This window comes from Papio anubis, chromosome 8, assembly GCF_008728515.1.
Source record: "Papio anubis isolate 15944 chromosome 8, Panubis1.0, whole genome shotgun sequence".
Lineage (NCBI taxonomy): Eukaryota > Metazoa > Chordata > Mammalia > Primates > Cercopithecidae > Papio > Papio anubis.
The window spans coordinates 131,825,623-131,897,711 of NC_044983.1; positions in this window are offsets into that span (position 1 = coordinate 131,825,623).

A 72,089-nucleotide genomic window follows, 5' to 3' on the forward strand; every position below is an offset into this window, starting at 1 on the left:
ATTAATTTTTCCCAAATAAAACCATAATTTAAAAAATTTATCAACAAATTTCAACAGATTTTTGTTGTTTAGAAATTGTCAAGGTGGCTACAAAATACTCATAGAAATAAAATGGATCAAGAACAATAAATAACATTTTTTTGTAGCAATTAAAGAATATGAGAGATTTTCCTTTTCCAATAATAAATATGATTGTGAACCTAGCTGAGTCACAACACTAAGTTTTTGACATAAAATGAAGAATAAGATTCATAGAACAAAATAAATGAAGAGGTCAAATTTCCTAATTGTTTGCAAAGCCCACTTATAAAATCCCTGACATTTCCAGCCTAGTGGGAGAAAGAACATTTATATGAACGGTTCTGGGTAAGATGGTATTCCATATTAAAATCTAATGAAATCAGAGCCCTACTTCACATGGTGCAAAATGATTTGTTTCAGACTTAATGGCCTGAAAGTGAAGGGCAAAATTATCTAATTTGTAAAAAGTAATATGGAAACTATTTTTTACTTTAAAAATTGTTTTGATCTCATTCTAGGAAGAAACTTTTTGGTTTTTTTGACAGAGTGTTGCTCTGTCGCCCAGGCTGGAGTACAGTAACAAGATCTGGGCTCACTGCAAACTCTGCATCCCAGGTTCAAGTGATTCTCCCCACTCAGCCTCCTGAGTATCTGGGATTACAGGCACTCGCCAATGCATCCGGCTAATTTTTGTATTTTTAGTAGAGACAGCGTTTCGCCATGTTTGTCAGGCTGGTCTCAAACTCCTGACCTCAAGTAATCCGCCCACCTCGGCCTCCCAGAGTGTTGGAATTACAGGAGTGAGCCAGTGTGCCTAGTCGGGAGAAACTTTTTAAATCAAGATCCAAGATACTCCAAAAGCAAAGGAGCATATTAATAATTTTCATGGCAATAAATGTGATACACTAGCTCATCGAAATATAGAAAGAGGGAGAAAACATAAGTACACACGTTGAGAGGATAGTGTTTCAACTGTCACACAAAAAATGTCTATACTAAAATGCATAAATAATGGCTTCAGTTCCACAAAATGTCAACCACACAGACAAATGTTCTAAATGGCTACCAAAATGTGTGAAAAGGGGGCCTCCTTAGTTGTGCTGAGGGAAATGATTAATAAAAATCACGTTGAAACTGTCAGATTGGTAAAACTAGAAAGCACAGCACCTGACAGTATTACATTTTGACTGAGATGCAATATCCTAAGCACTGCTGATTAGAGTGTAAATTGGTTCAATAACATCTGAAAACAGCATGCCTTAATGTGGTAACATCAGAGTTATACATACCAGGTGAGTGCTAAGACAGAGGCATACATACAGGGAAGTACAGTGAGTGCTGAGCAGGCTCCTGCTGGTGTCTCCTGCTGATTCTTCAGAAAATTCCAGAAGCAAGAAATGAGAGATATCTGATGCCTCTTTAAGGTGACATGTTGTCAATACAAAGCAAATTAACTTGTGGGCCATTTCTTTTTTTTTCTTTTTTTTTTTTTTTTTTTTGAGATGGAGTCTTGCTCTGTTGCCCAGGCTGGAGTGCAGTGGCATGATCTAGGCTCACTGCAACCTCTGCCTCTCGGCTTCCAGAGAGTCTCCTGCCTTAGCCTCCCAAGTAGTTGGGACTACAGGCACCAGCCACAACTCCCAGCTATTTTTTTTTTTTTTTTTGTATTTTTAGTAGAGACGGGGTTTCACTGTGTTATCCAGGATAGTCTTGATCTCCTGACCTCGTGATCCACCCACCTCGGCCTCCCAAAGTGATGGGATTACAGGCGTGAGCCACCACACCTGACCCTGTGGGCCATTTCTACAGCCAGCAGTGACACCAAGAGTTTGTGCAGCATTGAACAAGGTTTCCAATACACTTGTCACTCCACACTTCCTCTTCTATGGCTACGACTCTAGAGAAACTCTTGCACAAATACACCACGAGCCTTGCACTTTTGAGTACAGCTAAAAGCAGTGTACTTCTCAGTAGTATATGCAAATGAAAATCATGGATAGATATCGGGATCATAAGGTCAAACAAAGAAAAAGAAGAATGTTGTAAAATAACAGATAGAATATTCTACCATTTATGGAGATTTTAAAAACATTAGTTATTTATGAATACAAAGCAAGAGAATCATAAATGCAAATAACAAGACAGTGCTTATTTTTGAGAGAGGCAATTAGTAATTTAATTTCAAAAAGGCATAAATAGAACTTTAAAGTCAACGGTTATATTTTTTAACTGGATGGTTTGTTTTATAATGATTTTTATAACTTTAATGCATTTTATATATTTACCATGGCATCTCCTTCTTATTTATAAATATATGATTAAAAGCAAAAGAACGAGAAAGAGGCAGTAAGAAAAAAATCAAGTATCAATAAGTTGCCCTTATACTTGTTATATTGCCATATTTATCTATTTTTCTTTGTTGACCATCTGCGAGTCTTAATTCATTTATTTCTCTAAACTATCTTTAATTTATTTTTATCGCTTTATACCATTACAATATAGTACCTTTTATTTCTGATTTTAGAGATTACAGAAGAATTTAGGTAGATTAGCTAGTACTTGGTTGCAAAATAATGATCTAGGAGATCAATCTGACCATGAATACACTTTGTTTAAAATGAAATGGGGTGTGGTCAGAATAAACATATATCCTTTAGTTAGCTGTGAGCCCACACTCACCCTATTGTCTTGTGCCAGTCAGCTTCGCTCATTTACTTTTCTCTGATAATGGTTGGTTATGTACATTTGCGTATACACATTGTCACCCTACTTTATACAAACATGAAGGTTAGGAGGCAGTAGTTCAGTACCATGAAAAGAGAAGGTTCCTCACCTCAAAGTAGAATGAGAGGCTTCAGTTAAGTTGGCTATATCCTTCTCCCCCACATGATTCTGGCTCATAGTGTGCATAGTCTTTAATAGGTACTACTTCTTACTACATCTTCTAAGAAGAGGATTCTAAGAGTTAAGTGTGCTTTGTAACTCTTAAGGCCAGTGACATTGTGCATGGGTGTTCGAAGGGAAGAGGTAAACAGAGCAAGCAAAGGCAGCAGGAATGTGCAGCAGAAATTACAGATTCAGAGAATGTGAATAAGGGGATTGAGCTGCCACTTTGGAATTAGTAATGAAGCATGAGTTGATGTAGTTTATGTGCATTCACATCTTTTAGAGTTGGCAGGACCACCTGCAATTACATCACAGAATTCATAATGGAAGTCAGGGCAAGGCTTGCTTGTGAACAATTTGTTGAATATTAGTCACATTTGGACAATATCCTCTGAGGAAATCACACATTGGCCTGATACTTGTCATTGAAGAGGGGAACTGACAGCTCCTTCTAACTTCACATTATGACAGCTCAAATGGTTTTATTAAAGACACAGAAGAAGAAATACAGTATCAGTATTCAGTTCATGTTAGATAATCATGACCTGGAAACCTACCATCTATCAACTTGCACTAGAACTTCTATTAGGTATAAGCAAGGTTCAGTTCTTGTCTTCAAAGAGCACACAATGAAATGAGCCTGAAAAATGCTTGCTCACAGTCGTACTTATGTGAGAAGAGTACTAATAGAGATCGATAAAATATCGCATCAAGATTCCAGAGAATTCAACCATTTTAGTCTGGAAGCTGATTTAAGTTAATTGTGCTGTCGGTGTAGAAAGAGAAAAGAAATAAGTAAGGAGAGGAGAGGAAAGGAGAGAAAGGAGATGGGAGGAGAAGAGAGGAAGACTCTTGGTAGCAAAATAAATAAAAGGTGCAGATATAGAAAAATAAATACAGGTTGTCAGGTTTGGGAACCAAAAGAATGTAAGCATATTTGAGTGTGTGCGTGAGTGATGTGAAAGAAAGGAGGGGAATCTTCCATGTTTAAAAAGCATGGAGGGGGAAACACTGGGACATGATATAGGTGAAATTTTCCTTTGTGAATATTTAACATTAGTTTACCACCTTTAAATATTGTGTTTAATCTAAATTTGGCTGGGAATGACAAGAATTTTTAAAGCTTTAATTTAAAAATTAAAAAAATTTCAGCTTGCAAGGTACAAAGGCTGCAAGTTTAAAACATTTCAACTTTGGAAATATTTTGATCAGATTCTAATGAATGGATTGTAGCACTACGCCTGTTGGTAGACTACATGAACTACAGACTGTGCAATTTTATAAAGAACCAGATAAATAGTCCAAAAGTTCTGTGATTTATCTGCATAGTGTTTTGTAATCATCTCTAAAGGCCTATCAACACATTTCTTTCTACTGAAGCAGTGAGATCAAACTATAGAAAACTTTACAATATTTCCATTGTTCCCCATTCCCTGATGCACTGTATCTTTCATTGGTGTTTTTTATCCTACAATGAACAAAAAGCCAAATTTCAAAGCTAAATTTAAATTATGGATCCCTTCCATAGCAACTGTGTAGCCAAGATAAATCACTTAACTTTATTGAGACTCAGTTTTCATATCTGTAACATGAGAATGATGATGATAACTGCCTCATATAATTTCTGAGGTATACAAGGATTAAAATGAGGTCAACATTAGAGAAGAGTGCCTTTAATAACCATAAAAGTAAATAAGAGTGTAGGTTACAGTTATCATTAATGTTGTCATTTTCACACTCCCTCTTACTTGGCTTTTTTTTTTTTTTTTTTTTTTTTTTTTGATGCCTGGTAAACAAATCATGCTGTAGAGTTAATAAATATTTATGCCTCACAGAATACCCTTCCCTTATGTGTGCATTATTACATGTGTATCTTGAGTGCTGATATGGTTTGGCTCTGTGTCTCCACTGAAATCTTATCTTGAATTGTAGTAATCCCCACATGTCAAGGGTGGGACCAGGCGGAGATAACTGAATCATGGGGGTAGTTTCTCCCATGCAGTTCTCATGATAGTGAATGAGATCTCACGAGATCTGATGGTTTTATAAGGTACTTCTCCCTTTGCTCGGCATTCATTCTCTCTCCTGCCACCCTGTGAAGAGGTGCCTTCCGTTATGATTATAAGTTTGCTGTGGCCTTCCAGCCAGGTAGAACTGAGTCAATAAAACCTTTTCTTTTAAAATAAATTACCCAGTCACAGGTATTTCTTCATAGCAGCATGAGAGCAGATAAATACAAGTGACCTCACAACTACCCTGATACATAAACAAATTACGCATTGTGATAAATAATTTTAAGGGAGAAACAATGTAGTGTTTTGGTTTACAGCATGGATTATGGAATCTAGCATCTTGTATTCAAATCCTAGCTTTTTCACTACTAATTATGTAACCTTGAAAATGTTATTTAACCTCTCTTTGCATCGAGTACATCACTGTCAAAATGTGGTTAATGCTATGATTAACAATTCTATTTATTTTATTGGGATTTTATGGATTTAAAGATAATTAGTACATGCAAAGTGGTTAGAACAGTGCCTGGCAAACAATAAATATTCAGTAAATATTAGCTATTAATTTGCTGTGATGATTATTTTGTCAAGGTCACTGCTGAGAAAGTCAGATTCAGTAATTCTAGGTGAGGTTTAATAATCTGCATTACAAACAAGTTTCTCTGCTGATCCTGGGGCAGGTGCCACAGGGCTTGCATTTTGGAAATTAGAATTAGCTAGCATAGCTTAATGGGCGGACTCTTTCCTGATTTAACATGAACTTCATTCATATAGTTGCATGCCAGCTATATGCCATATACCATGCCCAAATCTGGGATATGTCTGCTACTACTTTTTCATTTGTGTCCATGTGTGCTTCCTCCTAGATGCAACCCAGTAGCTTATCTTAAGCTTTTCTGTGCTTAAGATTTTTTTTCCCCCTTCTTTTTAAGAATCCTTACTCTCAATGTTAACTGAAGAACGTGTAAAATGAACACCCTTTATCACTTAACTTTTATTGATGTTTCATTTTCCTCTAATTTGTTCTGCAAAGTGCTAGCTACCTGCTTTCCCTGTTAAGGCTAGAAATTCCTTTGGCTTGACCCTACAGTTGTCTCTCTAAACTGAGTGCGTATTCTATCCTCTCTCCATTTTCCTGGATCACTGGATTCTTTCCTGAATGACATTCTGCACATTATGGCAACAAGAGAGGCATTTTAAAATCCTTTGGATTGGAAGACTCACTTTCTGCTTGAAGTTTAAACTCATAACAGATTCCCCATTGCATGACGTCATGGTACCCTCCTACCCAACACTGTAGGAAATATCCTGGAATGTCAGATCAGTGTAATTGATTGAAGATGAGGGTCTTGTGGGTTCAGAATGATTATTTTATTTTATTTTTTTTTTTGAAGATGAGAAGTTGTTAACTTTATTTTTTATTTTTTTATTTTTTTTTAATTTATTTATTATTATTATATTTTAAGTTGTAGGGTACATGTGCATAATGTGCAGGTTTGTTACATATATATACTTGTGCCATGTTGGTCTGCTGCACCCATCAACTCGTCATTTACATCAGGTATAACTCCCAATGCAATCCTTCCCCCCTCCCCCCTCCCCATGATAGGCCCCGGTGTGTGATGTTCCCCTTCCTGAGTCCAAGTGATCTCATTGTTCAGTTCCCACCTATGAGTGAGAACATGCGGTGTTTGGTTTTCTGTTCTTGTGATAGTTTGCTAAGAATGATGGTTTCCAGCTGCATCCATGTCCCTACAAAGGACACAAACTCATCCTTTTTTATGGCTGCATAGTATTCCATGGTGTATATGTGCCACGTTTTCTTAATCCAATCTGTCACTGATGGACATTTGGGCTGATTCCAAGTCTTTGCTATTGTGAATAGTGCTGCAATAAACATACGTGTGCATGTGTCTTTATAGCAGCATAATTTATAATCCTTTGGGTATATCCCCAGTAATGGGATGGCTGGGTCATATGGTACATCTAGTTCTAGATCCTTGAGGAATCGCCATACTGTTTTCCATAATGGTTGAACTAGTTTACAATCCCACCAACAAATAAGTGCTGAGACAAGGGTTTCAGTGAAAGAGAACTTAGAAATTTCTGGTAGAAAAGTGAAGAGTAAGACAGGGAGATGATAGCAGTCAATACACTGTATTTAGCAGGTTACTGCTTTAGAAAACACAGTCTCAATCGCTCTGAAAACCTCTGGGAGAGAGCATAAAATTTTCTTAGTATTGTTTCCACTGAAGGAAAAGGAGGCTGGAGTATTTACACGGCAAATCCCAATTCTTGATGGCTTAAAGCTATTTCTTCAGGAGTCGTCTCCTTGCCATTCCACTTTAAACACTAACTATGTTGTTATGACCCCCCCAAAAAATATGCAGGGCTTGCCATAGGAATCCATTGGTGTGTATGGGAACACTGTATTGAAATATGAATGGATAAGTATGGTAGCAGTTGTACACATACATAGCAATGGGTTGGATACTTCTCAAAATAAATAGTTGTTTAAAGATATTTATTAATTACATTTATAAATGTTTATGTGCAGCTATATACTGATTCCAGCTTCTTCTGCTCTAGGTATTGACATCTGTACAGGGGATCTGAAGGTGAGTGAGATGCAATATTTCCATAAAAACATTAAAGTTTAATAGGGAAGATCATAAGGCAAATCTATATATAATAGCAAAATTTCAGTGGGTGGAAAGAAACAGACACACGCACACCAGCAAGCAAGTCTTCTGCACTAACAAGGTGATCTTTGAACAGGGGTATTAAGTCTGAATAGCAGTTTTCCAAGTTAGACACAGAAAGGTGGAAAAGAACATAGCAGGCTGAGGATAGGATGCTCACAGGAGACAATGGGGGAAATATTCTGTTGCGTGTTTGAAGGAGAAGGAACGGTTTAATTTGGTAGAAATATATAAAGCATGATTTGAAGTGGGGGTAGGGATCATGGATGGAAGAAACTTCAATCAATGTGGACAAAATGTATGTGGAGGCCACTTTAGTTAGAGTGGTTCTGTCCCAAGCAAAAGTCTTTGTTGTTCTGTGGCTCTATAAAGAGGTCAAGAAATAATTTTAAGTAGAAAAGAGCCATGTTTAGAAAAATCCCTTTGTCTATAGGTGTATATTGGATGGGTAAAGGAGAGATTTGGGGGTGGGTCTCTGAGGCTATTGTAACAATCCAAAGGAAAGATTCTGGTGGTAGCTCATTGATAATAGAGAGGAAAGAAAGTGTTTCCAAGACAGAGCGTAAGTAGAGTAGACACGTTTTGCTTGAATATTGGATATTAGGAGTTACATTCATTATGAAAAGATTTCCTTACTACTAATCTACTCCCTGTCTTCTGATGAACCATATTGCTGTCTGCTTATAAAACTTGTCTCTTTTCTCTCTCTCTCCTCATATTCCTTTTTCTATTATTTCACAGAAAACTTTGGCATGCACAGAAACTGAGCCCTTAAATATAAAGCTTCTTAAATAACACCTCCATTCATAATCTTTTCATTCTAGGCAGAGCAAGTTCTAATTGCAGAAGAGCAGAATGGAAAATTGGGGTGTTCAGTGGGTTTGTATATATATATGTATATTTATAATATATAATATATATTATATATTTATTATATCATATATCATATATTTATTATATAATATATACCAAATATTAAATATAACTAATTTATTATATATAATATATTATATATAATAAATATATAATTATATATATAAAATAATATACATATTTAGCTTTTCTCTTTCCCTGTTTGTGTTTCTGCCTTTCCAGCTCTAAGTAAATTCTAGCTGCCTCAAAGGGGTGTTGAAATAATATCTGCAATTTCTTGAGGATGGCTTTGAATTCCCAGATGAAAGGTGCTACATCACTGAAAATTATAATTCAAATCAAAGCACTCAACCTTTCATCCCCATGTGTCTTTGAGGTTTAGAGCCCTTATATGGATTCCAAATAAAATAAGAAAACATCTCTAAAATACCAACAAAGTTTCAAAAAGCAAAACATGGGGAGGAGATTTTCATCCTTGCCTTAAACACAAAGTTTAAATAATAGCACTTTCTATTAATAAAATATCTATGTATTTAACTCTTAGATCTTTAATTTCCTAAAAGAGAACAAATATGAATAGAAATGCCTTCTTTCTACCATACTTCACTTGAAATGATGGATTTGTTTAAACTACATATTCCTACATATCAAACAATAAAGTATGATAAAGTCATAGTTATATTAAAATTCATAATTTTATTAAGATCTCCACTTTGTGAAAGGGAACACACTTATGGAACTTCATTTGGATGTGGAGAAGAATTAGAGAATCTCAAGGCATCAATTAAATTATGGGTGGCAATATTTAAAATTTGAAAGTTCACAGTTGTTATAGACAGAGATAGCTACCTTTGAATCCTGATGTAACCACTTCATAACTGTGGGAAAAGGTGGAGTTGACTTTCTTTCCCATATTCAGGTTTCTAATTTCTAAAGTGGGAGAAATAACATTAATACCTAGTGATGATCAGTTTCTGATCCTGATGCACTCCTGTGCAAGTGCTTTGGAGAGTTTATGCAGAAAAGAAAGAAAGAAAGAAAGAAAGAAAGAAAGAAAGAAAGAAAGAAAGAAAGAGAAAGAGAAAGAAAGAGAAAGAAAGAGAAAGAAAAGAAAGAAAAGAAAGGAAGAGAAAAACCCTGGGGAAAAAATTGTATTTTTCATTAGAGTTCATCCTCATAAGTCCATATGGGACTCTAGTTGAAAGTGCTAACATTTTTGTAAACAAATGACAAAATACAGTAATTCTTATCCAAATCAATCCTGTGAAGAGAAGAGATAGATAAGTAAAACAGGACACTTCATTAATAGACATTATGTGTAAGTCTGTGACCCCAGACTCCTTTAAGGGCTCCAGTGATTGAAGCTCACTCTTTCATCCTGATCGAGATGAGCATGAGAGGCCTGGAACAGAGACCGGTGGAAGTTTCGCTCTGCAGGTTTCTCAGAGTCCTGTTCAAACTGTGTGAACTTTTCCCTCCAATAGCAGGAGACACAGGCATAGACTTCAAGCATCAGAGGAACTACAGGAAGAAAGATGCTCACTTTCTAAGATCTTAGCAGGCCAGGAGAGCTGCCCTATGGCCCAGGAGCTGTCCCAGAAGGTTTCAAATGAGAAGGTCTGGCCTCTTCTGGTATAGACTCATTCACTGACCGTTGTGACTCTGACCACCACAAAGAAGAGAGAGAAGCAGCACCTTGGATGTGTGTTGTGTTCCGGTATATATTCCCTCTAAATATTTAATTTCTTAGAGAAATGTCCCAATATGTGTTTTTAAACTTGGGGCAGAGGTTTGACATTTTTGACCACTCCCTTGTACAATATAAAATAATGGGTAAAATCCAAGCATTACTAATTCAATGTATTTCCTCTGTCAAGTGGAGGCCAACAGCCATGAGCAGACTAGACAAAAATTAATTAGTCCAAAACTGGGAATTCTTCCAAGTTTAAAACCTAATCTTTTCCCTAGAGTTCCTGTCATTCATATGATTAAAGAAAAAAGAGGAAAAATATAACAAATCCAATATAAGATGTGTAACAAGGTAAAGAAGACATTTGTTTTCATCTAAATCTTAAGGCTTATACTTAATCTAACTAAGTGTTCTGTTGGAAAATTTTCCCTTTTTATCTTCTTCCACCCAGAACCCTCACAAGCCCATTTTATGATAACAGATACATAGATACTAACTACTACAAACATATGACTAGATGATATGGAAAATAAAAATCAAATAGGCTATTCACCATAAAGTGACAATCACATTCTGTGTTATTATTATATTAGTCTTGAGTCATAACAATGATCCTCCTTCTTCTCTAAGGTAAGTGGATAGTAAGATTATAAGCATAGCGGGAAAGCTTTACCATTCAGGATAAACTAAGTCAAATGCTCAATGTTTACCAAGGAAACCTTAGGCTAATTATTTGATTCATAGGCTCAAATGTTTGATGTCAACTTGTCTAAAACCAGGAACTGTTTCTTAGATTTCTGATTTCCCTCATCTGTAGCAGGAGTAGGAATCTAGTTCAGAATTGGCCAAAACAGGGATGTGATAGTGTTTTAGAAAGATGAAACAAAACAGTTATCATTAAGTTTAGAGGACGTAAGATTTAGACGTAGCCACAAAAAGATACAGAAATACCCTCTGGCTCCCAACTGATGATTGCTTTCCTCTACTCCATGTCCAGCTCATCTTCCAACAGCTGCACCAACCGAAACTAACATTCCCAGGGCAACAAGCAGGCATTTAGATGCAGACTCACAGAAAAGGCAAGTTCTCTTCCTGTATTACCAATCAGAGGGTTTAGAGAGGTTGTATGCCATTTATATAACTTTTGTGGTCAGCTAGCTCAGATAATCATTTTCCTAGTATTGGAAGTAAAAAATAATTTGGAAAAGGTAACTGTCCTTAAGAACTTAGCTGCTTTAGAAAGATGCAATCATATAATCAAGTAGTGATGTTTGAGCTGAGTCTTGGAAGATAAACATGTACTTGCCTATCTGAGAGAAAAGAAACATAGTCCTCAAAGAAAAAGCAACAGAGGCAAAGGCATTGTGAAAGAAAACATCTGTCACTCATTTTGCATCCCTAAAATCATGCACAATGCCCCAAATGCAGAATACATACAATATTGAAAGTAATCAAAGTTTTAATAAATAAATGAAGTCAAAAATGATTGCTATAAAAACACCTGTCAGAATGCCAAAATTTTAAGACCTCAATACTCAATACACTAAATAACTTCTACATATTGATTTGAACTAAACTAAGAATTAAGCAACGTGGTAATTTGTAATGTGAGTATTAAAATTATCAGCTGGTAAGTTTTTAAAGATGATTCTAGACACTGTTGTAAAGATTGGTGACTCCTTTTCATTTATTTTAATCTCTCAGGAGACATTCATTCTTATTTTTCTCCTGATGCCACATTGTAATGAAGTTTCTACAAATGAATTAACAGAAGAGTTAAAGAAATGCTAATACGAAATTAGAGGGAACTTTAGCTCCTAAGATCACCTGCTCTTAGCAGTTGCCTTCCTTAGGAAATATTTTTTTGTTTTTCTCAGGTCTATGTGTTGTCTTTAAAGTATTACTCAGATTGATGTCTTGTGATCTCATCCTTTGCTACCTGCCAAACACAACCTTCCCCAAACTCCTCTCATATCCTTGATTCCAATGTTCACTTTATATTTCCTATTCTCCAAATTTGCATGTGACTTTTCTAACTACAACTACTCAGCTATATTGTAACTATATACAACTTTATTTACTACATACCATTATATATATATACACACACACATAAACACATACATATATATACGTGTGTGTGTGTGTGTATGTAATACAGATGGAGTCCTTGTACATTTAGATTCCTGGAAGTAGTGTCTTTACAGTTCAGTCCTAGGCAGTCTCAGCCCTACTGGTTGGGGTCCAAATCTGCCTCTCCTTCTCTCATTCTATTTGTTTATCTTAAAACCCTTGCCACCCCATTTACTTGCATAACACATCTTATTTATACGAATAAATATTCTTGGTTATAGAACAGATGATTACTGAAATAGTGGCTAGGTATGTGAGCTCTTGCATTTGAATCCTGATTCCTTCACTTACTGAGTGACCAGGGCTAAGCTTTCTTATGTATAGAAAAGTAGAGTAGAACCTACTTTATTGGATTCTTAGTAGGACTACATGCAATAGTACATGGAGCACCAGTCCAGGTGACCTTGCTCACTGCCTCATTATCACCCAAAGCCCCTCTAACACCTGGCATACAATTAATGCCTTTCTTCCCTTCTTTGGAAGAAAATAAAGACAAATATCACTATTTGTGACTTTAAACTGTTGTTCTTAAGTTATAACATGATTTTTGTATTTTTTTCTGCTCAGAAAAATACCATTCCACAAATTGTAACCTAATTGTCCTAAGAGTTGTTTTGAAAAGGAGGGGGTTTTTGCTGTTGTTTGACTTGCTTGTCTGTTTTATTTTGTTTTAACTATAGGAGAAAAAAGGTAGGAGCACGGGAGACAGTTAAACTGGAATGGCTCGAATCTTATATTAATCTTTTTGGTACTATTATGCTTAGAGTGTGGTTTGATATTTTGAATTCCCTACACCTATGATTCCAACAGGAGCTAGGGGAACAGAAAGGTTCTCCAAAACCTGTTAGGCAGGCTTGTCATGCTTTTATGATTTTTATCAAGAAAAAAGGCCCGAAGCTACTAATTGGAAGTACATTCTGGCCTCTGTAACAGAAACATGCTTTAGGTAAGATCTTAGTGGTGATGAGGAGGAGAAGGAGAAGGATACACGTAGCTTGTACCTCTAATGTCTTAAGAAAATGAATACTGTGAAGTAAGTAAAAACAAGTACCTCAATCTTTCTGTACTTAGGGCTATTATCCTCTTATTGGTACAGCAACACGTACCACTGTTACCTGTTACACTAGGCCCCTGAAACTACATTTGTGGGTTGGGGTTCCCAAGAAAATACCAATTTACAACAAAATTTTCTTTCTCTGGCTACTAGACATCTCACTAGTTTAGTTGCAGCATGAGTACCTTAACTATAAGTCCAGCTGACAAATGTGACCATAACCACACAGGTAGAATTTATGTTTAAAATATATGTATATGATTTATTGAGGACCTTGTAAGCTATTAGAAAAATACTGCAACCCTTCTCTACTATCAGCTGCACTACACACACCTGAATTGGAAAATGCTGTAGAATTTAATTCTTCTTTAGCCAGATATTCTCTTCTTTTCACCCACCCCACTTTTATTTATTCATTTTTTAATTTGAACCAGGGAAAGTAGGAAGTAGTATCAAACCTTGCCAGAAATTTATCCACTCAAGTAGAGCCAGGGCTGTGTTCTATACAAAAGCTCTGAGTATGATTCCTTCATTCCAGTGGCCACCATTTACATAGATTGTGTGTGCCATTAAATTGCACGTGGAACTGTGTCAAGAGCTCCCTCCTCTCTTTATTTATTTATTTTTAAGAGAGTATCTACTTTGAGTTCTATTCCTGGGAACAGAAATAAATTTCATTATTAGACTATCCTGCAAACTCTTAGATTTACCAGATTGGACTGGATCTAACAGATGTCCAATAAAAATCCATTCTTTCCATTTATTTTATCATTCATATAATTACCCAAATATTTACTGAAATTTACTGTGCTAGATTTATAAACCAATAAGGAAACAAAATATACTTATGTCTTGTTTCATGAAACCTACAGTTTTAGTCTAATATTAATCAGGTTTACTAAACTTTATAACAGCAAATGATATACTACAACTGAAATAAAATGACAGAGCTAACGGTGTAGATTAAGAACTGAATCTTGTCTGCAGGTATAAGAGCCACGTCTCCTATAAAATATTTTCCATGCTCACACTGATTCCCTTTCTCTACAAGGTCCACTCACCTACTGCTCACACAGCATTAGCTATGCTTAAAATATAATCTTGCTAGTCACAGTTACAGGATCAGAGGTGGACACTTCTTGCAAGTTGAACCTGAAAGATTATCTTTCTAGAATTTTTGTACTTCTGATTCACAAGCATGAAGTGTGAGAGTTTGAACAAAGCTAAAATCTTTTGGACTTTTTAGCCAAAGGCTATGTTTTCATGATATTCTGAATTTCTTTTTCAAAAGAAGCTGTTGAAAATGTATACATATAAATAAATTTTGTATTTTTGAAATATTGAAAATGGCATTTTTTTCTCATGGATGTAGATACCTAGTACTCTAGTTGTCACACTGAAGATTACCTGTTGTTTCTGTTTTGTGGGAAAACAGAAATTGCTCATGTGGGCATCTGGCTGGGTTCAAATGTGTTTAACATCATCTTTAGTCACTGACATTCACCCGTCCTTCTAAGTTTTGTGGGTTTTAAAGTTCATTTTGGCTGATTTTATTTTAAATTTTAGTATTAAAATATCCATCAATAAATAAAACTTTTTATTCAGTGGCATATAAAATTAAACCTCTGAAAGTGCTTTATATTTATAAAATGAAAATCAAGTTTACTGGAAATAAAATTGGAGATGTATTTTGAGTCACACAATAAAATTTTAAGTCATAATTATTATTCTTCATAAAATAGCTGATGTTCAGGTATCCTGCAAATCTTTTGTGTGTAGAATTATCTTTGTAATCTTAGCCTTAAATACGTCTCCCAAAACTAAAATATTTAAAGCATTTTATAATTTAGTTCAATATTCATATCTTCAAGTTTCTTGGAATTTAAAAACTACTCACATTTTCTCAAAATATATTTATACCCACAAACATTGTTGTAAATTAATTTTTTATGAGTCTTTACATTGTAATTTCCAAAAACATACGCTACAATCATCTCAGTAAAATTAACAATGATAAAATTAGCTGAAGGGCAGATAAAGGTGTTGGGAAATACTATTTTTGATCTAAAATTCTAAGTGTCCTAATTTGCACAATGGAGATGTGTGTGTGTGTGTGTAATAGGCAGGACAAATTATTCTCAATTTTCACCTCTCTGCTGAGTTCAGTGGATTATATGGGATAATAGGCCAGTAATGTCCAGCTTTCTTTTTGCAGCAGTAGCATCTTTATTGAAAAAAAATATATTAAGATATAGTGTCAAAATGCTTAAGGGTGTCTTTGCTTTGACTTGGTGGGGTTAGTGTCTGTAAGCCTTATTCTCTTGACTCTTACTTCACTGAACCTTTGTGTGACAACTAATTGTCTGTAGAGCCATTTTAGTAAAACCATTACTGGGAATATAATATTCTTGGGAGCTTGGCTGTCTGATAATTAGGGTCTAGTGCTTGTCTTCAGCTTTCTCTAAATTTCTAATGGCAAAGAGAAGAGTATACTTGTATGCTATAAATGAGACTCTATGGCTTTTACACACAGCTCTCAGCCTCTCCTTATTTATTTATTTTTTCCTAGAGTATGCATCACATCCCTCAACAGCCATCCAATTCTACTTCCCTGGCTGCTATTTCCCTCATATTTCCCACGTGGCTAAAATACTGCATCAGGTAGTACATTTGCTTCCACAGATATTATGTCCTATTTCACTACAAGTGAAAATTCGAGCAATTGGACCACCGCCTAAGGCAGCGACCCACTGTGCTCTGGCAACCACACTGATGGAGTTCTCATTGCTGGCCAGGTGATGAGTGATCCATTTACAACACACCTTTTTCTTGCCTGCTTGTGGATTCCAGCACTAACTTTCCCCGGCTTTGCTCTTTCGAGGGCAGAGTTAATTTTGTAGTATATTTACTAGGTAGCATCCTCGGAATCAACACCAGCAAAAGGAAAAAGAAGAAATTGGGTTTGGGCAGAGGGAGACGTTGAGCTTTTAGTCCAACAACAGCCTCAGCCAAATCCACAGGCAGCTCTGGAGAAAAGCTCACTCTTCACTGTTGTTTAGAATTGGTTTGAAATATGCAAGTCTTTAAACTTCCTCACAATTAGCCATTCGTTCTGTGAGTTGTTCACAAAAAGCGGAGAGCATGTGTGCAGTCGTTATCTGTAGCTGAAGCCATCTTTTAAAGTAGCTGGTACATGTAGTCTGTTGGTATAACTAATTCTTTCTTGAAGGGGGATCAACGGGGAAACATAACTATGCTGATCACTTCATGGTTGACCCATAACTATGCCCACTCGTGAACAATATATAGACCCAAATTCTAAAATACTTTATGGGATTATGTCAGGCAGGCAAGGCTATACCATAGTGACAGCCACTCCCAGATTCAGAGCATTCGAGCAGAAATATTTTACTTTCCACTAATGGAATTTCTTCATCATGAGTCACCCAACGTTTTTACTTACTATATTTTCTCGGGAAATTTGGTTAACAAATTTAGCTAAGCCACCGTCTTTTTGTTTTTGTTTTTTGAGTTGGAGTCTCGCTCTGTTGCCCAGGCTGGAGTGCAGTGGCATGATATCGGCTCACTGCAAGCTCTGCTTCCTGGATTCGTGCCATTCTCCTGCCTCAGCCTCCTGAGTAGCTGGGACTACAGGCACCCACCACCATGCCTGGCTAATTTTTTGTATTTTTTAGCAGAGATGAGGTTTCACCGTGTTAGCCAAGATGGCCTCGATTTCATGATCCGCCTACCTCGGCCTCCCAAAGTGCTGGGATTACAGGCATGAGCCATAAGCCACTGTCTTGAATGTCACAAATTTTGAATTTTGAATGGGTGAAAAGGATTACATTTTCATCAACTATAGTTTTTGTTTTGTTTTTTCCTCCATTAGTAATGTCATTTTAAATCTAAGGTGAATAGTCATATGCCAAAATATGATCTCAGTCGAGCAAGAATATATACCTTCCTCATTCCTAAAACTCAGTTTCTTTTTCCTAGAATATGCACATCCCGTATGGCCTCTGTCCAACTTGCCTTTCCTTTTTTTTTCCTGCAGAGTACCCTTTAATAGTGCCACCTTTCAACTCAAAGCAATTATTTTGTGGACCACTCATTAGGGAATTATTAAATACTAAGCAAATAGGAGAAGTTCTAGAATGTTTTCATGTATTTCAATTTGCACATATTTCATTGAGGTTTTACAGGTGTGAATTATTTTATAATTACCTCTTCTGTTAATTCAGAGAGAAATAGAGAAGATGAACTTGTTATATGGGAGAAACAATATTAGAAGAAGCCAAGAGTTTTGAAGTTCTTGTCCAAGCTCAATCTTAATTAGTCTTCCTTGATAATATCATCTAGCTTCAATTTCCTCATCTTCTTTCTGCATAACATAGGTTTCGCTAGAAAATCTCTAAGGAATTGTCCACAATTAAAATGAAATCATTCAGAAACTAGATTAGCCATTCTCTGAGATCAAAATTTTTGAATAGAAAAAAAATTCACTTGTTAAATATTATCATTGCTTAGCTTTCAATTCACTAAAGTCTTTGAAAAAGCACCACTCTGTTTTCTGATGTGAAAGAGTTGTGGGAACTGGGGAAGATATAATGTTGAATTTACAAATTGGGGAAAAGTAAACCTGTGTTTCAAAACTTGGAAATAATCTTTTTAATTACCAAGGGACGATGGCCATCAGGGAAAATCCAGATACTGAAATTAGACCCTCTACTAGGATAAGGAGAAGGGGAAACTTTGAGTCTCACAGTTATAGCCACTAGGAATCTGGAGTGGCTATTACTATGGTATAGCCTTGCTAGGACTACAGGCAAATGCCAAATGCCACCACTCCTGACTAATGATATTTTATACTTTTTTGCTGTTGTTGTTGTTGTAGAGACATGGTCCTTCTATGTTGCCTGAGCTGGTCTCAAAATCCTGGCCTTAAGTAATCCTCATGCTTCAGACTCTCAAATTGTTAAGATTACAGGCTTAAACCAACATGCCGGGCAACTCTTCTAATATTCATTTGGTATCTTCATTAATTGATAAGAAAATTATAGAAGAAATGATTAAATAAAAAATATGGGAGTTCATCTAGTTATTTTTTGTTACTTATTTCCAGTTTAAATATACTACATGCAGAGAGTATGTCCTAATTCTTTGTCGCTTAAATGTATTGATATTTGCTTTATGACCCAGTATTTGCCCAATATGGGAAAGTATTATATTCATTTCACTTTAAAATAAAATGTGCTCTTTTTGCTTGTGTGTATAATGACATGTTATTTTCTTTTAATGAAATAAGTTTAGAATTCTTATTCATCATCTGAAGAAAGCAAAATGACTTATTTATGTTTGGCAATCTGTCTTTCTTTTCCCTTTAACCTTCTTTTTACCAGTATTTCTCTTTTAGCTTTTCTTAGCAAACATCTCAACATTTTCTTTTTACAGATGGGAAACACAGAGATAATGAAGTAAAGTGACTTTCCAATGATGTGGAGCTGGTGGAAACAAGATCTGCTCCTATCTAGCCTACTGTTTAACCCACAACCCAATTTGTCCCTGTCCTTTTTTCTACTACCATATTTTCTTATCTGCTTAGTCCGTCCAGTTGATAACTAAAGCGAAGTCTTTCTTTCCCCAGATTTCTATGAATGTATTTTTACTTTTTCTTACTCCACCTTTTCTCCATCCTTACACAAGTATCTTCTATTTTCTGCTCCTTCTGGTTTCATGCGCTGTTCCATTTCACTTCCTTTAACTTGCTTTTATTTCTAGCGCCCTTCATTTTCTCTCTCTTGTCTTTCCTCTCTCCCAACTTACTGCCTTTCTGATGGCAGTAACACACTGCATTTATACACAGAGCCATTTCTTTGATGTGCTCAGAGCACTGTATGTGTGTTACCTTATTAATCCCCCTATCATTTCTGCAAGGCCCATTCATTACCGCTTGTTGACAAATGGGAACGAGAGACCCAGGAAGATTAATTGAGCTACTCAAGGATAAACAGTGAATCAGTGCCAGAACCATAAACAAAACCTAGTTTCACTGACTTCCCTCATATCAACTCCTGTCCTGTTTCTCCTTTTCTTTCCAAATCTTGCCTCATTAAGTAGTATTAACTTATCCCTGAAGTGCTTTGAGGCAATCTGCCACAACTGAGTGGAGGACGAGGATGGTGCTTTTGTTTTGTCTCTGATCCTGCTTGTGTGAATTTTGCCTTGTCTATCAAAGTTATGGAGCCTCATTTTCCCCACATATGTCATGGAAATAAGTGGCTTGTCCTAGGACGGTGTTTTTGAATGCATGACACTCAGATGGTTTTATTATGAACAGGAGATGATTTTGAGTGGTACAGGGAGAGAGTATTAAGTAAATCATGACAGTATCTTCACCATTCATTTCTTTTCAATTATCCTGAACATACTAAATAAAAATACTTATGTTGCTCTAGCACTTGCTAATTACATATTTAACAAAGAGAGATTCAGCATCTCTGGTAGTCACAATGTCTTGCAATAATTTAAATTAAATTATTTATTTGTACAATTACCTTCTATTAATAGTGAATAAAACAGAGTTTTTTTTGTCAGTCAAGTTAGTGAAACAAAGCTCCATTTTAATATAGATTTCTATAAGTTTCCAAAATGATCAATAGAAACAGAAATAAGTATCAAATAATGATATGGGTGGTACAAAGATAAGAAAAAACATATCTTGTAGGTGAAATTGATATGTCCAAATTTTGGGAAGAAGAGACTGGAGGACACAGTCCCCTTTCTACAATATTGATCTGAGCCAGTAGTGCTTGATGCCATTATTGTCCTCAGTTCTTTCATCCTTTCCTTTGCCATGTGACACTGCAGTGCCTCCAATTGGGAATGTGGGTTCTTTTCTATTTTCCCTAAGTGTCAGCTGGTCTGAGAAATAAAGGGAAAGAGTACAAAAGAGAGAAATTTTAAATCTGGGTGTCCAGGGGAGACATCACACGTCAGCAGGTTCCATGATGCCCCCTGAGCCATAAAACCAACAAGTTTTTCTTAGCAATTTTCAAAAGGGAGGGAGTGTACGATAGGGTGTGAGTCACAGAGATCACATGCTTCAAAGGCGACAAAAGATCACAAGGCAGGAGGTCATGGTGAGATCACATGGTCAGGGTGAAACTAGAATCACTAATGAACTTCCATGTCCAGTTGTGCATGCATTGTCATTGATAAACAAGGTTCAAGAGTAGAGAACCGGTCTGACTAGAATTTGCCAGGCTGGAATTTCCTAATCCTAGCAAGCCTGGGGGTGCTGCAGGAAACTAGGGCATGGTTCTTCCCTATTTACATCTGCATAAGGCAGACACTCCCAGAGCGGCCATTTCAGAGGCCTCTTCTGGGAATGCATTCTTTTCCTAGGGCTGTTAATTATTAATATTCCTTACTGGGGAAAGAATTCAGTGATATTTATCTTACCCGTTTTCAGTAATAAGAAAAGTATGTCTCTGTTCTGCCTGGCCCACAGACAGCCAGACTTCAAGGTTATCTCCCTTGTTCCCTGAAAATTGCTGTTACCCTGTTCTTAAGGTGCCCAGATTTCATGTTGTTTAAACACACATGCTCTACAAACAATTTGTGCAGCTAATGCAATCATCACAGGGTCCTGAGGTGACATTCATCCTCAGCTTATGAAGATGACGGGATTAAGAGATTACAGTAAAGACAGGCATAGGAAATCACAAGAGTATTGATTGTGGAAGGGATACATATCCACGAAATCTTCACAATTTATGTTCAGAGATTGCAGTAAAGGTGTAAGAAATTATAAAAGTATTAAGTTGGGGAACTAATACATGTCCATGAAATCTTCACAATTTATGTTCTTCTGCCATGGCTTCAGCTGGCCCCTTCGTTCAGGGTCCCTGACTTCCCGCAACAGATATATATTTTCTTCCCATTGATTTTAGGCTTGTCCAAGAGACTTACTTTCATGAATGAGATGTTCACCAGCACAGTCTGCCTTAATCTTCATGTGCTTCAGCCTTTCTACCATGAGAAGAAAATAAGCCACATTGCTCCTGGCCCCAGAATGATGAGGCTTTATGGTGCAGATATGACCCTGCACCAGATTAGAGCCTGGACCTTAACCTCACAGGCCCAGCCCAGGAAAGACTCGCTGAGAGCAGCTCAGCTCAATCCCTGTCACATGGATGGGCCCAAGATACGTCCTTGGCCAAAATGAGCTCAAGGGAAAAACAGACAATTCAAAATTAAAAGAAACAGGAAAAACACATTGCTTCTTCTTTTTTTTTTTTTTTTAATCTCTGCCCTCCTTCTCTGGCAGGCAAGCAGCTCCTGATGTCACTTGTCTATCTAACAGCCTGTAATCCCAGGTAGCACATTTGTTTGTTTAACGTGCTTCTGCAGGACACTGTTTTCTCACCATTGCCCTGGTGTTTTCCTACCACTGCCCTGGTATTTCCCTGTCAAGCATTAATGAAGGTCCAGGGGAGGCCGGCTGGGGAGATAAATGTCTCCCAGAGGCAAGTAGAACCCAGTTGGCCACCATCCAAGTTGGGAATATGACACTAAACCCTGGAAGCCCGGCAGCTTCCAAAAGCCTTCATGTGTCCCTTCCAATCTGCCTGCCTACAGAGCCTCACTTCATTACAAACAGCACATTAGATTCAAGGAGACAGTTCTGTATTCCAGCTCGGTGCCTGGTAGGTTTTATGATCGCAGGTAAGTCACTTAAACATTTTAGGGCTTAGTGTCTTGATGTGAAAAGCCAGATAATTCTGTCAAAGTGTTGATTAAACAAGCTAATAGTTATAAAGCAATTTGCAATATGCATGGTGTCACACATGTCCGTGTGAAGAGACCAACAAACAGGCTTTGTGTGAGCAATAAAGCTTTTTAATCACCTGGGTGCAGGCAGGCTGAATCCAAAAAGAGAACCAGGGAAGAGAGAAAGGGGTGGGGCCATTTTATAGGATTTGGGTAGGTAGTGGAAAATTACAGTCAAAGGGGATGTTCTCTGGCAGGCAGGGGTAGGAGTCACAAGGTGCTCAGTTGGGGAGCTTCTGAGCCAGGAGAAGGAATTTCACAAGATAATGTCATCAGTTAAGGCAGGAACTGGCCATTTTCACTTCTTTTATCATCTTCAGTTGCTTCAGGCCATCTGGGTGTATATGTGCAGGGTTGGGCTCAGAGGCCTAACACATGGCTCATTGTTAGAATCCCAAACTTGACAGTCATAATGATTATTTATTTAACCTCATCTCCTACAGTCCTGAAAATATGCCCTAAATTCAATCATGCTGAGCAGCTCTCTTAACACACTGGGACAAACCATAAGTTTAACGGATTTATAATTCTATTTCAGATTACTGCTTTTTAAATCTATTTATCTCATTAAGTTTTCTTTTGCTAGAAATTGTTTTTATTTGGTTCCTGAACTTTCTACATATGCAATCATATCAACTGCAAAGGGATATATGTTTGTTTCTCCTTTTACAGTATTTATTTCATGTGTTGTTTTTTATCTTGTAGCAGGAAGAACTGCAGACAAAACTCCTCAGACACTGAGTTAAAGAAGGAAGGGGTTTATTCAGCCGGGGACATCGGCAAGACTCCTGTCTCAAGAGCCGAGCTCCCCGAGTGAGCAATTCTTGTCCCTTTTAAGGGTTCACAACTCTAAGGGGGTGCGTGTGAGAGGGTCGTGATCAATTGAGCAAGCAGCAGGTATGTGACTGGCTGCTGCATGCACCGGTAATTAGATCAGAACAAAACAGGATAGGGATTTTCACAGTGCATTTCTATACAATGTCTGTAATCTATAGATAACACAACTGATTAGGTCAGGGGTCGATCTTTAACTACCAGGCGCAGGGTGTGGCGCTGGGCTGTCTGCCTGTGGATTTCATTTCTGCCTTTTAGTTTTTACTCCCTTTTTCCTTCTTTGGAGGCAGAAATTGGGCATAAGACAATATGAGGGGTGGGCTCCTCCCTTAATCTCATTGTGTTGGTTAGATACTTCAAGATAATGTTGAATAATAGTGTTGATGGTACACATTTCTTTGATTTTTACAGTAATCAAAGACTTCAGCATATTACTATTTACTCTTGCTTGCTATTACTTCTTGTAAATAATTATTGCACTTACATACATATCTTGCATTCTTACCACTTATATAATTCATAAGAATTTTCAATTTGAGGTGAATTATTCATATTTAAATATGTTTTCCTTTAGTTGTGTTGAACAATTATTTTACTTTACTGTTAGATATGATTTTATAATATCCAGTTATTAATTTTTTGCATCTAAGGTCATAAATAAAATTGTTCTGCTGGCCTACTGCTATTTCTATCATTCTGTAGCAGGATGAGCTGCAGACAAAACCCCTCAGACACTTAATCAGCTGGGAGCATCGGCAGGCTAGTGTCTTCAAATCCGAGCTCGTCAGGTGCTCAACTTCTGTCCCTTTTAAATGCTCACAACTCTAAGGGGGTCCACAGGAGAGGGTCGTGATCGATTGAGCAAGCCAGGGGGTACGTGACAGGGGCTGCGAGCACTGGTGGTCAGAGTGAAACAGAACAGAATGGAAGGTTTCACAATGTCCTTCCAACACAATGTCTGGAATCTATAAATAACATCTGTTGCTAAGTCAGGAGTTGAATTTTAACTACGAGGCTTAGATCAGGCAGTCCCAGGCCTGGTTTTGGGTCTGGTTCCTTGGTTTAGGGTCTGGTTCCTGGGCGCCGGGCTATCTGCCTTTAGTTTCGCTTCTCTTTCCTTTTCTGAGTGTAAAACAGTATAAAACAGTAAGAGAGGGTCTCTCTCTTCCCTCAATTCAACAAATATTCATTCAATATATATTCATTGGTAGATTTATTCCAAAAAATTGGGAATTCAAAGGAATACAAAACATACATTGTCTCTGCTATTATGGAGCTTACAATGTAAAAGACACAATTAAAATTGTGATAAATGCTACAACTAAGATGAGCCCTTAAGAATGTTAATGATGAAAGTAGTTAACCAAGTTTAAGCAACAAATCCACGTTGCTGTAAAATTTTTATTGGACCTTAGATTTAAAGGATGCTTAGGAGAGAATGTGATAAAAGAGAAATAGAGGGAAAATGGTTGCGGGATGTAGCCACACCCTAGGTGGTATGTTTAAGAAAATACAAGTAATCAGCTAATCAAAGCTGGCCTCTGTGAAAGGAATGTGAGGAATAACAGTACTGAGAAATAATACTGCAAAAAATGCCGGAGGCTCAGGCACAGAGGTGATACTACCATAAAATGCGACCATTGTGGGTTTTCACCTGATTCAGAGGGCACTACAATTTTTGAGTGAGAGAGTTGAGTTGGCATCAAATATAAGGTCTGTAGCACCAAAAAAAGATGTGCACTAATAAAAAAACAAGGCAATCTTAACCTGGTACATTAGATATCTTAACACATTCAAGTATGCTTATTATAAAGTAGGTATTTTGTTGTCATTGGCATGCCTCCCTAAAACCTGGTGCCTTTATCTGGTGCCTCTGGGGAGCCAACTGGCTACTAAATTTGTTCTCCAGATATCTGTTCAGGTGTGCCAGTAATGAGGTCATTATAGTAAAATGGTAAATGCCAGTGAGAATTAAATTTTGTTTTTGCTTGAATTATCGCCTAAGAATACCAGAGAAAGTAAAGAAATTTAGAGTAAAAGCTCTCTGCCTTACATTGAAGGTCACAAATGTAATTTTGTAGTCTTACTTCAATGAATGCCTATTGCAGAAAGTTATCCATGTAGCTGTTAGCTAAGATAAAAACAAAATGTCATTGTGTTATTATTGGTGAATTTATTCAATAGCCTTTATAAAAAGATGCAATTGTCACTATTCTACCCCACACAAAGGCATTACAACTCTAAGATTACTCCTCCCACCAACACTTTATGGGATTATTTCATTCTCTTATGGTGGTTATCACTTCCACTGTAATTTAGCACTACATTGACGCAACCTCTCTCACTAAGCTGTAGTGTTGGAAGAACACAATCATGCTTCTACAACTTCTTGAGAAGGAGTAGTGCTGGGATGGGTCATATGCAGAGAAAGATGCTGACAGGCATTAAAGTGGCAGATTCTAGAAAGAGGATTATGAGGAAACACATTTAAGATCAGCTGACTCTTTCCTTCATTCACCACCCAACCACAAGCAGTACAGAAAATGCAACCCTACATGTGTCCAGGAGGGAGGAAGACAACTTATAAAACACTGTTTTTTTCTTTTATAGATATATCTTCATCACCATTGATGTTCCTCAAAATTCAACCCTTGGGTCCTTTTTCTTGTCTGTCAGTGCATACTAAAAAGAAAAATTAAAAAACAACAACAAAGTGGCAATAATAACATTACTGCTAATAACCCAAAACCTTATCATCACTATCATAAGACTAACAGTAATCGCTAATATTTATTGTTAAATAATAGTTACTCTAACAACCATTTAAAAAACAGAACTATCATCTCTTCAGCTTAGAATCTCCAATGTCTAATACAGTAACTGGAAAAAAAAATACATGGTAAAATATGTGTTAAAATTTAACTCTAATCATTTCTTTCTCAGAATAAATAGTTATTGAAATAAACTGTTCATGGTAGCAAACACCTGGTTCCGACTTCTTTGCAATCGTGCATCTTTAAAAATCCTCTTTCATTTGGACAGGGAGTAATGACCACTTCTTTCTCAAAGCCTAATTTATACCACAAATGTATTAGAAAATTAATTTCATAAAGGAGAGAAAATGATTAAGCTCCAATAAATGTCCAGCACACCTGGAAAAATGTGAATTACTGAAAATAGAGTCTGTGTTGAATCTTAAAAATCTGGAACAACTGCTTGTTACTGTAGTTTGTTTTATCGAATTGCTGTGATTAAAAAGGAGAGTGGCTTTTCCATTAAAAAATAATACACCGTCCACCTCTCCCCACCACACACAAAACCTTGTCAGAAGCACAGAATTTATCACCTTGATTTGCTGAGTTGGAATTGCCCTGGTGCCCAAAAGAAGTCTGTAGGATAAACTGTGAGTAGTCTAGGCTGGGCAGTGTTCTCGCACTGAATTGAAAAGTTATACTTATTAGAGTACACTAAATTTATATATAGTTGAGCACCAGATATTGGGAGAACCTGCTCCCGATGTTTAACGTGGGTTCTTTTCTATTTCCTAAGGGCCTCGGCTGGGTTGAGAAATAAAGGGAAAGAGCACGAGAGAGAGAAATTTAAAGGTGGGCGTCCCGGGGAGACATCACATGTCGGCAGGATCCATGATGTTCCCCGAGCCTTAAAACCAGCAAGATTTTATTAGCGATTTTCAAAAGGGGAGGGAGTGCACGAATAGGGTGTGGGTCACAGAGATCACACACTTCACAAGGTAATAAAATATCCCAAAACAAATGGAGGCAGGGCAAGATCAGGGGACCACGGGATGAGGTGAAATTAAAATTGCTAATGAAGTTTTGGGCACGCATTTTCATTGATAACATCTTATCAGGAAACAGGGTTTGAGAGCAGATAACCTGTTTGACCACAATTTATTAGTTACATTTCTCCATATCTTAAAATCCCCTAAGCTGTTTGAGGGCAATTATCTTTATACCTTATTTAATTTTGTGGCCTTAGTGTCACATGTTTGGAATAAAGTAACTATTCAAAACTATTTATGAAGCAAAAGAAAATATAGTAAGAAATAAATAAGGGAGACAGGAGAGAGAAAAAGAGAGGATATAAGCATGACATTTTCATGTAATTAGTACTCATAATTGAAAGCAACATTTTATGTTTTATATCAATTACCTCCTGTTCACTAAAATGGCTATGGCTATCCTTAAAACATATATATGATACTTTAAGAACTTGCATTGTGGAGGATCACCTGAACTCAGGAGGTTGAGGCCTGGGTGAGCCAGGATCATGCCACTCAACTCCAGCCAGGAAAATGAGAGTGAGACACTTTCTCAAAATAATAATAATAATAAAATACTACTACTAATAATAACTTGCATTCTTGCCTTGTATCAGCTTAGAAAATCAAACCCTGCTTGACTGAATGATGAGTAATTGTACCATCCTGCACTGATAGATTTCTTAGCCATTTCTAGATGTTTTAATTTTAAAAGAAAGTAGCATTATAATCAGAACAGATGAGTCTGGATCAAAATAAACTACACATAAATCTCAGTCATGCACCATGTAAACCATATTGTGAGATTCGTGAGTCTCAGGATTCTCCCACCTCCCAGCTGAAGACCCTAGGGAGGACATTCCCAATCATTCTGTTTCTAAAAATAAAGTCACATATTGACTTCAAATCTGTCTGTTGTCACTTTAAGCTTTATTTGTTGACCCAAATTATCTCTCTTTTCCATGGCAATGCTTCAGAGGCTACAAAGCTAATCACAGAGCATGTTTTAGTAAGTTTGATAAATAAAAGTTATTCCATGCCTAATGGTCTTGTTCTCCCGACAAACCAATGTTTTCATTTAGGTAAACACTTCTCCTCCTACATGTGAAGCAAAGCCCTTCTAGGAAGGGAGCTTGATTGCCTTAAGGCAAACAGTATTTTCTTCAATGTGGAAAGTTACTGGCTCAGTGAGGTAGATTAGTACAGCATTAAATACAAGTTGTCCACAGTTAATCTGTTGTGTGGGACAGAGCTGAGTGAGCTCCTTCACACTCTAAATGTATTCCTTGGTCATGGTCTAGCATTTTAATATCTCTATGCCAAACATTTTTATTTATAAAATGGGAATAGTTATTGTCACTGCTTTACATATTTTTTGAGAAGAATGAAGTCTTGTTAAGTACTAGAACAGTGCCTTAAACACAGTAAGTACTAATTAAAATGTAGCCTTAATTATTATTGTTATTAGGAACTGATCTTTGAACTGCCTGTCCAGTTCAGAGTAAATATTTGAACTTTTGCTTTTAACACACAACAAAATCATACTCTCTTTTGCTGACTCTGAACAGTCTCATTTGCTGCTGGTAATTTATTGATAGGAGAGAAACCAGCCTCGAGATAAAAAAAAAAAAAAAAGAATGGAAGAGACAAGGTTTTTGATTCTATTCACTGAGATGCTGAATTGTATGGCTTGAAGTCTACACACCACTTTAGACACAGTGGCATGATCTAGTAAACGCTCATGATTGCAGAAACTGATACTTTCACCATTTAAATAATAGCAAGCAAATGCTTAGCAAAGACTTTGAGATTTTGATCCCAATTCTTCTAAGAATGCACTGAGTATTAATTTTATTATACCATGTCTGGACCTATAATTATGGTTACAAAGAGCAGAGAAAGCTTTTCATGCCATTTAAAAGCAACATATCCTAAGATAGTGTCATTCAATGTCCAGAGAGAAGAGCATTTTCTGAAGATGAAGATGAAAGCCAGAAATTTCAAGAGGTTGAGCGTAATGTAGTTTAAAACAAGGGCATTTTGTGGACTCAGAAGTATGTCATTATGTATTCGTGTTTAAAGGACCATTATAGGTGATTTTCTATCATGTTAAGCTCTTAAATCTAGTGCCTCTCTCTCTCTCTCTCTGTATATGTTTCTACTGGTATTTGGCAGATTTGTTGATTTTTTTCAAAATTCATGTCTTTTGATTTGCTTTTCTTCTTAGTTTAGGAATTTGGGGCATATTTATTCAGCACATCACTATGAACTATACTTTAATAAACCCCAGCTGAAATTTTATAAACCATATTAATATTAATAAATATGAAACAGGAAATGGATACAAAGCATAGTTATACATCCCAAAAGAAATTGAGATTTGTAGCACACCCACAGCTCTTTAGAACTTTACTCTCTTTTACATGGGAATTTCTTGTTAGCTGAAAACATGTGTTGGAAAATGGCTATGTCTAAATTTTAACAATGGATACTTTGAAGTTAGCTTCTTATGGTAATATAAGAAAATTCAAATGTTCTTCATGCTAATATAATAATTATCACAGACAGTATTTATTGACTCTCCTCTGTGCCAGGTCTACTGTGATAGGCACTGCACACTTGTGATCTCATTTTATTCTCATCGTAGTCTTTGAATAGTCTTTGCAAGCAGTAATAATAGAATTATTTTCTATTTCACTTGCATTTAATAGAAGAGAAAATTGAGATTCAAAGAGGTTAAATAACTTGTGCAAAGTCACAAAGCACAAAGAAAGTGTGTAAATTTAAAATTTTCGACCTCTTCCTTTTAGGAGTTTGGGTCTCTGTCTTCTGCCCTTGGATCTGATTGGGCTTTGTGTATGCTTTGAATAAGAAAATACAAAGGAGGCGATGCTGCCTGTATCAGTACCCAGGCATTTCAGAGACGAGTAGTTTCAACTTCCTGTCTCTTAGAAAGTTGCCTTTTGGAAAACACTCCTAGATGCCTTGCCCTGGAGGAAACCAACACTAGTCTAACAGTCTTGGGAGAAAGTGAAACCATGACAGATGGTTCTGACAGATGAAACATCCGGGGGAAAGAAAGAGAGGTCAAGAACACCAAGACACTAGGTCCATGAGACAAGATGCCATCTTGGAAGAGGATCCCCCAGCCACAGATGCTCACTCATCTTATGTGAATCAAGGGTAATCCATCTAATTGATATATTTTTGAACATCTGAACTACAATGTCAGGAGGATAATTAAAGTTTATTTTAAGCCATTAAGTTTTGAGGTCTTAAAAATGACATAGCATTAGACAATTGGAACACAATTTTGCCCCTAGAATCAAGATGCGACCTTAACAAAATGTTTTTAAAAATTGGCATTGGTTTTCAGTCTGGTCAATATACTGGAACTAGAGTGGACTTGAAGACATTGAGAGCTTGAGGGGCAGCAAGCAAAATGCCACTAGAGAAAGGAGAAAAGATGAAGTATATTTTGCAGTGGTGGAAAGCTCAGTGAAATTGCTGCTTGTAATAATAACAATAATAAAAAGGAAAAGATGGCTAAAGATATTTTTAGGCAAAATGTTGAAAGTGTTAAATGATTTAGATGTGTATGAAAATGTGTACATAGTGATAGAAGAGTTGAAAGAAAACCTATTTGATATTTTAGTAGTGTTATGAGAAATACAAATAATACAGGACTGGCCTAGTTTGAAAAATAGAGCTATTTCTCATGCACATTTCTACAATTAGCAAATGGTTCTCAAAGTAGGTCACAGCCCCAAAGAAGGAAAACAAATGCAGAGTGTTGCCACTGATTTGACCTGTGGCTTCACAGGAAAATTCAAATCAAAGATGTTCTGTAAGATCTTGATGAGATCTGGGAAAAGTTTAGAGTTACTTCATAGATGCTCTTAATTAAACAAAATAACCCATAAAGACGGTATAGTCATGACCTGTAAACTCATTCAAACCGTAGAAACTCTAAGAATGCTAATTGTGATCTCGTAGTAGCTTTACAACGATTCGAGGTCTTGGAATACAAATATGGGTGTGGTTAATAAAGTAGAGTATTGGTAACATAAGATTGCCGTAAAATTGTTAAAGGAATTACACCAGCTTACATTAACAGAATGATAAATGCCCAAAATGTGTGTGTATACATACATACGTGTATACGTACATACGTGTACATATATACACGTATGTATGCACATATATACATATATAGTTATAAATATATTAAAAAACATATGATATACTATTATATAAACACACATATATGTATATATGCCTTTGGATTTATAATTATGGGCAAGAAGCTGGTTAAGATTACTTAACTGCAAGTAAAAGATAAATCTTATAAAAAGAAAAGATGATTTGGGGGGTGAAGTCCAGAACCCAGAAGGTGTAGGCAGTAGTTGCAGGATGTTATTTCCTAATCAAGCAGTAGAATAACATGACAATGTGGTTTCAGAATTGGTAGGGCTCATTGACCATTTCATGACTTCTTTACTCCTTTATTTGAGGAGAACTGTTTATTGCAGTTTCCCTGTACCTCTCTCCTCACTGAATACTGCACGTGTTGGGTGGTGTGGGGAGAAATAACATCTCTTTAATCCACAGGTTTTAAGTTTAAGAAAAACTACACTTCTCCAACATAAATTTAATGTACATGGCAACCCTGACTTCCATTTTGAGCCTGAAGAAGTAAGGGGATGAGACTTTAAAGTACCTTGGGAGCCAGTGGGTATATTTTCTGTAATATAGCAAGGCAACTATTCTGCGACCAGGCAGTGTATGGTGGCAGAATAAAGACAGTCACTATATTAGTTTGCTAGGGCTGCCATTAAAAGTACTACAAACTGGATTGTTAAAACTACATAAATGTATTGTCTCACAATCCTGCAGGCTGAAAGTTCAAAACGAAGGTGTAAGTAGGACTGGTTCCTTCTGAAGGCTTGGGGGAGAATCTCTTCCATACCTCCCTCCTAGCTTCTGGTGGTTTAATGCCAATCTTTGATATGCCTCAGTTATTTTTCCTAACTTCTGTCTTTATTTCATATAGCATACTGAGTGGAAGGATATTTGTGCCTATCATATGACACAGCAGAAAATCTTCCAGACAAAAGATTAGAACACTTAATTAAATAAAATGCAACGAACACAAAGAAAGTGTATGAATGAGATTTGGAAGTCATCTATCAAAGAACACAGCTCAAGATATCCCGGGGATGGTGTTTAGATGGTATTCCATATTAAATCATATTTTTATCTTTAGACTAATGAGCACTGCTGCCTAATTGGAATTTCCTGTTCAGTGTGTGTTAGGAGACAATTGTGTAATAATATTTTGCTCTTCTTTCTACGTGGGAAATCCCTGAACTGCATGGGTTAGATAGAATTTCCACATCTTTCTTTGTATTCAATTAGAGCTCAGTCCTGCTGGGACCCAGTGAGGCGCCATGTACCAAACACCTCAAAATTGTATGCCCCTCTGGACAACAGAAGGAAATATTTATGCACCAGATTCCACATAATTCTGTTCCCATTGATCCAAAGGTTGCCCCACAAGGCATTAATAAATGTGCACTTTCAGATTCTGTTGTAATTTTGCATTTATAGGGCATGGAAGAACTAACAACTAAAACCTTCCTTGATTAGTCATTGAGTTTTAGTTTTACTTCTTTCTGTGACATATGGTACTGAGATTCAATTGCTTCTAACAACATGAGAAACTAGAAAATGACCATGTGTAGTTGTTGTGTTAGTCAGTAGAATCATTACTGTCAGTAGAATCATGTAGTAATGATTCTACATCATCTGGTGAAAATCCAGTTGATTCTGCTGGACAGAGCCTCAAGCTGAGGGTACACAAAGTACAAATTCCCAAAGTGGGTCACCAGAGCAATGATCAAATTATCTCTCACATCTCAGTTCCCAGACCCTTTAATCCTAACCTTTGGTACAGAGGACCATATATTGCCTGTTGATTCTGTGCATACATGTGAGGGCTATGCTACAAGACCTCCAGTGGATGCCTGAAACTGAGCGTAGTATGAAGCCATTTGCCGCCAATCAGAACATGTTTCTGCTCACATCTTCTACTCACGAACTTTTCTTTTTAACTAAGCATTTATCACACACTAGCTGTAACTTTTGGGGTTTGATGTGTGACAGCAAAACTAGCACAACTTTTTTTTTCTCTTCACAATTTTACTGATAGAAGATGTGTTCTTACCTTAGATCTTAGCACTCTCAGCATACAATACTTTTTCTTTCCTTATTAACTAGAAAACTTTCACCTTTTCACTTAGAGAAATCATTTTTATGGCCTCTTTTCAGCATTTCCTAATTGCCAACATCACTATTCTTCCATTTCAGGGCCATTATTAAGTAAAATAAGGATTACTTTTACACGGGCACTGCAATACTGGGACAGTTGATCTGATAACTCAGCGGGCTACTACGTGACTAAAAAGTGACCACATAGTTAGGCTGCACAAAGGGATGATTCATGTCAGGGCAGGTCAAAGCAGGACCATATGAAATTTCATCACACTGCTCAGAATGGCCTGCCATTTAAAACTCATCAACTGCATGCTGTTGTAGAATATTCTGTTTAATATTTTCAGACGATGGTTGACGGCAGGTAACTGAAACCACAGAAAGCAAAATGGTAGATAAGGAGGACAACCTTACTGAATCCTGGAGGAAAGCACTCCAAACCCACAGGGTGTGGTCTCTGAGCCAGTACCTTAGCTGATCCTTCCACTGACCATTGCAACATCTATCGTGTAGCTGCTCTAGGTGATGTGGTTTATGGTAGCAAAAGTGGATCCTGGGTCATGTGGTTACTGTCACACATGGTGCTAAGATTCAGTTGCCCCCAACCATTGAAAAACTGCTTTATCATGGAAAGTGTCTCTCATTCTGAAGATATGTTGTGTGGGATCCCATTTCAGCAAATCAATCATTCTTGTCTGGAGCCTCTGAGGAAAGTTTTTGTTTCCAAACTTATTTTACATGTTGAAAAAATGTATGTTCTTGAAGTTAGAGGACTGGTGTTCCCATTGCCTTGCTGGCTGTCAATATTAACCATCATGTAGTCAAAAGCCTTAAAGAGTCGGTATGCTATATGAGATAAAGACAGAGTCTCACTCTGTCACCAGGCTGGAGTGCAGTGGCGCAATCTCAGCTCACTGCAACTTCTACCTCCTGGGTTCAAGTGATTCCCCTGCCTCAGCCTCCTGAGTAGCTGGGACTATAGGTGTGTACCACCACACTGAGCTAATTTTTTGTATTTTAGTAGAGATAGGGTTTCACTATGTTGGCCAGGATAGTCTTGAACTCCTGACCTCAAGATCCACCCGCCTTAGCCTCCCAGAGTGCTAGGAGCCTCCCAAAGTGCTAGGATTACAGGCGTGAGCCATGGCGCCTGACCCCAACATAGGTAGTATAATATCTTAAGTTCATAGCTGATTGATAGTGATTGAAATTAACAAAGAGTGAGGAGATCTTCAGTCTTTATCACCTGTACAACTTTGAAAGCTCTTTAAAGTCCTCTGGACTTTAGCTACTCTTCTATTAGGTTAGTGCAAAAGTAACTGTAGTTTTTGCCATTATCTTTAAGAACAAAAAGTGCAATTTCTTTTGCACTAACCAAAAATAAAATGGAATAACGATATCTGCTAGACTTAACTCTCGAGATGCTTCACAAAATAAATGATTATTGATTGTAAAAAACTACCTGTAGTTTGGAAAACAGATACAAGATTTGTACCATTTTTTACAGACTTAGGGTAAGTTTTCCTCTTGCAATACAAATAAATAAGTGTAATTTAAAATTAGCAGTATAAACAAGGCTCATTGGGAACTCTGTCATTAAAGCATAATTTATTACTGGCCCATGAAAAGAATTAATTAATTAATGTAGTTTTTATTTTTTAGAGACCGGGTCTTGCTCTGTTGTCCAGGCTGGAGAGCAATGGCATGATCACAACCCATCACAATCTCCACCTCTTGAGTTCAAACAATTCTCCTGCCTCAGCCTCCTAAGTAGCTGGGACTCCAGGTGTGAACCACCATACCCAGCTAATTTTTGTATTTTTTTGTAGAGAAGGAATTTCACCATATTGACCAGGCTGGGCTCTAACTTCTAGATTCGAGCAATCCACCTGCCTTGGCCTCCCATAAGGTTGGGTTTACAGGCATGACCCATCACACCTGGCCTCAAGAATTAATTAACTTTAAATAAAAAGATAATGCAATTTCAAACTCTTCCTGCCAATAAGTTGAAGAAGTTCTCTCCGTAACTGATATTTAGCAGTACTTTATATTTGAATTAGGATTTTTTTCCCTGAGTGAAGTATAGTATACCTATACAGCTATAATTTTTCTTAAATTTTATTTTATTTCAGTGGATTTTGGGATACAAGTGGTTTTTGGTTACATAGATGAATTATATAGTGGTGAAGTCTGACATTTTAGTGCACCCATCACCCAAGCAGTGTATATTGTACCCCAGTAGGTAGTTTTCCATCCTTGATCCCTCTCTCACCTTACCCCTTTTAGGTCTTCAGTGTCTATTATACCACTCTGTCTTACTCATAGCTTAGCTTCTATTTATAAGTGAGAACATGCAGTATTTGGTTTTTCATTGCTGAGTTACTTCAATAAGAATAATGTCCTCTAATTCCATCTAAGTGGCTGCAAAATACATTATTTCATCTTGTTATGGCTGAGTTGTATTCTGCAGTGTGTGTGTGTGTGTGTGTGTGTGTGTGTGTGTGTGTATCACATTTTCTTTAGCCACTCATCCATTGATGGGGGCTTAGGTTGATTCAATGTCTTTGCAATTGTGAATTATGCTGTGATAAACATATTTATGCAAGTGTCTTTTTGATAAAATGATTTCTTTTCTTTTGGGTAGATGCCCAGTAGTGGTGGGATTGCTAGATTGAATGGTAGATCTACTTTTAATTATTTAAGAAATCTCCACATTGTTTTCCATAGATGTTGTACTATTTGCAACAGCAATATATAAGCATTTCCTTTTCACCACATCTGCACCTATATATATATATTTTTTCACTTTCAATAGTGGCCATTCTGGTTGGAGTAAGGTGGTATCTCACTGTGGTTTAAATTTTAATTTCTCTGATGGTTAGTGATGTTGAGCATTTTTTCATATGTTTATTGCACATTTATATATTTTATTTTGAGAAATGTCTATTCATATCATTTGCCCACTTTTAAGTGACATTATTTGCTTTTTATTCTGACTTGTTTGAGTTCCTTGCGGATTATTGATATGTTATTTATCAGATTCATGTTTTGTAAATATTCCCTCCCATTCTTTAAGTTGCCTTTTAAAAGTGATTATTATTTCTTTTGCTGTGCAGTATTTTTTTAAATTTTATTTAGTCTAATTTATTTATTTTTGTATTTGTTGCATTTGGTTTTGGGGTCTGTCATAAATTCTTTGCATAGGCTGATGTTCAGAAGGGTTTTTACCTAGGTTTTCTTCTAGAATTGGAAGGATTCAGGTCTTAGATTTAAGTTTTTAATCCACCTTGAGTTAATTTTTGTATATGGTGAGAGATCAAAATCCAGTTTCATTTTTCCACATGTGGCTATCCAATTTTCCCAGCGCCATTTATTGTATAAGATATCCCTTCTCCAGTTTTTGTTTTTGTATATTTCATCAAAAATCAACTGGTTGTAAGTATTTGGCTTTATTTCTGGGTTCTCTCTTCTGTCCCATTCGTCTATGTATCTACTTTTATACCAGTAGTACCATGCTCCTTTGGTTACTATAACCTGATAGCATAATTTTAAGTTGGGTAATGTGATGCCTCCAGAATTGTTCCTTTTGCTTGGAATTGGTTTGGCTATTTAGGCTTATTTTTCGTTCCACATTAACTTTAGGGTTATCTTTTTCTAATTCTGTGGGGAATTACATGGATATTTTTATAGGAGTTGCATTGAATCTGTATATTTCTTTGGACAGTATGGTCCTTTTCATGATATTGATTCTTCCTATCCATGAACATGGGCTGTATTTCCATTTGTTTGTGTCATCTATGTTTTCTTTTAGCAGTGTTTTTGTAGTTCACCTTGTAGAGATCTTTCAACTCGTTGGTTAAGTTTATTGCTATGCCTGTGTTTTTGTTTGTTTGTTGTGCGGGTATTGTATTCCTCTTTTAATTCTCAGTGTGGTTGTTGTTGATATATTGCAGTGCTACTGATTTTTGTACATTTATTTTGTAAACTGAGACTCTACTGAACACATTTATCAATCTAGGATTCTTTGGAGGAGTCTTTAGGGTTTTCTAGGTATAAGATTATAACACTGGCAAACAGAGGTAATTAGATTTTCCATTTTTCCATTTGGATACCCTTGATTTCTTTCTCTTGCCTGATTGCTCTGGCTAACACTTACAGGACTATGTCGAATAGAAGTGGTGAAAGTGGGCATCTTTGTCTTATTCCAGTTCTTATGGGGAATGCTTTCAACTTTTCTGTGTTCAGTATAATGCTGGCTGTGTGTTTGCCACAGGTAGCTTTTATTAACTTGAAGTATGTTCCTTCTACACCTACTTTGTTGAGAATTTTTATCATTAAAGAATATTGAATTTTATTGAATGCTTTTTCTGCATCTATTGAGAATATATTCATACATCTCTAATTTCTATACATCAGTAATTCCATCTGGCATATTTTCAACTTTTTGACTTAACTGAAATAATACATGAACAGTCCTCAATTTAATGTTCTTGAAAGACTAACTAGTATTATTAGATGCTGATATTTTTTGATAGGACCAGTATTTAATGTCTATATAGTTCTCCTAATCTAGAAAAAGTAGTAATGACTTGAAATAATAGGCTTGAATAATTAAAAATTTGATCTTGAAGACCTGTGGTAGGCAGAATAATGACTTTCAGGTGTTCATACATTAATTCCTGAATTCTGTAAAGATGGTAGCTTTCAAGTCAAAAAATATAAAGACCTTTAAGTGGGAATATTACCTTGAATAACCAGAGTAGACACAATGTCTTTACAAAAGTCCTTATAAGAATGAGGCAGATAGATTAAATGAAAGAAAGAGATATGGCAGTGGAAGTAGAGGCCCAAGATTCAATTAATTATCCTGCTGGTTTGAAGATGGAAGGGACCATAGCCAAGAAATACAGATGGCCTCTAGAAGCTGGGAGGGAAGAAAGGGACTTTCGTATAGACCCTCCAGAAAGGATGCTATTGTGCTGACACCGTGATTTTAGTCAAGTGACACCCGTTTTGAACGTCTGATTTTCACATAATAAATGCATGTTCCTTTAAGTCTCTAAGTTTGTGATACTTTCTTACAGCAGCATGGAAAATGAATGCAAGTTTTTTACCAGTTATTGAATTCCTACTATGCACTAGGAACCACTAATATAACAATTTTCCTGTTCTTATGGAGGTCATTTAGCTTGTAAAGCTTTTTATTTACATTAGGTGATATTTCAAAGATATACCATCTAAAGTTTAAACAAAAAATATTCTGGAATATGTTGTGGATTTACTTCTTTCTGAATACTCTGAACACTGGCCATTTTAAATGTATTCTACATAAACTATGTATTATAGATCAGCAATAAATACAATCCCCAACATTTAATTTGTATCCATGATTTCAGTTTAATCAACTGAAAAAAGTCACACTATTACTTGTGGATTTATTGCTAATATTATACAGCTGGAATAAAACTGAACAGTAAATTTTGTAAAAGGAGGCAATTGTCGACATGCCACCACTAAATTGTGATAAACATGTTACACATTAGAATGTGGTTATTTGTTAAATAACCAATTTTATGACCCAAATAAGGTGGTAATGCCTACATTTTTCTTTAAACTAGTAGGTACTCAAGTATGCCTGTATGTTGACTCTCAAGCAGAATACTGATATCTTCATGTTCAATAAAAAATGCTTGATTGCTTTTGTCTCAGGCACGAACTGCAAAGTAATATTAATAATTGAGAAAAATCTGCTGAAAGCTTCTTTGATTCAGAAAAAGCTAGGTTTGTCATTAATAAGTGAAATTTGTATAATGGTTTATAAGGGAGTTTTACTTTCATTAGATAAGCTGACCCTCTCAATGATTTTTTTTCCCCATAAATGAGGAAATTTAGCCTTAGGTAAGTTATAAAATTTTTCTAGAGTCATAGAGCTTATTGATGGTAAGTCCATGATTTGAAGTGAGTTATTTTTAGTGCAGAGTAATCAAACTAAACTTAATCCATATTTCCCTGTTTCAATTATTCACATGTCCCCTCATGAATGTTTTACTTTATCTGCCTGCTACTTATTTGTTTTTTCATAAATCCATTAATTACCTTGAGTTAAATAAATACTTCCTAAAAACTATACAGATATGGGTTGATATTTATAATAACGTACATTTAAATACAGATACCAAACAGTATGAATTTGAATATGCTTTTCTTAAGGACTTGCTCTATTTTCTGTTTCTCTGTCTGGTAGGTGATTCTTTCTTTCCGAATGGGAAGATCACTTAGTGTTTAAAAGAGATTAACCCTGAACTGAGATTTTCATTTAACCTATGTAAATTATGCTATTAAACAGCGAGTTTCTTACCACCTAAATACATCTTGTGGACTGGAAACATCTCCTGTTCTACATTTGGGGAAATACTATGAGGCACATTACTGCCTCCATTGGCTGATGTTTGCGTATTCAAAGATTAGTATGTGACATACACTTGTTGAAAGCAGAGGAAAGGGATTGTCTATTATTGTCTGTTTATACATTTTATCCAATCAATATTGCTTTCAGAATATTCAAGAGTATAATATAGATCTCTGTTACAGAGGTTGGCAGAGTATGTCCAAAGGTTAAATCAGGTCTAACATCTGTTTTGTAAATAAAGTTTACAGGGACATATCTTTGCCATTTTATTTACATATTGTCAGTGATTGCTTTCAGGCTACAGTGGAAAAATTGAGTAGCTGCAACAGAAATTGTATAACCTACAAACCTAAAATACTACTATCTGGCCCTTTATACAAAATATTTGCAGACCCCTACTATAAAAGATATCAAAAAGAATATCATACTTCTACTCTCAGAAAACATACATGTAAATAATTGTGTATACATTTATACAGACATTCAGAAGTTAAATACATAGAGGGGTATGGCAAAACAGAATAGGGAGAGATTAATGTCAGCTTAAGTCATAAGGAAATGTTTGATGAATCCAGTGGTATTTGAACTGAATCTTGAAATAATTGGAAGGTTCCAATGAGCATGGAAAGGAGAGAATGTTGGCCCAAGTTGGAAAGTGTGCTGTTTCTGTTAGGAATTATTTTAGCAGAAAGGGGCCAGAAACCAGGAATAGGCTAAACAGATCAGGGTTTGCATTCTTCATACAATAAGAAAACTGGAGAAAAGCTTATCCTGATTTGTTTGCCACAGATTAATGATTTTAACCGCCCTGTGATTCTCCTGAACTTCCAAAATCTCGTATTATGCCTCAGAAATAACAAGGCAGAAGAGAAAGAGAAAGGCATCAGGGACATATCACTCTGTTGGGGCAGAAATGCTTTTCCCAAATCATCCCCATGACCTTAGGTTAGGGCTCACTTGTATGTTATGGGAATCCTTCTAGCTACAGGGGAGGAGAGACCTTGTCAAGAGCATACTTAAATACAATTTGTTGCCTTAATAACTCAACAATGATGATAATTGAGGAAGAGACAGAAAGAGTTAGCTCTAGCTCACTTGAATGAAGCCCCGAGGCTTACATAACCTTAATGTACTTTGAGGAGAAATTTGACTGTGATTAAGATCTGCTTTAGAGAGATGGATTTTGGCATATTCTGGCTGAGAGTTGAAAATGCTTCATCTTGTTCAATTTCTTTCCCAACTCATCAAAGCAAGGCTAGTTGGAAACTTCTTTACTTAGAACATTCTAGTTTCAGCTCACCCTGAACTTATTCAAAATTCATTTGGTCTTAAAATTAATTGATACAACCCCATATTCAGGCTGCCTCTGCACTGGAAATCAAGACTTCTAGGCAAACATTTTTCATGATTGTATTTTCCTTTCAAAAAATTTTATTTGTAAAAATTTATGAGGTACAAATGTAATTTTGTTAGACAGATATATTGGGTAGTGGTGAAGTCAGGACTTTTAGTGTACCCATCACCAGAATAACATACATTGTACCTATTAAGTAATTTCTAATCAATACCACCCCTGAAATCCCCCAAACTTTCAAATCTACATTGTCTATCATTCCACACTATGTCCATCAGTACACATTTATTTTTTGTGTTTCTTTATTTTATTTTAATTTTTTGATACGGAGTTTCACTCTCTCTCCCAGACTGGAGTGCAATGGCACGATCTTGGCTCCAGCTCACTGCAACCTCTGCCTCCGGGTTCAAGCAATTCTCCTGTCTCAGCCTCCTGAGTAGCTGGGACTACAGGTGCATGCCACTACACCTGGCTAATTTTTGTATATTTAGTGGAGACAGGGTTTCACCATATTGGTCAGGCTGGTCTCGAACTCCCGACATCAGGTGATCCATCCACCTCATCCTCCCAAAGTGCTGGGATTACAGGCGTGACCCACCATGCCCAGTCTGTACACATTATTTAGTTCTCATTTATAAGTAAGAACACGTGGTATTCACTTTTCTATGTCTGAGTTGTTGAACTTAAGATAATGGCTTCCAGTTCCATCCGTGTTGCTGCAAAATACATGATTGTATTTTTTTTCCTATGGTTGTACAGTATTCCATTGTGTGTGTGTGTGTGTGTGTGTCTATATATATCGCATTTTCCTTATCCATTCATCGATTGGTGGATGTTAAGATTGACTCCATATCTTTGCTATTGTGAACAGTGCTGTGATGACATATAGGTGCAGGTATCATTTTGTTTTTGACAGAGCCTTGCTCTGTCACCCAGGCTGGAGTGCAGTGGTGTGATCTCGGTTCACTGCAGCCTCTTCCTCCTGGGTTCTAGGGATTCTCCTGCCTCAGCCTCCCAGGTAGCTGGGATTAAAGACATGCACAGCTATGCCCTGCTAATTTTTGTATTTTTAGTAGAGACAGGGTTTTACCATGTTGGCCAGGCTGGTCTTGAATTCCTGACCTCAGGTGATCCACTCACCTCCGCCTCCCAAAGTGCTAGAATTACAAGGGTGAGCCACCACGCCCAGCCAGGTGCAGGTACCTTTTTGATAAAATAATTTCTTTCCATTGGGTAGATGGCCAGTAGTTGGATTACTGGATTGATTTTTCTTCCTTACTTTCCACGCATTCAAAAGCAAATGCTTCTTGAGCAGCCACTCTGAGCTGGGCATTGGAGTCAGTCCTGTATACATCGAGGAACACCACAGACCTTCTGTCCTGAAGGAATTTTCTTGTAGTGAATGTACATATATGGGGAAAGGAGAGAAATAGGAGTAAATAAAAAACGGTCTTCTCCTAGGTCACTGATGTATTTATTTTTATTGAACATAGTTGTAATGTTTGGTCCGCATCCAGTTTTTGATTCTAACAAGTGATTACTATTACTCCTTTTTTTTCAGAATCATTTTCTTTCCATGTACGTCTCTCTGTTTGTGTGAGGGAGGGGGAAGAAGGGTACAATTTTATTCTGGATTTTCCTCTTTTCCTCTTCTTCTTACATATTCCTTCTCAGAAATTTCCTGGGATCCTGGACTTTTTTTTCCCCTCTGAAATGTTGGTATTTCTGGTGGTCTTACTTATCTCCTTTGACAGTAGGAGGAATTCTTTCATTCATTCATGTTAACTACCATTCAAGTTAATAATGAATCCTAAGCACTGTCTGTAATTAAAATCCTTTCCTGACATCTATACTGCTCACTTATTAATGCCTCTACTTGGATGTTTCCAGGACACCTAAAATCCAGCCACTTGAACTCATCAGTGCCCTCCTTCCCTTAGGTTACCTTTCTCAGTAAACTGTATTTCCACCCCCTCCCTTTCTCAGTCCCTCTCACTTGATTACTAAATCTTAGTGAGTCTACCTCCTGAACACCCTGCACCTCCGTTCCTTCTGGCCACCTCACTGCCTCCATGCTAGGATACTGCAGCCCTCTCAGGTGGCTGCTTCTTCCTGCTTGGCTCCCTTTAACTTATCCCCCTACCACAACTAGAAATATTTTTAAGGGCAAAATGGGTCTTCATCATGGGGCTAAGATGTATCAGAAGTTCGGGGATCTGCAGCACTCCTTATAGTGCTTGCATTTCTTCACTCACTGCAGTCAAGCTGGCAAGCACACAGGGCCTTTAGCAGGACTCTGTTCATCATCTTGTCCCCAGGTGACATACTCTATTGCTAAGGATGAGAAAGCCCACAGTTGGAGGTGGAGGCTTACCTGGCCCACGTTTACTCTGCTAACTTACACTTCCTTAGCTATTCTCTTATTGACACCCTCTTCTTCTCCTTCTTTGTTTTTAGACAGAGTCTTGCTTTGTAGCCCAGGCTGGAGTGCAGTGGTACCATCTCGGCTCACTGCAACCTCCACCTCATGGATTCAAGTGATTCTCCTCCCTCAGCCTCCCAAGTAGCTGGGACTACAGGCAAGCGCCACCACATCCAGCTATTTTTTTTGTTTTTTTGTTTTTTGTGTTTTTTAGTAGAGACAGAGTTTCACCGTGTTAACCAGGATGATCTCAATCTCCGGACCTCATGATCTGCCCGCCTAGGCCTCCCAAAGTGCTGGGATTACAGGTGTGAGCCACTGCACCCGGCCGACGCCCTCTTCTTAATACCCTCACAGTTCACCAATACGAGGGGGAGCATCTATCTAGGTTTCCCTGGGACACTTTGAGGGAAACTGACAAAACAAAGCACTGTCTTTTTTCTCTTAGAAGTGTCTCCATTTTGATGGTAAATTATACTATTATTTTAGTTACAAACCTTAACTTGCCTTGTGATATCTACTTTATTTAGGATTTTGTTTCTCACTATTACTTAAGCTCCAGAATTAGAGGGATGCTCACTTGTCCTCTATTTTGTATCCCAAAACTAGCAAGGTGGAGGTATGCAGTTGTTAGTTATTTGTTATTTGTACATAGAACAAGGGCATCTCACTGTATCCTTTCCAGGAAAGATGGTTTCCATCACATCTACGTGAATGGCACCTCGTCTGGTGTGAAGAACATTCCTGATCTACCTATCCTGGCCTCAGTTTGGTGCCTGGCTGGCAACAGGTTCCCAGGGCTTCCACTAACGCCTGCCATGACATCATCTTGCTTCCTTTCCATCGTGTTTAATAGTCTTCCTTCAGATCTGAAGCACCTGCAGCTAGAAAGCTTAGCTGCCTTCGTCACACTGTTATTTTCATCGCCTACCACATGGAGTGTGTTTAATAGATGTATTTGGAATTAAATTACTCAATTAATGTTGAATGAAATGAATGCTAATCAAAGAAAATGAAGCGCATATGTTTTCCAGGTAGATAAGAGACAGAGAGGAAGGGCATTACGAGCAGTAGTGACAGAATGAACTCTTTCCAATTTTTTTTCAAAAAATTTTTTTTTTTTTTTTTTTTTTTTTTTTTTTTTTGAGATGGAGTCTCGCACTGTCACCCAGGCTGGAGTGCAGTGGCACGATCTCGGCTCACTGCAAGCTCTGCCTCCCGGGTTCACGCCATTCTCCTGCCTCAGCCTCCCGAGTAGCTGGGACTACCGGCGCCCGCCACCTCGCCCGGCTAGTTTTTTTGTATTTTTTAGTAGAGACGGGGTTTCACCGTGTTAGCCAGGATGGTCTCAATCTCCTGACCTCGTGATCCGCCCGTCTGGGCCTCCCAAAGTGCTGGGATTACAGGTTTGAGCCACCGCGCCCGGCCAAAAAAATATTTTTAGACTCTTTAAAGTTTATTAGTTATGAATTATACCAAATTTTCAGTGAATTCACACATGTATTGAGATAATATTGGAGTTGGTTAGAAACCTAGTATTTTATCACAGTACTGAAGAATGTTAATTCTTCTCCACATCTGATCACTTGGTAACCTCCCAGAGAATACTTGAGAATAGAAAAACCACAGAGACTCACGAAGTAACAACACTTTAGCAGTTCAAATATTTTTCTTCTTCAGGGTTAATCTGATGTCTTAGAGATATATTTAGTCTTTTGCTGGCAAGGTTGGAAAGTGGCTTCTAGGTCCTCATGTGGAGGTTATTAGACAGACCATAGCCAGCTATTTTCCTACTCTTCAGTAAATAATGTCTGGAAATAATTCCCAACATCCATGTCACTACTGGAAAAGAAAATCAGAAGATAAGACAGGCCATACATTCATTGGGCAACCATGAAATGTCAGGTCCTGTTTTTGATACCTCACTAATAGATGTATTTTTCCCAACAACCCTATGCAGTAAAATTTATTATTCTTAAAATCAAACTGTAATGGCAAAATAAATAGTGGATGAAAATGAAGGACAGTTCATCATTTGTATGCATGTATGGGTGAGGGAGTGCATGTTTGTGTATGTGTACCCATCAGTGTATGAGTATGGTGTGAGTGTGTGTGTTTGTTAATGTGGGAATGTGAGTGTCTATGCATGAGTATATGTGTGTGTGTGAGAGAGAGTGTGTGTAAAATAATTACAATCCTGCTCACATCTTTTCTTTGCAGGCACTTCCTGATTGCAAAGACAAATATGCTTCTTTGGGTCCATGATGAGGAGGCATCGAGGACTTCTTGCCCCACCCTGGCTCTGTAGCCAAAACCCTGGCTATCTGGATGAGTTCCTCTGAAAATCAGACAGTCTGCGATGCTCTTCCAGCTACTCAACTTCCTGATTAATCAGAGTGCCTTGATGTGGGACTCCTTGCCCAATCATAGGACCCATCCCGGTCCTTCATCATAGAGTGCATGGTGGGGAAGAGGGTACACCTCAGCCTCATCCAGGTCCCACACCCCACTCCTGGTCCTCTTTATTTGAAAAGTTCATCTGACTGGGCCTATGGTGAGAGGAGGACAGGGAGCTGAGCTAAATCTCCTGACCATTTGTGGAGATGAGCTAGAGAGTATTAGTTTTCTTTACACTCATCCTGTCCTATGAGATCAACAGAGTTCATATTTAAACTTAGGATAATACCCATCAGATGGCTGATTACATGGACTTCGAGTCATCTAAACCTAGAGATAGACCAGGTTATACGAAGGACACTAACAAGCTAAAATCTTAGGAACTTAAAACACTGAAATTCTCTTTCTTATTCACACTATGTGTGTGTTCACTATAGTCAACTGTGACCTGTGTTCCACTCTGTTATTGGGCTTACTCCGGGACTAAGGCTCATGGTGTAGATGCCGTGTTCTGCAAGGTGGTGACAGAGGAAAAGACTGTGGCAAAGTCCACAATGGATGGTCAAGCCTCTACCTGTCACTTGTGCACACATGGCCTGAGCCAGATCAATTCTCATGACCTAACCAGACTTCAGATTAGAGGGAAAAAAAATCTTATAGGAAAAGGAAGGAACTGCAATGTGGATCTACAATGGACTCTGCCACTTTTAAGTGTTTATGTCAAAACACTTTCAGAAGAGAGGTCCTTGAGTCAGTTTCCTTCACGGTAAAGTGAAAATAACATAATCAGTAGCTACCACATGAGATTCTTGTGATGATAAAATGAAACAATGCATAGAAATCATTGAAACAGTGTAAGTATGGAGATAATTGCAGTAACACACTGTGATTGAAAGAACAACTCCTGAAGGTAAGCTGGTTCTAACCTGGGCTCCACCACTCCTTGGAATCATAAACTCAGAAAGTCACTTTGCATTTGAGACTCTTCATCTGTAAAATAGTTACTGATTCAATGTGTTTCTGAGATTAAATGAGATTAAGTATTTAGTGCTATTATGGTTCCTGAAACAAAATAAACACCCAATATATGTCAACTAGTATTTCTGTTTTTATTTGGATTAAAGAAAGTAAGTTGGATTCTGCCCCTTGCAGAGCATCTGAAATATAATGTGAATAATAATGCACAGAAGAATAATATTGTGGTTGAAAATGATTTGTGTTTTCAGTTAGAGAAGTGCTTCTTTGCCGTTTTGAAGTCATGGATCCAGTTGAGAATATGATATAAATTATGGGTCCGTGCACCTTAAATAAAGCATATAAAGTAAGCATTGCATATACTTTTGGAGTTTCTCACATTTTTCATGACCCTTGTCTAGCCCGTGTTTATCATTTAATCTGCAGGAACAGCATGGTGACCTGTTTTTCTCTCCCCTTTTTGTTATTGTCCTTTCTGGTCAATACTGTGGTGTCTGTGATGATCTGGGTGGACCCACTTCATTCTCTGGTTTTTTGTTTGTTTGTTTGTTTTGTTTTTGTTTTTCCCCTTTGGAAAAAAATAGGTTTAGAGAAGATGCAAACAACTTTGAAAACATACACTAATTAATTAATCAACAGAAAAAGCTTTTTTGTCCTAGAAGCAATGTGTTTCTTACAAAAGATATCACATGCAGGACTATTTTTTGCAGAACCATAAAAGTCATGTCCTTGTGTGAGGAAAAACAGACATGATAGATAGCAAACATAACCCTGTGGTTAGATTTCCCTTTAATAGCAAGAAGCAGGGCAGTTCCACCCAGACACAGCTCTTTTCAAAGTGCTATCTTGATTGCAAACCAAGAAACCTCTTAGCAGTTTACCAAATGGGACTCTTTCGGATATGTGTTTCCTCATGTTTGTTTGGCACTCCGAAATCTCAGGAAAGATGAGAGAATAGGGAGAGCATCTTTGGGATCTGGGATGTCCTTCTTAGTACTGTGTTCAGAACAGAGCAGCACCTGGGGCCTGAAAACATTGTGAAGTTCCTCCTCAGGGTCACCAACAGCACAACCCAGAGACTGGCAGGGGAGGTTGAAAATGACTGTGGAGGGAGCAGGGAAGTTTTTCTAGAAATTCACAGAACCTGAGAACACATCCAGCCAGCCATTCTGCCTGGTTAATAACTTCATCAACATTTGGAGAAGGAGGGTGCCTCACAATAGACTCGTCACAAATCAGCACTAGCACTTACTTTTCTATCTCATCTCCACCCCAAGGGATCATGTCAGAGCAAGCTGGGTATGATTCCTTGGAATGACACACGGCCAACTTAGAATTTCGATGCTACTTCTTACAAGTTGTGTGAGTTGACTATGTTATTTGTTCTCTCTGAGCATCACTTCCTTTTCATGTAAATGAGCATTGGAAGTGTAAAGATTTTGAGGGATAAAAATAATGTATTAACAAAGAGGATATAGTAGATGTTCAGTAAGTGTGAGCTGTTTCCGTTACTGCTGCCTAAATTGAGGTAGAAACCTATAGGTTTATCTCCTTTCTTTTTTTTTTTTTTTTTTTTTTTTTTGAGACGGAGTCTCGCTCTGTCGCCCAGGCTGGAGTGCAGTGGCCGGATCTCAGCTCACTGCAAGCTCCGCCTCCCGGGTTCACGCCATTCTCCGGCCTCAGCCTCCCGAGTAGCTGGGACTACAGGCGCCCGCCACTTCGCCCGGCTAGTTTTTTGTATTTTTTAGTGGAGACGGGGTTTCACCGTGTTAGCCAGGATGGTCTCGATCTCCTGACCTCGTGATCCACCCGTCTCGGCCTCCCAAAGTGCTGGGATTACAGGCTTGAGCCACCGCGCCCGGCTGGTTTATCTCCTTTCAAAGGACCTCAAAAGCCATCTCACTGAATCTTTCCCACAGCCTGGAAGCATGGTGTCTTTAACTTCTCTTTGCTTTCATAGTACTTTACACATACTTCTGCTTATTGAACAATTCTCTGTTAAGTCCCCAAAGTGCCAGATACGAGGCATACAGAATGGACCCTGCTCCTAAGTAGCTAGGAATCTAGAGAAGGAGCCCAGTGAATACCTAATTCCAGAAGTGTGCATCCACACAACTCAGGAAGACCTGCCTTCTTACCTTCATTTTTATATGAGGCTCTGAGACTCCAAGTAGTTAAGTAGCTTGCCAAATGCCATGCTAGTAGCAAACTGAAGGACTCAGAACTCAAACCCAGGTCTGTGTCAGTGCAGACCCCTTGTACTTTCTATAACAGTAGCTTTTTCTGCCTGCTGATATAAAGCTACATATTCACAGGTCCTGGGGAGTGGAATGCAGACCTATGTTTTAGAATGGGATGTCATTCCAATCAACACACATGTACCCCCTCCATCCCTGCAGTGCGTGTTTCCCCATGGTACTCACAGGAGACTGAGACCTAGAGATACAAGCAAAGAATCTGAGGTCATGCACACATTCAGCTAAGCAGAGAGATTCCACCCAGTTACTTTAATTTAAGAGACTAAACAATTAGTCATTATGCCTTGATGCTTTGCAAGTAGCATTCCTTATGCTGGTTAGGTCTCTCACCGAACTCCAACCTCCTTAACAAAAGGGACCGTGTCTTGTTCCTATGCCCTGTGGACGGATGTATGTCTTAATTGGTGGACAAGGTAAAAGGGGCATAAAAATAAGAAGCAAATAGAGGAGAGAGACAAACAAAAAACACACAGTAATAAAAGTCTGTGATTTTAGTTTGTTTTAGAAAAGGGTGATGAGCCACAAAACATTCCCAGAAATAAAACCAGAAGGAAATCTGTCCACTGACTGCCTCAGCAACTGTATACGCACATTCGGGTTTATCATGGTCAAATGAACCAAAAAGACATGGATCAATCATACTTCAACCACACACACTTCATAGATATTCTCCCTTGGCCTGTGCTCAACCAACTGAGATGGTGAACATCTCCTCTGCAGGCCTTAAGAAAGAATGTAGTAAGTGATCCCATTACGGGGTATATACTCAAAAGATTATAAGTCATGCTGCTATAAAGACACATGCACACATATGTTTACTACAGCACTATTCACAATAGCAAAGACTTGGAACCAACCCAAATGTCCATCAGTGATAGACTGGATTAAGAAAATGTGGCACATACACACCGTGGAATACTATGCAGCCATAAAAAAGGATGAGTTCATGTCCTTTGTAGGGACATGGATGAAGCTGGAAACCATTATTCTGAGCAAACTATTGCAAGAAAACGAGACATTGCATGTTCTCTCATAGGTGGGAATTGAACAATGAGAATACTTGGACACAGGAAGGGGAGCATCACACACTGGGGCCTGTCATGGGGTGGGGGGAAGGGGGAGGGATAGCATTAGGAGAAATACCTAATGTAAATGATGAGTTAACGAGTGCAGCACACCAACATGGCACATGTATACATATGTAACAAACCTGCACGTTGTGCACATGTACCCTAGAACTTAAAGTATAATTTAAAAAAAAAGAGAAAGAAAGAATGCAGTGCTTTACTCAGCCAATTGCCTTTGAGCAGTACGTCTCTGGATAGTCCCTTCTCCTCCCCATTTCCCAGTTCCCGCAACCTTTAACATCACTTTGTAGAACTTGCTCTCAGTGGCACCCACATCTTCCTGTTTTTGGATGGGAAATCTCCGTAAGTTTTTGACACCTTTCCTGTGTCTATGCAGTTTCATAGTCAGAAAATATATCATCCTCTGGTCCCTGATTTGACCTAAAGAGTGACTCTTAACATTTCATTCATCTGCACCATTCTTTTTTTTTTTTTCTCAAATAAAAATCTGATAAGAAATCTCCATGTGTAAAATATTTATAAAAAATACTTTTATTTAAATGAAGAAAAGAAGCCTGAAATCTGTCGCATTCTTTTTTACTCCAACTAAAACTACCCTCCTCCCTCAACCACATCTCACCACATACTTTTCCCTTAGAATTTGCATTAAATCTTGCTTTTTTAAGTAGTAGAGTTTGGGAACCACTTACCGGAATCCAGCAGCTGTCTGAGGTCGACCACTTTGCTTTGATTTACTGAGCTCAAGCGTTTGCGGCAGCAGCAACTCAGGTGGCAGGTTCCGGAACAAAACAGTGTAAAATTCATGCATTCTGCACCCTGGCTGCCCCTCTCTATAATCATGGCCTCCTCTGATCTCTGTCTGTCCTGCACACTTCCCCAGCTTTCATGCCGTATACTGACACTGATTATCGGGGCTCCTTTGAATGCTTTCGAGGACTGAATAAAGTTTATAAGAGGCATTTCTAGTTTATTTTCTCCAATAGGGGCTGGTGATACACACTGGCAGTTCCACCCTTTGCTTTTGCCACCGATTTCTGTGAATAGAGTCATGGAGTTGCTAAATGGCCTATTTGAGAGGAGCTTGTGATCAAGAACCATCCGTGGGTGACAGGTGTGGCTCTGATTCAATGGAGGGTTAGGTGAAATCATATTAAATATCGATGTCAGTCTGCACATGAGTTCAACAGGGTTCTTCTTTTGGGTTTGAGTAGCTGGGAGAGTACAAGGCGCTCAGTCCTCCAACGCTTCAGGTCACTAGCCTGGGTCATGCTGAGAGACTCTGAAAGACTTGTCCCCGTTGTTCGTTGGGCAGGAGGGCTGAAATGTTGAATTTCTAAAATTACTTAATTGATTGATTGATTTGAAGTTTTATGAACAGGAATAAGAGCTATTATATGATATTTTCTTACTGCAAAAAATTTGGGGTATGTAAACTAGGACTGATATAGGGATAGTTTGCACTTTAATGGAAAACAGCTGTCAACATGGTATCTGGTCGTGGACTACTCAGAAAAATCACAGAGGAAAATGGTGAAATAATTTTAATTCATAAAGTTGCCATTCATCATATAATAGAGCCTGTGAAAAATACCAAAAATAATAATGTGGGCTTATTTTTAATATATTATTTCATTTTACATACACTGCCTCCCAAGTGATAAGCATTGTACCTACATCGTAGAGATCAAAAGTTGAAATGTAATTCATATCTTTAAAGAGTTACAGTTGAATAGGAAAGATAAGGTATAAACCCAAGTAATAGAAGTCTAATAATGTGTAGAGTCATCATTTTAAACAACTCAGAGAGATATTGGGGGTCATTTTGTAAATACAGAAGCCAAATCCATCTATACTTGAATGATATTTTCTGGCATCTTTATAGGTCATTTGTAAATTAGTGATGTTGTCAGAAGGCTAAATTTCACCTCCTATAGGCATGCTCTTTCTGTTATTCAACTGTAGTAGCCAGAGTTCTTTTGGTTGCAAGTATCAGAGAGCCAACTGAGCCGAATGTAATCAGAAATGGGTAAATGTATTAGATCGTGAAACTGAAATGAGTCCCAAATAGCTTCAGGCATGGCTTAATCCAGGTGCATAAGTCATATAATTTGGACATGGTATCTTCATTCTTGGGACAGATCTTTCCAAATTTGTGAAAAGGGGAGCCAAAGGAAGGTCTACTATTAATATCCTTCTTATAATCAAGCTTCAGAGAAGAAGAAAGAGAGTAGTTTGTTTTAGTGCCAACAAAATTTCCAGGGATGTTCGTGATTGCCCCAGCTAAGGCCATGTGGCTAGATGAATTTCATATTCTGACTAATTTAAATTATACGCTCATCTCTCATCTGGTTCATGTTAAAAAGTCAACGAATTAAGTCTTATCAGATGGCTGTGGGACAATTCTCAGAAGGAAAAGGAGGTGATCAGACAATAATAAGCCCCTGTCAAACAAACAACTATGAGAACTAGTAAGTAACTCATACAGAAATGTTGACATTAACCATGGAATAACCAGAAAGAACCTTGAGGTCATTTGCATCACTTTCTTAATTTATAGATGAGTTTGTGCATGAGAAGAGAGGTTGTATTAGTCTGTTTTCACACTGCTAAGAAAGAAATACCCAGGACTGGTTAATTTATAAAGGAAAGAGGTTTAATGGACTCACAATTCACATAGCTGTGGAGGACTCACAAGCATGGCAGAAGGTGAATAAGGAGCAAAGTCACATCTTACATGGCAGCAGCCAAGAGGTTTGTGCAGGGGCACTCCCATTTATAAAACCATCAGATATCATGAGACATATTCAGTACCATGAGAACAGTATGGGGGAGAGTGCCCCCATAATTCAATTAGCTCCATCTGGTCCCACACTTAACACATGGGGATTATTACAATTCAGGGTAAGATTTGGATGGAGACACAGCCAAGCCATATCAGAGGTAGACTGACTTGCCAGAGCTTTCAATTATGGTTAGTGGCTAAGTGTTGACCAAAGTCCAGGTCTCCAGAATTGTTTCATTATGGCTCACCATTCGTGTGGGCATCATTGTCTTTATTTGTCCAAGGAAAACCATAGGATAGCTGGAATTTAAGGTAACTACCATGTTTAACAAGCAAAACTCATTCTTTCTTCCTCAGTATACTTATTTGCTTTCAGTCTGAAGGTTCCACACAACAGGTGTCCAAGCTGAAAAGAGAGGAAAATTGTAAAATTTCCCTTAAAATTAATCTATTTTTTATCGTTATCTTGAAAAAGCCTCATTTATGCCACTGCTGGGGACTGAAACTAAATTATGTATATGCGTGTGTCTTTAGTCACTAGAATCACAAAAGAAAATGATCTACTAACCTTAGAGAAATTCCTCCAGTGAGGAGCAATTATCTTTCTATTTGTTTGATTTCACTTTAGAGGAAAGTGAAGGTGCTTACAAACTATTAGAGCCAGTGGGAAGTTTCTCATCCTGGAGCTCGACTGTGAGCATTAATTCATTTCACATCTGCTTTTATGAGGACTACCCTCTGCCTTCTAGTTTCTGGTATCTTTTGCCACTAGTCACAAGGGCTGTCTTTTCTATATGCATTGCTTCTTGGTGTATTATTTATGCCTGTGATTGGCAAATCTCAAACCCTAATGCTTCAAACCCTAACTCTGTATTAATGAGTTCTCACATGCTGGCTGCATTTATAACTTGACATATATAACTTTATTTAATCTTCCCAGCAATTCTATGAAGCAGGTTCTATTATTTTATTCCCATGATGTAGATACAAAAATTGACACACTTAGAATTGAATAACTTGTCTAAAATCTCACAGCGAGTAAGTGACAGAATCAGAATTTAATCCCAGGCAGCAATGTCAGTGTCCATATTCCTATCCACAATGATATGCTTTTCCAAATGTTCATACAATTGCATCTAGCAAATGTAGTTAAGAGTAAGAATCCTTTGCATTTGGACAGCATTTCTCACTGCCCAAAGTTTTCATTATCTGCTGCTTCTGTCAGTGAACAGATTACTTGAGGGAGTTGGGCGAATAGCAAAATGGTTAAGAATCCTGGCTCTATCTGTAGTCAGAAATCTCTGTGTTAGAATCTGATTTATAATTTGATTTCTTAGAGATATTTGTAATAAGTGAACATCTACTTCTGGAAAAGGCTGAGGATTCTAGATAATAATACTTCTAGTAATTATCTTTAGATTGGATGTCCTCAATGCAATTTTCCTTCCCTTGTGGGAAAATTCTCACTGGGTGTCATATTGTTGGGAAATTAACTCCTTCCCCAATACCCTAGAAATTATGATTTGGACAAAGAGTCTAGTGCTAGTGAGTTCAGATGTTCTTTTCTACATTAAAGTGTTTTTCTTTTAATTTATTTCAAATTTTAATGTAGGTTCAAGGGGTACATTGTGTGACACTGAAGTTTGAGGTATGAATAATCCCATCAACGAGGTAGTGAGCATAGTATCCAATAGACAGTTTCTCAATCTCTGCCCTCTACCCTACTTCTCCCCTCTAGTAGTCCCCATTGTCTATTGTTCTCATTGTTATGTTATCTGTACTCAATGTTTAGCTCCCACTTATAAGTGAAAACATGCAATATTTGATTTTCTGTTGCTGTGTTAATTCACTTAGGATAAAGTTTTTATGATTCATGAAGATATTCAAGGCCAGTGGCTGCAGCAAGCCATAGTACTGGGGAGTGTCCACAGACTGTGATCTCCAGGAATGATAAAGGAGGTAATGTCAGCAGAAGCAGCATCAAAGTCTCCGTGACTTGACCTTGGTTGGATGCACTAAGGTTATCCTTAAACTCCAGCATCCACAGCAATTCTGTGACACTTTGATATCATTTCAATACATTCTTTTCTTGCTTAAATTAGCCAGGCAATTTCTGTTGCTGACCATTCAGGTTCCTGATAGATACAGTACCTGACACCAAAGGTTATGCATACATATAATAGAAGAGTAACTAGCATGTTTTAATTATTGTTATAATTATTGTTATTGCCACTATTTTGTGGCACTTTTCAAATTAACAAGAATAAACTGGATTGATATGGTTGATCACAAAGAAAAATAATCAAAACTATCTGGCCGTAGAGAAGAAATCTTTATGACTATGAAGTCTCTTCAGCCAGTTCAGTGAGTATAGATACTCATGGAACCAAGGGAAAGATACAATGATCACACACCTCCAAAAGTTGTTTCCTTCAGTTGGTGATCATGTAAGATAACTGCTGTCTCAATGAGAAATGTGCTGCTTCCTGGAAAGAGCAGATAAAAGCGTTTTTAGATAGTCATATCCAAAAGTACAAACTGCAGTAACTAAGATGAAGATGCTTTGGTAGAGTATGAGCCTTGTTACCTAAAAAACCTAGAATCCCAGCTCATGTAATTCCAGGTATAATTTATGTTTTAGCTAGCCCCTGCCCCACAGGCTGGCTTGGTTCATAGGCATCAGCCAGGTCTTCCAGGCCACTGACAATTTCATATTCACCTTTGTATTACTCCATGTTAGTATTTGGAACATTGCTACAAATCGTTGCTAAGGTAATGAATCTTCTCAGAGAGCAAGAATAGTGATCAAGTTAGTTCTGCAGTTTGTTCATACATGGAAAGAGATGCTTTATTTGAAAGGTTCTAGGAAAGTTTTTCCTTCCTGAATTTCTCCTTCCACTAATTCATGAAATGTCTCCATGTGTCATCTTCTGTCCATCCCCTGAATCTAGCCCAGTTGCTCCCATATACAGTTAGTGTTCAGGAGGATGCTTTGCTGGCATTGTGAACTTATATACCTAGCATTTCCTTGAGTTATGGAGGTCTCTCAATTATTTATGTCTGCCCTACACTAAAGTGAGAAACACTCAATGAATTTAAGAATCCTGTTGGATTAGCATCTACCCCAAAATAGGAGAATACCATTCATTTTGAGTGCCCATAGAATATATACCAAGACACTAAGACATACTAAGATAGGTCCTATGTTGGACCTATCTTAAAAACTATTTTAAATAAATTAAAATTATACAGGCTACATTCTTTTTCTTTTTTTCAGATGGAACCTTGCTCTGTCACCCAGGCTGGAGTGCAGTGGCGTGATCTCAGCTCACTGCAACCTCCGTCTCCTGGGTTCGCACCATTCTCCCACCTCAGCCTCCCTAGTAGCTGGGACTACAGGTACCCGCCACCACACTTGGCTAATTTTTTTGTATCTTTAATAGAAACGGAGTTTCACCATGTTAGCCAGGATGGTCTCGATCTCCTGACCTCGTGATCCGCCCGCCTAGGCCTCCCAAAGTGCTAGGATAACAGGTTAGAGCCACCGCGCCTGGCCACAGGCTACATTCTTTAATCAGAAAGGAGTTGAACCAGAAATCAACAATGGAAAGATAACCAGAACATCTCTCAACACCTATAGTGACTCCTGACAAGGCTGACCATAAGATGACAGAGAATGGCGTCAGCTCCTGAACTTTTCACCCAAAATAACTCCAGGGTTTGTCCATATTGGTGAGGCCAGTGGACTAATGTCATGAACAAACCTGTTCAATACTGACAACTTCAGGCAGTACCTCTAATAACAGGACTACATGAGTAGGCCTGCTAGCCTGTACTGCCTTACTAATGTGTGTCTTAATTGCCATAATCTAACATTGCCAACTCTTTATTTCCAGGGACCATGTGCATCCTCTGAGACTGCACTTCTTGGGTGTGTACCTGACCATCGTGACACTGTCTCAGTCCTGAGATACATTAGGTCAGCTTCAACATTCTGGTTAGAGGTATGCGGTACCTAAATTAACACTTTGGGCCAGGGAAGAAAGGATACAGACAAAAACTTAGAAAAAAAAAAAGGGGGGGGGTGTTTCTGGCTCTCTAAAGTAGTCCTGATGGAAAATGAGCTGGGCGATGATACGTCTTTTCCTGGCTTGGCAACTGTTGGGACTCATGGTTGCCTGCAATCCTCCAAGTAGGCCTGATGATCCGGCCTGGAGTAATCTTGATTATGTCTGTGGTCAACTTTTGCTTCAGACTAACTTCTTGCTTGTTACCACATCCCCTCTAAATCTGACCTGTTAGGATCCATGAGAGGCTAGCTTATTTTTATTTCTCAGGTCCTAAAACTTCAAGAGTGAAATTGAGGAGTCTAGCTCCCGGCCAGAAACCTATCAGATTTTCCAGGCCAAACCATAGGCAATTACAAAGGCTCCACTTGCCAGGCCTCAATGGGAAAGCTGCCCTGCAACACTAGGCTGGGTGCAAGCCAATGCATGGCTGTCTCTGAGGAAAGCTGCAGTCGAGGACTCAGGGCCTCCTGGACAGTCATGGGCTTTACATACTTGCATTCTGAGCCTCAGTTGCTTTCCCCCTAGGTGTCTTTCCCTGAGGTCTTGGGCCAGGTCTTCATCAGGAGGCTACCTCAGTCAGGAACTCCTTGTGGGAGGAAGAAAGGGAAACTTGAAGACACTTTTTCACACTCTAACTCAGTGTCCAGTAATTTTGCACTCCTAACCTTCTCCCGTCATTCATCACACCCCCCTCAACGTCCTTACAAATTAGGGGCCTTTTTGTTTGGGGTTCTCAACATTAAGGCACCCCCACATCTGTCAGATCCACTTGATACTTGACTGGTGTGCTATTCCACTGGGGGAAAGTGAAAGAGGGAGATTTGTCTCTGGCTCTGATTTTAGACTCTTGCTTATACCGTTGCAGTAAGTGGGCTTAGCACTTCCATGGATGGCTTGTTGCTTTATTCAGCTACTCCCATACCTGAGAGCTCAATTCTCCCTCTACTGGTTTAGTTCAGCTTCTGACAGTAACAAGACAAAACATTTTAAAGTAATCCATGAGTCAGAGACAGTCTTAAGTGAAATTCAAAAAAATTAAATAAATATTAGAAGAAAACATACCAAAATTTGAAAGACACAAAGTAGTGGTGAGAGGGAGATTTATAGCAATAAATGCATGCATTTAAACAGAGGAAAGACTTCAGGTCCATATTCAAACCTCCTACTGCAAGAGTGTAGAAGAGAAAAAATAAAGGAAGTAATAAAGTTAGAAGCAAAATAGAAATCATTAAAATTAAAAACAGAAAGTAGAAAAAAAATCAGTGAAACAAACGACTGATTACTTGAAAAGATCAATAAAATGGGCAATTTCTAGCAAGAATGTCAAATAATAAAAGAGAGAAAAAAGAGAAGACACAGATTACCAATATCCGGAATAAAACAGGAAATAAGACTACAAATCTCACAAACTTTTAAAGGATAATAAGGCAATGCTATTAACAACGCACACATATAATTATGACAATTTAGATGAAAGGAATCAATTCCTGGCAAAATACAGACTATTGCTACTCACGTAATATATAACAGGTACGTTGCATATCCCCATAACTATTAAGAAAATGGAAATTACAATTTTAAAAGGCATTTTCAAACAAGACATTTTCATGCCGTGATGATTCTACAGGGGAACCCTGTCAAATATTTAAAGAAGAATTAACACCAATTCTGTACAACATATTCTAGTAAACAGAGGAGGAAGAAATACTTCTCCACTAATTTTATGAGGATATTATTACACTAATCTCAAAATTAGACAAAGGCAATTGGTCTGCAGCGAACTACAGGCCAGGATCCCCCACAAATATAGATGTGAAAATTATTAACTATTACCAGGTAGGATTCAGCAATATGTAAAAAGATTTATACCCTCAGGACCAAGTGATGTGTATTTCCAGAATGGAAGACTGATTCAAAATCCAATACCATCCTTACAGACTAAAGTAGAAGTCATACGATCATATCAATCAATATAGAAAAACAAAAACAAAAAAACAGGCAAAATTTACCATCTATTTATAATAGAAACACGGAAAAACATAAATGGGAAACGTTCTTAACATCAGTTAAAGCATCTACAAAATGTATAACTTATATTATATTGAATTGTAAAAATTAATCATTCCCCCTAAGATCAAGAACCAGGAAATGACCTCTGTTGTCAGTATTCTTTTCAATAGTTTGTTAGAAAATCTGGCCAGCATAATTGAGTATCAAAGGAAATAAAAGGCATGTAGATTGAAAATTTAAAAATATAACCATTCCTATTTTCAAGTGACATGATTGCCTAGAACTAAGTGCATTCAGTAAGATTGCAAAACACAAAGTAAACATACAAAAACTTGTGTTTCTATAACTAGCAAAGAGCATGTGATCACTGGAAATAAAAATACAATGCCATTTATACTCACTCCAAAACAACAGAATACTTAAGTGTAAATACACTAAAATGTGTACAAAACTTGTACACTGAAAGTTACACAATAGTTATGAAGAAATCAAAGAAAAGGTACAACTCCTCCCAAGTTGACACACTGCTATAATGAAATTTCTTTTAAATTCCCAGCAAAGTCTTTGTAGATATAAACAAGATTACTATAAAATATATTTGGAAAGGCCAGGAAACTGGAATAAATGAACAATCTTGGAAAGGAAGACAAATTGGGAAGAATCATTCTGTATAATTCCATGCCTAATGATGGAGCGATAATGGTAAAGACTCTGGAATGGTGGAGGAATAGACATATGTATACCAATGGAGCAAAAAAAAATTTCACTATAGGAAAAACTTCACAATCATGCCCAACTGACTTTTCATGCAAAATCAATTCAATGAAGAAAAGATAGCCACTTCAATAAATTATCTTGGAGCAAGTGGACATTTATAAGTTAAAAAATGAACATTGACGTAGTCTTACACCATATACACACATTAACTCAAAATGGGTCACAGGCATAAATGTAAAATGTTAAAACTTTAAGAAACAAACACAGAAAAATATCTTCAGGATCCAGGGCTAAGCAAATAACTGTTCAACTTGAAACCAAAATTTATAATTTAGGGGCTGGGAGCAGTGGCTCATGCCTGTAATCCCAGCACTTTGGGAGGCCAAAGCAGCGCAGATCATCTGAGGTCAGGAGTTCGAGACTAGCCTGGCCAACATGGTAAAACCGGTCTCTACTAAAAATACAAAAAATTAGCCTGGCATGGTGGCATACGCTTGTAATCCCAGCTACTCAGGAGGCTGAGGCAGGAGAATCGCTTGAGCCTGGGAGGTGGAAGTTAAAGTGAGCCGAGGTCACGTCATTGCACTCCAGCCTGGGTGACAAGAGCAAAACTCTGTCTCAAAATATATATATACACACATATATAATATATATAATATTTATATAATATAGAATATAATAGATATGATTTAGGAAAATAAAAATGTGTAAATTCAACTGGGTAAAAATTAAAAACTTAAGCACTGCAAAAGATGCGTTAAGAGAATGAAAATTTAACCTATAGACTGGGAGAAAAAATATTTGCAAAGTATGTGTCTGAAAAATTGTATCTAGAATATGTCACTACCTTTCAAAAATTAATAATATACAAATAATCATTTCACTGAAGACATATACAGAGGGCAAATAAGCACAGAAAAAATATTCAGCATTACTAGCTACCAAGGCAATGAAAATGAAAACCAGAATGATAGTTCACTACAAACCTGGTATAATAGTTAAAATAAAAGAAATAGCAACAATATTAAATGCTGGCAAGGGTTCAGAAAAATCAGATCACTCATACATTGCTGGTAGGAATATAAAATGGTACAGCTGCCCTAGAAATTGTTTGGAAGTGTCTTAGACAACTATGCGTACAAATACTGTATGACCCGTCAGTTGTATTTATGGTCTTTCGCTATAGAGAAATTAACTCGTATTCACACAAAAACCTGAACCAAATATTTTGTTCATAATAACCTCTGATATTCTTCAGTGGGTGAGTGGTCAAGTAGACTGTAATACCCTGAATAGCCATGATAGCCACACCATAAATACTCTTCAGCCTTGAAAAGCAGCAAACAATTGATAAATTTTATGAGCTGGATGAATCTCCAGAGAATTATACTGAGTGGCAAAAGCCAATATCAAAAGCTGTGGATTGTAAGGTTTCATGTATATAACAGTCTTCCAATGACCACATTACTGGAATTAAAAATATATTGGCATTTTTTTCTGAGAGTTAAGGAGCAGGTGGGGGCCGGAGGAAAGTGGAAGCAGCTGTCAGAGGCTACATGGGGGGCCCTGTAGTGACAGAAAAGTTCTATAGCTTGACTATATTGATATCAACATCCTGGCTGTGGTACTGTACTATATTTGCGCAAGATGTTCCTATTGGGAGAAATAATTGAAAGAGTGCATGGGACCTCTCTCTACGATTACTTACAACGACATATTTATTACAATTATCTCCAAATTTAAAAAGTTTAAGTAAAAAAAAGAGAAGAATGAGGAAAGTCTCAATACCCTGCAATGATCTCCAGGATTTTGGGTTTTATAAAATTAAAAACGTTTAAAATGTATGCATAGCTGAGTTAGGGAGAGGGAAGAAGGAATAGTGGGATTCCTTCTTCAGAGGATTTTAGGGCAGTGAAACCATTCTGTATGATACTATAGTGGTGGATACATGTCATTATACATTTATCCAAACTCATATAATGTACAACACCAAGAGTGAACCCTAATGTAAACGATGAATTTTGGGTAATAACGACGTGTCACTGTGGATTCATCCATTGTAACAAATGGACCACGCTGGTGGGGGATGTTCATAGTAAGAGATGTGCATGTTTGGGGGCAGGGGGTGTATGGGAACACTCTTGTAAACCTAAAACTCCTCTGAAAAATAAAGTTCATTTAAAAGCATAATGAAACAAACAGACACACAAAAAACAGTATCATTTAATCCAAACATGTCTATGGGCCAAAAATGGCTCCTAAGAAGCTGTTTAGACTTCTGGTATGGTCTTTTCTGCCATACCAGAATTATGAGGCATAGAGAAAAATATCAAACTCCCCAGATTATAAAAATACGAAAAGGAAGTGGCAGAACTGCAACTCTGGCCTCCTACTTTCTAAGTGTGAACACCTCCCTCAGATGTTATCATCCTTGAGAAAATCTGCAGATAAAAATGTTACTCATTCTTGGTCACTTGTTTTTATACTACTGATAAAGCTCATTACCTGTTACTTTCCCTCAGTTTAAAGGTGCTTTCACACTTCAGAGTGTGAAGTGACAGTTGCTTGACAGATAGAATGCCTAATAGTAATTGGTGAATTCAATAAATATGCACTGTGGGCTGTATATTTTGTTGTTTGTTGGTTAAAAGAAAGTAAGTAAGAAACAAGCATGTCTTTAAAAATGTACATTTTAATGTTGGGAAAGTATATAAGCTAATATTATAATATTACTAAGTGTAAAAATTCTAATTACATGAATAGCAATATTTACTGTAAATAGGTACCTGTTACATGAATCAGGATTAAGCATCTAACCCTTTAGGAGACATCAAGGATTCCCCCACTCCTTGAAGTTCAGACTTGTAAGTTATATCTACACCTGTAAATGGCCGAAGTGTAACTCCTCGAAGGCAACTGAGGAAATAGAAAATGATTGAAACTGCAGCCCTTGGAGGCAAGGAAATATGAATATGAATCTTTCAGTTCTTATTTACCAGAAGCAAAGCTTTGGGTATATCACTTAGATTCTCTAGACTTCATTTTACTCATCAGTACAACAGGACTTTAATATCTGTCTTCCAGTGTGGTACTGAGTGTCAGATATAGCATGATAAGACAGTTAATAAAGTGGCTCAGACTGGATGTTCAGTAAAGACCAATACTCTAAAGTCTCAAAAACAGGTATTTGCCTGGTTAGAAAACTGGGAGTTCAGTGCATTGAACTCTGCCACTTCATTTTTTTATATATCTGTTATTAACTTGTAGATCTTAAAGACTGATCTAGGCTAAGCATGGTGGCACATGCCTGTAATCCCAGCACTTTGGGAGGTCAGGGCAGGACGATCACTTGAGCCAGGAGTTGGCGACCAGCCTGCGAATCATGGGGAAACCCTGTCTCTAAAAAGTGAGAAGAAATTAGCTGGACTTGGTGGTGTCCACCTCTAGTCCCAGCTACTTGGGAGGCAGAGGAGGAAGGATGGCTTGAGTCCAGAAATTCGGGGCTTCAGTGAGCTGGAATTGTGCCACTGCACTCCAGCCTGGGCAACTGAGCGAAACCCTGTCTCAAAAAAGATAAATAAATAATATAAATGTGGTTGCTGCTTAATATTTGATAGTTTAACATAGTTTAACTGTTTGCAGTTTAAAATGCTTAACTAACAATAAACATTAAGCATGCCTTCTTTCTAGGATCCCTGTAAAATTAAAGTAAAACCCAATGTTTAGAAAGTAGTATCCCACAAAGTCCACGATTATATGAGAGGAGATAATAGCATAGCATACAAGAAATTTCAGCCAATTTCGAAGAGCAAAAGTTGGAAAGGAAGTTTTAACACAGTGACTTCTAGAAATATTCTCTTAAAATATAAAGCATTTTCTCCTGAAAGCACTTCAGAAGAAAATCAAGTGCCCTGGCATATGAGGTGCTATTGAAACATGTGTTTGGAAAGTGGAGTGGAGAGCGGTCATTATATATCTGTTGTAATTCTCTGTACAGATTACTTGGACCCACGTGTTTCCAGACCCAGTCTTCACAGCCAGCATGTAGCTCAGCCATTTCCTAATGCACCCTTAGAAATTATATTAGGGGTTCTGTTCTGGAAAAGTAAAATGCTCCAGTGAAAAGACCTTGAGATACTGATATTTGGAGACTCACAAAAAAAAAAAAAGAGGATCTTCTAGTGTGATAGGCTTTTATTTAAGCCACCAGGAGAAAAGACCTGATCTGTCTTATGGTGTCCAAGGGGGTATTAGACTATTAGATGCTATTAGAGTCCATTAAGTCAAGAGCTGATTTTAAAAGTGCATAAAATTACCTTGCTGTGGAAGGAATGGCTTTCCTTCAGAATCGTGGGGGCTTGCATTGGGATTTCTCCACTTGGGTTTGCCACAAGCTCCATATTCATTTTCCTATAGCTTTTCCCTTTTTCCACCTTTTCCCATCACTGACACTTGCAACTCCACAGGATCTGCTGGTCACCTGGCTCTAGTGTCAGGGATGATGGTGCTGTGCCTTATGCCTGCTGCCATGGCCTTTTTGTTCTGATCTTTACTCAAAGATGTCAGCTTTCTGTGTCACCAGGTGACAATATTTCTCTAACAATATTCCTAGATGCGGAATGTCTTGATTCTAGAAGTCAAAGAGGCTACCCAGGTGCCATGCTACCTACTTTATGGTAGGTGATGCAAGATGCAGGTGACATTTTGGAAGGAGTATCCTGTCAAGACACCTGAACTTGACCACTAAAACCTTTACTGAACCAGGCAGCCCCTGACTATTCCTGCAATCTATCTCTCAGTCTCTGGAGCATCTTCAATCTCCTAGCTAACGCTTGCTCTACCTGTCCATTCACCATGACACAATCAAATGAAGTGGATCAGTGTAACACTCTGTGAGGTGGTCCAGATGTTATTTGGATATCATAACAGAGGGTGGGTGAAATAATGTAACCTTGAGGAAGCACTGTACATTAATCTTGCTGTCTGCCCAAGTGAATGCAAACTGTTTCCAATACTGTTTTCTAGTTGCAATGGAAAAGAATGCATTATCAGATCATGGCCACATGCCATGTACCTGAGGCCTTGTTAGTCACTCCAGCTCTGATACAATGTCAAGCACAGTAAGTGCAGTGGATGCTACTCCTTGATTACAGGTGTGGAGGTGGAGGTCTATAGTCATTCTCCAGGACCTGCTCCATTTCTGTAGGGGCCACAATGGTGAAATACACATTCAGAAAATTGCTAGATTAGATACAAACTAATATTTCAAAATATTTGAAAATGTGGGGATGCTTTTGCTCTTCTTTACCGAACGCTTGACTGGAGCTGGAAGATCCACTTCTGTGTGGTTTACTACTCAGATCAGACTCATTTTTGGCAGCTGGGATTATTTCCTCTGGAAGTCAACCTCTTCACGCCATGACAGCTGGCTTCCCCCAGAGACAGCGGTGAAAGAAAGAAACAGAGAGTGCGAGGAGGGAGTTACAGCCTCACGTGACTCAGTCTCCGAAATCACACTGCTACTTTCGCTTTCTCCACATTCTGTTCATTAGAAATGAGTTTCATCAGAATCAGGAAAGAAAATGCACAAACCCCGGGTGTGAATTACCAGGTGTCCTGTGTGTGTCAGAATTTGATATGCCCGTTTTAACAATCTCAGGGGAAGGAATTAGGCTCCTCAAACTTTTGCGGGTTATGATTGTCAAAGAACTGTAGATGCATTTCCAAACCACCACACACACTAACAGTGTAAAATCTCCAATGAAGCTTCAGACCTCTGGACACAGAATACAGCTCTCTCCACTGACCGAGAAGAGAATTACCAGGAGACACCCTCCCTCACACTGTGTGGATTTACCTTGGCTTAAGTGTGCAGAAGGAAAAAACAATAAAATGAAATAATTCATTCTCCTTGAAAGTGCCCATCAAGAGTTTCTGGAAAGACGTTCATTTGCCTGAATAGCTTATACACCAGAAAGAAATTTGTTGCCTGTTCTCTCTGTAAGTTTGTGTGTGCAGGTTCTAGATTTACTGCCACAAATACTGCCAATGGAATTTAAGGGAAACCAACATATATGAAGAAAAATACAGACTCTAAAACCTTAAGGGTCTTTCAGTATTGATATACTGTCTTAGGAAAGATATCTGAAACTGTGTGCCAAAAGATAATAATATGTATGAAAATGGAGTGAAAAATCTCACTTAAATGGTTTATCAATAAATTCTGTAGCAAAGCTAAACATTTTTATTAGCGTTTATAAGTGAATGATTTATCATAGGTTTTTACATTTTGATTGAATTTTAAATTTTCATCAATACAATACACAACTTATATTCTATAAAATGCATTTGACTCTGGAATCCTATTTTGCAGGACACTTATTAATGCACTTGGACAAATTCTAGTTTGAGTACGAGAAAGCCTTGAATTTGAAAACACTTTACAGTTTAAGTGCCTCTTTGTGGAATTAGCCTGTGTAGACCCCTGTTGTTTTCACTACTGCAGCTGGCAATTTCTGAACATTTTACCTATTCCAATTATGGGCTGATTCCTGGAGATATTTTAGTGTGCAACCTATAACTTATGTGTTTCGATAAATGGTGACTGAATTTAAATATTTCAAGATCTCTCGTAACCTAATTGCAAAACAGTCTCACTTTCAGATAACTTAGAGTTTCATAAATGAGCATGGCAGACTAAAAAGTAGAAAGAAAACTGGACTTGGAGAGTAAAAGACATGAGCTAGAGAGACCCATTTTTGCTCCTTGTGAGCTTATAATTGCTTCACTTAACTTCCTAAACCTACATTTTCTTTTCTGGGAAACAGGCTAAGTAATCTCCATCCTGCCTGTTTCATCAGGATTAATGGAGACAATGCACAGAAACCATGAACTGCTAAGTGTTCTGTATGTTTCTGAAGTTAACAGATGCCTGCTGATACAATGTGTTCAATAGTTCTTGTGGTTAGACAGCATCATTAATCGAACAAGACGTGAAATACAGTTCATAAGCAGATAGAGAACTTCGCTTTCCACGTGGCCCACACACCCGTGACAAACAATGTCTTCAGCAGCGTCTCTTGCTTAAAGTAGTGAAGGATGTGTCAGTGGATTTTGTGAAATAAGCTAAGAATTAAATGCCTTCTGCTGTGGCTGAAGGTAAGGCTGAATTTTGGTATTAGGCTTCTCTTTTGTTTGGATCAAGGGATGATGAGCATCTCTGTAGAGAACAATGAATAAATCACACACCATTCAATAACTGCCAATTCTACCCAGATGCCTCTCTTTCAGATATGTCAGCTAAGAAGAGAAGATAAACCAATGCTGTATTTATTAATTCTGATTTCTTTCTCAGAAGATGTCTGAAATATGGCTTAGATTTCTGGTAGAAAATATATCTAGATAGAACTAGCTACTAGTTAGCTAGATATAAGTATAGGAAGACATCCTCAATCAAATAAATAAATGAAGGATTCTTATCATTTAAAGAAATACAACAATATCCTCTGGAGTTACAGAAACCTAAGACTGAATATCAAATGTACCACTTATTAGCACTATATCCTAAGATAAATGATTTAACTTTTTGAACCTCAGTGTCCTTAAGTATAAAATTAGTTGTAGTAATTCTACCCACTCATAAGGTTATTGTGAAAATTGAATGGGATAAAACATATGAATTGTCTGGTGCCATACTTAACCTACAGAAAACCCACAGGCACTGTTAGCAATTATTAGTAGAAGTGCAGTGTTGTATGCATTGATAATTAAAACAGTATCATTTGCCTTCAAAGATATGTCAGACTGTGGGTTATCAAGATATGAGAAAGGATGACCAAATGTATTGTAAAGTGAAATGTGATATGTTGCAGTTAAGCCACTGTGGTACAGTGAATGAAAGATACGGTGATTCTGAGAAGAGGGCCAGAGAAGGCTCCCAGTGAAGATAACATTGCTGATGGGTGTTCAATGAAGAGGAAGATTTCAACAAGTGTCTGTGTATCGTTTAGGCTTATTTTCAATGCGTCATTTTATAAACAGCATGAAATATGGATTCAGACAGTTGTGGGTTACCTTGAGAAATATTTGTTTTTATTCTTCTACAAATGTCTATTAAGTCAGACACTTTGGTAGCCACAGTAGATAAAACAATAAATGGGATATTATTCATGATCTACCAGGAGCCTGTAATCTAGAGAAGGAAAAAGACCAATAACCATAGGTGGATAAGAGTAGGGGGGCCATATAATATATAATCAAGAACAGGTACTCCTGAGTATGAAAGTGGGTAAGTATCAATAATTCCACCAGCACTTAGAGCATATACCAAGTTTGTTCTCAGCAAACTGGAAATCACTGTAAACCTGGGCAAATGATTTGAGATCTCTATAAGTACTACAGGAAGACAATGATAGAACCAACTCAGTGTGGGCAGTGGGCAGACGAAAACACCTGAAGATGTTTGTACCGCATTTTAACAACTAAGAGTTCACCAGGCAGGAAAGAAATGGATTCCAGCCAACGGAATGGCACTGGCACAAAGTTATGAAACGCAGTGGTATGTGTCAGGATCCACAGATAGCTTCATGTCACTAAAATGTAGTATAGTTAAAGGGAATTGGCAAGACTTAGCAAAAATAAAATAAAACAAAAAACCTTGAAGAACTAAAGCAAGCATTGTTAATAATACACAACTAGTAAAGGCAAAGCTCTTGTTGACTCCTGAAACAATTCAGATGGCTAACTGCACTTCTCAACATTATCTTTGCGTCTGTGCATGACAGCTTAGAACTCACTCCTGTAGGGTATTGAGTAAAACATAAGGTTGGTGCCTGCTATAGCTTGAATGCATGCCCCAAAGTTGATGTGTTAGAAACTTAACCTCCAATGCAACAGTGTTGAGAGATGGGAATTTTAAGAAGTGATTATTTCACAGGGCTTCTGTCCTCATTAATGGACTAGTGGCAATATCTTGAGAATGAATTGGTTATCACAGGAGTCGGGGCCTGGTATAAGAAGATAAGTTTGGCTACCTTTGTCTCTCGCTCTCACATGCTCTTTTCCATCTTCCATCTTCCACCATGCAGTGGTGCAGCAAGAAGGTCTTCCCCAGATGCCAGAACCTTGATATTGGACTTCCCAGCTTTCAGAGCTGTGAGGAATAAATTTCTTTTCTTTATAAATTATTCGGTCTGTGTTATTCTGTTACATCAACACAAAGCAGATTAAGACAGTGGTTATTTTGTTGTTTGTTTGGATTGTAGTTTATTTATTTATTTATTTATTTATTTATTTATTTATCCTCCCATGGCATTTTGCAGATTCTAGAAGACCCCAAAAGCTCAAATTACATTTTCTTCCCAGTAGTGACGAAATTGCACAAGACCGCTAAGCTCCTCACCACCTGTACATTTTTAGGTAGTTGAAGTGGCATGCAGACTTACCTTGTGTTACCTCTTCACAACAGTGAAGATATCGACGTGTCCTCTGACAACTGAGAAGGAAACCTCTTGTCAGCAATATGCAAGGGTCCGGATAAGAAATCTGGAAACAGAAGTTTATTAAAGGAGAAAAAATCAAGAAACAAAAAAGAATAGAAAAATCAGCAACTTCTAAGGAAACTTTTGCTTTTCTTTTCTCTGCAGGGGCTTCCTCAACTCCTGGAAAGTTCAAAAGCTATTGATTCTGTCTTTCTGTCCACAGAATCTCCATGTAGTTCTAAGGTTGAAAATCAGATTTGTAACTCAACTACAGTGAAAAATAATGATAGTATTTAACCAGTTTGAAACTTAGAATATTCATATGTCAATTGGGACTAATTAAGTGTATGCTACAGATTTGATTTGTACATTATCTGAAATAACATATATAAAGCAGTTGATAAAACACGTGGTGTATTTAGTATATTCTTAAGGCATTTGTTTGATTCTCTTATGGCCTGTCCTGTTCAACAGTTTATAATTGAGGCCTGTGCATCCACCTCCAAGAATATAGGGAACTTCACGGTCCCTCAAGAAAATGTTTTTGATCAAAACCCATTGTCTTATTTTCAATAAGACAGATATGGAGATTATTAAAAGATGCTTAGAGAGGCAACCTTGTGTAACAGAAATTCACACTGACCTATTAGTTGGAAGTTCTGAGTTTAGGTCTTGGCTGTTTTGCTAAATAATTTGGGATCATAGGCAAGTTATCTTATCTTTCTAATTCTCAGATTCCTCATCTATAAAATGAGCATATTTTATTGGAACAGCATTTTCCAAAATGTTTGTCAAAGTCTGCTACATGAGTTAAATAATTTTGGAAAATATTCGGTTAAAGAAGTTTATTTTGTGTTGGGACTTGTAAAAGCATTGAAAATGTACTGCTACATACTCTCATTCTTCAGGAGAAGTATATATTACGTAGCACTCCCCAGTAAATTTGATTACATAATTCTCTATCACCCTTCCCCGCCCCATTTTGAGAATATCTTGAAACAATTGGCTCTACTAGAAGACAATTTTGGAATTGCTGGATGGAAAAACTCCGAAGACTGATGTTAAGACTATGAGTGATATAGTGAGAAGACCATGTAACCTGCATTTTTTGTTGTTGTTGTTTGGAATTATCTATTATAACTAACACTATTGCTTGAATTTTTTTGAAGATCAGTTTCTTCATGTGGTTTGAGTCCTACCACATCAAGTTACTCACTCTTGAGTTTTGCAGTATGGGGAGGATATTTATACTGAGGTAAGTGGAGCAGGAACTCAAGTTTAGCATCAGCCTAGGGAAGTGGCTCAACAAGAGAACAGGAATGGTATACTGATGAAGGTATACTGATAAAGGCCTGGATCTCTGAGTCACACAGCCTGGGGATGAAATCTTGCACCTATTAATTAATCTTTTCAGCTTATTTTCTCCTCTATCTTGTAGTGTTATTGTGAAAATTATTGATAAATAAAGTATAACTAGTCATGAGAAGACAGGCCATGTTGCACTTCACAAACAACTTCTAAGCAGTTAATCTTCATTTTGTGGATTCTATATTTGTAAATTGGCCTGTTTGCTAAAATTTATTTATAGCCTAAAATCAATAGAGTGTTTTAGTGTTCATTCATAGACATACGTGGGACAGCAAGAGAATGAAGTCACCCAATGACCACATTTCCAACTAAAGTCGATCAAGGCCATGCTCTGTCTTATTTCAGCTCTGACATTGTAAACAGTGCCACGTTCACTATCTGTGTAGCCTTACTGTTTTTGCATGTTTTAATGTTTTTGACTTTGTCATTTCACTTTTAAACAATGACCCCCAGTATAGTGCTGTACTATTGTCTGGTGTTTCTAATTGCAAGAGGGGTATGGTGTGTGTTATGGAGAAAATATGAGTCTTAGATACGCTTTGCTGAGGCGTGAGTTATAGTACTGCTGGCTGTGAGTTCAACATTAATGAACCCACCATATATATTTAAATGGGTGTCTTTAAGCAAAATTACACAGAATACAAGGTTATGTACTGATCAGTTTATAAAGGTATTGTGAGCAGGGGCTTGCAGACACCTAACCATACATTTCCCCTAGAAACAATAGTCCAATATTCACTAATTCAGTGTTTATGGTGACTTTTTAGGACATAATGACCATGAATAATGAGAACAAACTTTATCTTAAATAGAGGTTATTTCATGCTCGTATTTTATGAGAGTAGGCTATGTCTGACAGAACTCTGATACTACATATGCTATAGGTCCCATGACTGAGGAAAAGAGAAATCTTGATAGTACCAGATTTCTAATTGAAATACTCAGTGGGGAAACTGGCTACACTCAAACCCAAAAATATCTGAAAATATAATTCAGTTATGTGCCCTAAAGTACTAACCATTGTAAGTATCCAACAGGCAACACTAATATGCGTTGGGCCTAGGACACTCAGGATATCGTGTTCACTTAAGGCATAGCTCTTGCTGTTTGGCTTGGAGAATTGAGTAAGGCCTAGGAAGAATAAGTCAAGCGGGAGAAAAGAGAATCTTGAGTTGACAACATGCTCAAAGCTTGGAGCTAACCATGACTCCCTTCTGTGTGTCTTGTACCCCATGGCCAATCCAAAAAAGCACGCTCACACACAGAGAGGCAACAAAACAAAGAGGCAGATATAGAGATACAGACATACAAAATAAAACTTAAGTGCATTTATAGTTAGAAAACTGTCAAATGTTTTAAAACAAAACATGAATCAGTACTACAAGTGGTCATATATTTGTATTCAAAATATTTTTATTCTTGTGTTTAATAAATTTATTTTTTCTTAAAATGTTAAAATGCAAGAATTAATTATATGAAATATATAAAGGATGACTTATTTTTCTAATCAAATGTCTTCCTAATTAAAAAGAAAGAAAATAAATGTGCTTTAAAGAATGGCAGTTCTAATTAGAGACAAAAGAAGAAGAAGAAAAAAGAGGAAGAGATGGAGGAGGAAAAGGAGAAGAAAGAAAAAGTGGAGGGAAAAGAGGAGGAAGAGGATTAA